This window comes from Vitis riparia, chromosome 11 (assembly GCF_004353265.1).
Source record: "Vitis riparia cultivar Riparia Gloire de Montpellier isolate 1030 chromosome 11, EGFV_Vit.rip_1.0, whole genome shotgun sequence".
NCBI classification, from domain to species: domain Eukaryota; kingdom Viridiplantae; phylum Streptophyta; class Magnoliopsida; order Vitales; family Vitaceae; genus Vitis; species Vitis riparia.
In genome coordinates, this window is record NC_048441.1 from 14,034,652 (window position 1) to 14,106,740 (window position 72,089).

A 72,089-nucleotide genomic window follows, 5' to 3' on the forward strand; every position below is an offset into this window, starting at 1 on the left:
AATTTTTTGGTTCCTTAATTTTTTGAATTTGTTAACACAATCTATTTTAGTGCAATACAGTGATATGAAATTTTGATTGATTTCAAATTTAACTCGAAATTTAAAATTGAAAACAGATAGAATCAAAATTTTATAATAAGTTAAAGTCCTATACAAATATCTTAAATGGAAGTATCTTAGCCACTCAAAATTTCAAACTCGGCAGCTGCAAAATTTCTAACTTTGAATTGACCGTCATCTGCCATGTACTTAAACCCCATCCCTAAGTATGAGAATATATACATTCGACAGTCAATAGCAAACTGGGAGCTGAAAGATGGAAGTCCCTTCCTGTTTGTATCTTGCAGTACTTTATGGGACTTTTTTAAGTTTACTACTTGGTTATGGAAGTTTAGGGTGTTTGGAAGAAGAAAAAGTTGGTCTTTTGCAACTTAAAACTTCCATCAATCACCCAAATGGCACAACCCTTTCTTCTTGGGGAGGGGAGGTTGGTGATTGTTGCAGATGGGAATATGTCACATGTGATAACAAAACAAGCCGAGTTATCCGACTTTCTCTCTTTACAATCAGAGACTTTGAGTTGGGAGAGTGGTCCTGAATGCCTCCCTACTTCTTCCCTTCCAACACCTTCAAAATTTACATCTGTCTTTCAACGAATTGACAGGTTGGTGGCTCTCTCTCATGCCTATGTTTTTTTAATATATTATCATTCCATCTTCCATAAATTAATATGATTGACTTTTGACTACATGGATTGAAAAATCATCATAATTTTTGACAAAATATTTTAGGCTGGTTTAATCTAATGTTGAAGAAAAAAATTATTTATTCGAAAGATGAAAGAAGTTAAAAATAAAAAATAATTTTTTATATATTTAAAATCCCTTTTTGTTTATTCCACTGTACAGTACTACCTCATTTCTATACTCTAAATATATATATTAATGTTATTAATTATTTATAATATTGTATACGAGAGCTAGGGATTAAATCTTTTACTTTAATTCATTAGAAGTAATGAGGAAAATTTTACTTTCTCATCATTATTAATAAAAGAATTAAATAAAATTAATTTTCTACTAAATTAGTTATTTACCTAAGTTGATTAGAGATGTCCCTAGTTAAGCAAGTCCTCCTATCTTATTTGTGTTTGATACCATATGGATAAATAAATAAAAAATTTACATAGGTAGTTGGATAAAATCACAAAATCTAGACTAGATATAGATTGGGCAAGGAGGGAGATGATATATAGCAAAAGCATTCCAATGCCTGTTTCTTTGCTGGCCATTCTTTAGTAGCCTTGCTAATAAGAAAATAGATAAATATATTGCATTTCCTAATTATCTGCAGTTGAAGTTGAGGGTACAACTACCCGTATGAGTTGAATGTTTGCAACACTTCAATGGCTTCTTCCTAAGTACTGTAAGGATGCACTTGTAGTAATTTATAAAAGACTAATGTAGTATTTGTATTTTTACTTAAATCTAAACAAAATTTAATGTAATTTAAGAGTATTAAGTATTAAATTATTTATTTTTATTATTATTTTATTTCTGTTAAGTATTAAATATTAAAAGGATGATAGTTGTATTGAGATTGTGTTTTGATTGTTTCCAAAAGTTATTTTTAGTATTAAGCAAAAAGTAAATTTTGGCTTTTTCTATTTAATAAAAAATAAAATAAAAAATAAGTAATAAGTAAAAAAAGAAAGTTAAGCCAAATTATCTAAAGTTCAAAAGCAAATTGAAAATTGGTTTTTTCTATTCAATTAAAAAGATTTTAAAAAAAGCAATAAGTAAAAAATAAAATTAAACCAAATTGTCTATAGTATGTAAGCAAATGGCATTTAGTATTAAATTAAAAACAAATACCATCTAAGTGTTGTGTCTCCCAGCGAAGAGGAATTTAGAGTGTGACATTGAGACGAGGAAAAGCAAATAAATATATTAAAAATTATGAAATGATAAAAAGAATTTGATTTGGAAGTAAAGGAAAGAGGTGAAATAAAAATTAATGGTTAAAGTAAAAGTATACCTATAAGATTGAATGTTGGGGTCTATCATTCCTTCAATACTTATCCAATGCATCAACTATGTATTGGACTTAGATAAAGTTGAATTTCATAATTAAATGAACTCAACTTGGGGAATATTGTAACAATAGCCCAATCCTCAAATCCTCATAAAATTATTTTCTAAAGCAAGCTTTAATGATTTGATTCCATTAATAAAGTAACTCTCAATATGACCAGTTATCTATACTTGTGTATTATCATACTTTTGAAACTAGCTTGTTACTTATTTGGGTTATAGTAGAATGATGGGCTTCAGCAAGTTGCAATAGTACAAACTTGCATTCCAAATTTTAGGCATTTTAAGTTTTATTGCAATTGATATAAGTAGTTTTTTTCTAATTGAATTGAATAAAACCAATTTATATAGGCTTTTGGTTGAACAACGTAAATCATTATGTAAATTTTGTATTTTTTATTTTTATTTTCTTATTTTCTTCTTCCTGTTATTATCCTTTGTCATGGTTTTTCACAATATATATTATCATTTTTTTTCCTTTTTTTTTCTACATCCTCATACTCTAGTTTTTATTCATTTTAGTTCTTAAACATTCTCAGCTAAAATTTTAAGGTAATCTCAATTACTCTTTGTTTAATTTTGTAGTAACTATTTTGAAATATTTTATTATCTTGGATATTCTCATCAATGTTTCTATTATACCCACTAGCTAAAAATTAGTTGGAACTTTCAAATCCACAAGCAATAAGTATAAATATTATTTATTTATTAATATTGCAGACATTCAAGGCATACTAAGATTGAAAAAATTACGAGTTCTGAATGTTGGAGGGAATCCTTTGACAACAATTCCAAATTTAAGTGCCCTACCTTCACTCAAGGCTCTGGTTCTTTACTTCAATCATATAAATTCTTCCCAATTGCAAGGTGTGTGCATCTTAACTCTAATAAAAGCATGTGGTATATCTTCAGTGCACTCCTAATACTAACCTATGTATCATTGTTTGATAAAACTAAAATATTTGAGCATGTTGGAGGTATTGAATCTAATGTTTAATAGTTTAATGGGTAGTATTCCACTGATTATGTGTGAAAAAGAAATTTCACAGAATAAGAAATGATACACATCTACCATATAAATAGAATGATACACATATGGATTTTAAGGGAACCCAAAGCCCAACCCATTATAAAGAACACAGCTATCTGCAGGGGTAGAGCTCACCAGCTCCTCAAAAGTCTACAAAAAAAAAAAATTCAAAAGAAAGTGATTACCAATTTACCATAAATTATTTGCGTGTGGAATGGAGAAAATAATTTAGATATGTAGAAAGTAAAATTTCAATGAAAATTGTAAAAAATAATTAACAAGATGGGGAAAATGGTAAAGATAAAGAGGAACAAGTTCAATTGGTACTTGTATAATAAATGTAGGTGCAAGTATTTCATGATTGAAATATCCAATCAAAATTTTGATTTAAAAAAAGACTAATATATATATATATATATAATAGTCTCTTTAATTTTTTTTCATAATAAAATGATGATCTACATAATTTCAATTTATTTAAGAATATAAATGAAATAATTATACATGTATGATTTTTTTTAATACGATAGTGTTTAAAAATATTTAAAATTTTATTTAAATATTTGTTTTGTATTTAATTAGTATACAAAGAATTAAAAAAAAATAAAAAATAGATCATTAAAAGATTATCAATATAATTTTTAGGTTTCCAATCAATAGTTTAATAGAATTTGAAAATAAAATAACAAAAAATTGTTTTATTTATTTATGGTATAAAAAGGTTTATTTTTTATATTTGATTTTTTTTTTGTATAAATTTAAAATTAGTATTTTAGGGAAGGTAAACTAAGCTTTAGTATTTTTGTGGCATTAAATAACATCACTTTCCTTATACCTAAGGCACCTTTCTTCTATGTTTTACACTCCATTTACCACCTTTCTAATTTTTTTCCATCTTTCATTAAAATTTCTCTAATTATTAACTTTTTTAAAAAAATGAATATTAAGTTTATTGGGTAGTAGTCCATCTTTTATTGTCTTCTTAATGGGTTCCTTAATTTTTTGAATATGCTATAGCTCAATTCAAGTGAAATCCAAGAATACGAAATTTCAATCGATTTCAATTTTAACTTGGAACAGTAATAATAAGTGGCAATTACAGTATTCTTACAACTATTTGTTATTTCTTCTCTTAGTCCTCTCTCCATCCTTTTTTCATCTCTCTTTAAATGCTTTTAATGCAAGATTAGATTATGTGTTGCCCCAGGAAATTAGTGTATTATTATACTTTTTCAACTAGCTTGTTACTTTTTTGAACAATTGGTAAGCAATTTGAGTAGGAGTTGTTGTAAGAAACAAAAGTGCTTTTATGTGCCTTAGGGGCTTGTTTGTCTGATTTTTAAAAAGTCAAAAAACTCTTTTTCATGCTCAATAAGAGTTTTTATGTCTATTCCATTAATTTTATTTAAAGAATTTATGATTTGAAAAAGGGTTTTGTGCAAGCTAGGAAAATGTAGTTTTTTTGTAGATGTTATATTTTGATTTTTTTTTTCATGTTTAATAAAATTTTTATAATACCAATATTGTTTTCTAAAAATTGTGACGGTTTAAAACAAAAATAAGAAGCCATCGCAAAGACTGTCCGTGCAGTTTCTGTACCCCCACCATGTAGGGGTTTGATACCCTGGCCTCTAGGCTATGTAAATGAATCTTTCATTTATATATAGCCGGCCCAAGAGTTGGCAAAAGGCCCACATGCAATAATAAGGCCTTGGCTCTGATAACTAAGCCTGGGCCTTGGGCCAGGAACAATGGATTTGGACTGGGCGTGGGCTGCATCAAATATTTTTCGCTTGGATAGGAACGCAAGGAACCTAAATTAGAATTTCAAAAATAAATACATAAATAAATAAATTTCAGGACAAGTCTTATTTAATATCACCAGCTCCCAACTATAAAAATCATAAGCAAGATAGGCTGCCCAGGGAAGCAATAACACCAGCTACAACCTGTCTTCTATAAAATTATGATTTTGTGAAGCGACAATAGCTTATAATGCCTTCTAGATTGCATACCAAATTTTAAATATTTTAAGTTTATTGCAATTGACAAAAACTAGTTTGTTTTCTAATTAAATTGAATAGAACCAATTTATATAAGCTTTTGGTTGAAAACGTAAATCGTTATGCAAATTTGATATTTTCTTCTTCCTATTATTATTCTTTATTGTAATTTTTCACAATCAAATTGACATAAATTAGTTTTTTTTTCACAATATATAATTAAGATAATCTTAATTACCCCTTCTTTGATTCTGCAATAACATTTACAAATATTTGCTTCAAATAATTAAGTTATATTTAAAACTATTTTGAAATATTTTATTGTCTTTGATATTCTTGTCCATGTTTCTATATGCCCCTTCTTTGATTCTACAATAACATTTACAAATATTTGCTTCAAATAATTAAGTTATATTTAAAACTATTTTGAAATATTTTATTGTCTTTGATATTCTTGTCCATGTTTCTATATGCCCGATAACCTAAAATTAATTACAAGTATAACTTTCAAATCCATAAGCAAGACATATGAATATTATTTATTTATTAATGTAGGCTTTCAAGGCTTACTAGGATTGAAGAAATTACGAGTTCTAAATGTTCAATGGAATGATTTGAGAACGATACCAATTTTAAGTGCCCTACCATCACTCGAGGTTCTAAATGTTGGGGCCAATAATATAAATTCTTCCCAACTGCAAAGTGTGTGCGTCTTAACTTTAATTAAAACATATGGTATACCTTCGATTCTCCTAATGCTAACCTATTTGTCCATTGTTTGATAGGACTAAAATATTTGAGCAGGCTGGAGGTGTTGAATCTACAAGGGAATAGTTTAATGGGTGATATTCCTTCGATTATTGGCACGTTAAGCTATCTTAAATCCCTATCTCTTGGCTACAATGATTTAAATGGTTCTTTATCCATAGAAGGTAAGTGGCTAGGATTTTGAATTTTATTATGGATTCCAAACATAGATTTGTTAACTAGTTCCCATGTGAGTGCTATTTTAAGTTGCAAATATACTTATTCCAATTTGTAAAACAAGCTTTATTAGAGTTAGAAAATAAAATTGATACAACTGAATTTTCTTTAATTACATTTCACATTGCACTTTTTATGATTTATCATATTTTGATTTAAAATTATAGTTTTAATCATTTAATTTTTACCCTGTACTTCCTTTATGATTCATCAATTTTTTTTTTTTATCTAAATTGAACTTTTATCCACACACATCACATTGAGTAACACCTATATACAAAAGTATGACTTATTCCCAATTCTAAATTTGATTGATAAATTTAAGTTTGATGACGCATGAGTAACACCTATATACAAAAGTATGACTTATTCACAATTCTAAATTTGATTGATAATTTTAAGTTTGATGACGCATGCACATGTATAGACATCATGTTGAATATCACAAATAAGTATGGTTTATGGAAATTCTAAGTTTGATTAATTGACGATTTTGAGTTTGATACAAGGAACTCAAAAACACAAATGTGACTTATTTGCAGTTCTATGTTGAACATTTCAAATCTATTTGGTAGTAATTATTGGAAGTATTTGTAACATTTCTAATACTTATTTTTTTCTTTTTTTCTTTTATCAAAAAAGTTATTTTCAAGTGGCAAAAATGTTTAAAATGTTTTCTAGAATCACTGTAAAACAAGGTTTTAGCTAAATTTGAGTCCCTTGATTGGTTGTAGCTTCTTGATTAGCATGTCAATTTTAACTCTCAAAACTTGTCCCTCCTTACATGAAGTTACATAGAATCAATCAATAAAATCCATTCTATGGTCAATTTAATCATGTTCAAGGTTGTAGTATAGTAAATCTTAGGCTATGTTTGGTTATTGGAAAGTTCTAAAGAAAATAATCTTAAAGAAAATAATTTTGTTTGTTTGATTGTAATGTGAAAAAAATCAAAGAAAATTAATAAAATATAATTAAAATCAGTTAAAATCTTATACATTTTCAAAACTTTAATGTTATAATAAGTGAATTGAGTTTGAAGTATTATATATAAATAATTCATTCACTTTAATGTTATGTTTGGTTGCTAAAAAGTATAAGCAAAATAAAAATAAAATGCCAAGAAAAATGATTTTTTTCATATTTAGTTTTACTATGAAAGAAAATTATATATTTTTTCATTATTTAATTTTTATATATAAGAGTTAAATAAGTGAAAAGAATTTAAAGTTTTATTAACTTTAAAGCTATTTTTTATTTTGCTTCATTTTTTCTTTCCTTTTACCTTTTCTATTTTTTTGTCCTTACATTTTTAATCAAACTTTCTAGCAACCAAACATAGCATAAATCTATTTTTTATTTTTCTATATTTTTTCCTCTCTAGTTTATTTCCTATTGTTTTTTTTTTTTTTTCATATTTTAGTATTCCATTTGCATCCTTTAATTTGCTTTTTACCACTAAAATTTCCCAATTAACTCTATCACACAACTTTAAAAAAATTTAAATAAAATAATAGTGTCAACTAATGGATGTAATTGACAAACATTATTTTAAAATAAATTTTAAGAATTAAAGGAGAAAATAGTATGAGGTATAATATGTATTGAAATTATAAATGTAGATTTGAATGATGAAATTTTCTTTGGCATATATTTTAGATATTAATAGGCAGATGTTTAGCTTCTTAAAAGACTGAGGGGGTAAACATATTTATTATTAATAAAAATAAAAATATTATTAAAAAATATTTAAAGTTATCTACAAGTTACCTTAGGAATTGTGGTGACGTATATTAGCCAAGATAATCCAGAATATAATTTTTCCTTTGTAGTTATTGCCACTACTTTTAATTGTAATTGTAAATTACATGTTTCACTTTTACAGGCCTGTGCAAACTCAACCTTGAAGAGCTGGATCTTAGTTATAATGGATTTGAGGGTAGTCTTCCTGCATGTCTGAACAATTTGACATCCCTACATTTGCTTGACCTATCCGAAAATGATTTCTGTGGAACTGTTCCTTCATCTCTCTTCTCCAATCTGAAGTCACTCAAGTATATTTCTCTTTCTAAAAATCATTTCGAGGGCTCAATCTATTTTGGTTCACTGTTTAACCACTCCAGACTTGAGGTTTTCGACCTTCAAAGAAATAACAAGGATTTGAAGGTTGAGATTGAAAATCCAACACGGTCATTTCCTTTATTTCAATTGAAAATCCTCCGATTATCCAACTGCACCCTCAATTGGCAGGTTGTACCCAACTTTCTTCTGAGTCAATATGATTTGAGAGTGGTCGACCTTAGCTACAACAATATGACAGGAGGTGTCCCGACTTGGTTATTAGACAATAATACCAAACTAGAATACCTAAGCTTTCGATGTAACAGCTTGACGGGTGTTCTTGATTTGCCCTCAAATTCAAAACATTCCCACATGCGTTCACTTGATTTCTCCTCGAATTGCATTCATGGAGAGCTTCCACCTTTCATCAGCTCTATTTTTCCAAGGTTGGAGTCCTTAAACTTGTCTGGAAATGCATTACAAGGTAATATTCCTTCCTTAATGGGTGATATGGAACGGTTGGAATCTTTAGACTTGTCAAATAACCATCTCTCAGGACAACTACCTGAGCACATGATGATGGGTTGCATCTCATTGGTGCTTTTGAAGCTATCCAACAATAGTTTACTTGGCACTCTCCCTACAATATCGAACTTGACACAGTTAAAATATTTGTTTTTGGATAACAATGACTTCTCGGGAAAGATTTCTCATGGATTTTCTAATAGTTCTTCCCTACAAATTTTGGATATCAGCTATAACTCGTTGACGGGTCAAATTCCAGATTGGATTGGAGACTTCTCAGCCTTGAATGCCCTTAACTTGTCTAGCAATTCTTTGGTTGGTGTTGTGCCATCAGGCCTTTGCAAACTCAACGAACTACGCTTTTTAGACCTTTCTCACAACAAAATTGGCCCAACCCTTCCTCCTTGTGCCAATCTAACAAACATGAAGTTTTTACATTTGGAAAGCAATAAACTAACAGGACATATACCCCATGTTCTGTCTAAAGCTACTTCTCTTATGACATTGAATTTGAAGGATAACACCCTATCAGGCCCAATTCCCCTTTGGATTAGTTTACTTTCAACATTGAGGGTTCTTCTCTTGAAAGGAAATCAACTTGAAGACTCAATTCCTCTTCATTTGTGTCAACTCAAATCAATCCGCATACTGGATCTTTCCCATAATCATTTTTCCGGAATAATACCTTTTTGCCTAGATAATATCACATTTGGAAGGGAAGCTTCATTAATAGATGATACATTTAGTACTGATGTCGAATATAGTATTGATGAAGTCTCACTAATGCCTTTTCATGACAGTCAACTTTCTGTGTACACGGCTCTAGGTGTGAATTTTGAGGTATCAGCTGAAAGTGAAAAAATAGAGTTCATAACAAAGAATAGGTCGGAATCTTATATGGGACACATCTTCATGTCTGGATTGGATCTTTCAGGGAACAAATTAACAGGTCCAATTCCTCCAGAAATTGGAAATCTAAGTGGGATTCATACTCTAAACTTATCGTACAACCAGTTGATAGGATCTATTCCAGAGACATTTTCCAACCTAAAGGAAATAGAAAGCTTGGACCTATCCCACAATGGATTGATGGGTCAAATTCCACCACAGATGGTAGAGTTAAACTTCTTGTCAGTCTTCACAGTCGCCCACAACAATTTATCAGGTAAGACTCCAGAGAGGAAGTTTCAATTTGCAACATTTGAACGAAGCAGTTATGAGGGCAACCCTCTTCTATGTGGGCTACCATTAGAGCGCAGTTGCACTCCCATCAGTGCCCCACCAACAGTCAAACCACTAGTTTCAAACAACAGAGAAAATAACTCTTGGGAAGCCATATTCTTATGGAGTTTTGGAGGATCATATGGAGTGGCATTCTTAGGCATCGTTGCTTTCCTCTACTTGAACTCCTCTTACCGAGACCTGCTCTTTTATTTCATTGGAAAACATGTCCCTTTTTTTCGATTATGGGGTTGATAAGCTAGTTCTAGTGTTTAAATAAATGAACTTTTGTATATTTGTATGGACCTGCACTTTTCAGGTGCATTCCTATTTGATGTCTTGATTCGCGCTTTTTTATTAGTGAAAAACTAATTTATGAAATCGAAGTCGACCATTATTTATTTTTATTTCTTTAAGAGAATACAAAATAAGAAATAAAACTCTAAAAAATATGACTCCTTGATTTCAAAGTTTCGCTTTGAAAACGCGAATTTAAGTTTGAAGGTCACATTACCAATCAAGAAGGTACCATAATAGTAGCACCCCTCTATGCCCTAAAATTGGTCTCTACTAAGTAAGTTGGAGTAATTTTGGTAATGAATGGGTAAATAAATGGATACCATGGATCAAAGAATATGTCAAAACATGCACACTCAATGAGCAATAATAAAAAGTAAGCGCTTGGATAAAACAAAAGAATTAGTTCACAGACAATAATGTCATAGCGTATACAATATGCATTCCACCTAATATCAATAAGCAAGGACATATCAACACAAGGATCACACAAAGCAAAATCAATCAATCATAGGAATTAAGCATAAATACGAATATATACAAAAAGTTAAGGCAAAGGAAGGGTACATTGGAAGGATTTTAAAGCACTTTTGTAAAAGTTAAGTAACAAGTAATAAATAACAAATTGCACTATAAGCATTACATACTAATAGCTTTTCATCACATCTAACAAACAATTGCAAACAAAGTTCACCCATAGACCTTATTTTAAAGGTGAGAGGAATGTTAGTGTACCATGCTTAGTAAGGTATAACGATTTTTTCCAAGACAATATTTAATTCATAAAATACAATAACATTGACTCAAGAGGGCAAACTTAAATCTAACTTACTAGATGCGTACTAATAAGAAATTGAATATGATTAAAGAAACACAATTGAATTCAAAACCATACAAAATGGAATTATAATTGAAGGTTACTTTGTTTGATTAACACTATACTATTCCTCGACTAAATAATTCCTAAAATTGTAAAGAATTTAAACATCCACAAAATATTTTAAAATTTAGTTTGAGAACTAATTACTTAAGCAAATGAAAATTCAAATAAGAGATACAAAAGTCATTTTTAAAATTATTTGATTTGTTAGGACTTATCGAGTCGCATTTCAATCTCCACGCGTTTATCCCAAAGTCTGCTTTAATTGTTATCATGAAATTCAATCCATGTATATTCAAAATCGTTTTTAAAACTTTTTTCAAACACACTTGACAATTGAAATCAAGTAGCAGAGAATACAAGTTTAATGGACTAAGGGAACTAAATTATTTAGAATGGAAAACTAAATGATTATAAGGGTTTAAAACTTATTTCAAAACAATATATCATCTAACATGTATAAAGTGCCATTTTGAAGTTCATTGATTTAAGAAAACTAAAATGGGAGACATTTTATGTATCTAAACAAAATGAGAAATCAGGCTTTTAAGAAACAAAGAGTTTCATTCCATAGCCCATTGTCATGCATCCGAGGGCTTTCAAAAATTAGAATTTATATTTTCAAAGTCAGATTTTAAAACCATTAAAATTCAATGACAAGTTTAGATTATTATGATCAAAAGTTATACACTGATATTTTGTTTTTTTTTTTGTCATTGTAAGATGGTGATTTGTTGGTTATCTAGATCAATCACCTTCAATCACTTGCATTTAAATATAGGTTGCCTATATTATTTAATCAATCAATTAAAAATGTTATTGTTATTTCCTTTTTCTTGTTTAAACCATAAAATTTCGAAATCCTAACCTTCCACAACCCTTTCAACATCCATCCTCACTTCCTAGAATTATTGTTCATTCTTTTATTTCTCATCTATTCAACCATTTATGTATTAGTCCAAAAGTCTCTCATTATCACATAAGAACCATAAAACAAATGAAATTCCATCTTTATGGTCATTCCAAGATACAATTAAAAAAATGAAAGACTTACATAATGAAGAAGAATTTCCAATATACGATTTGATCGCTATCAAATTAAAACTCATTATGTTAACTTAAAATCAATGTAAATTAAGAAGAGGTTATTATACGTCTACAATTAAATCCGATTACTAGGTATAAAATTTGATTCCCCCCTATACAAACTCTTAAAATAAGCAAATTCCAACAAAGCAATATATATTAACATTGTCTATTACCTAACACTTAATTAAATTGTCAAAATTTTAAAAAAACTACAAATTAACAAAGCTAAACCAAATTATCAATAGATCCCATCATACTTCTAAATGACATCAAACTATTATAAATTGGTGGAAAACGAAGAATGATTACAAATCCAAGTTTAAAAGTAATTAAAACTAATTTAAAATTACAAAAAATACAACCTGATAAAATTTAGTCAACATGAAATTTCAATTGAGACGCTAATTAACCACATAACAATCAGATTAACATAACACAATAAAACTGAGAAATCCAAATTCTGAATTCTGTACAATATTGTGATCAACCTATAACAAATAAGATTAAAAGATAATTCAAAGTGTTATTTAAACAAAATGACATTATAATTAACAAGGATTTCAGAAAGTTTGTAATATAAGGACTTCCATCAATCTAGTTCATTTTAATTCATAGAGTTAAAAATCTTAGTATATTGAATTAAACTAGATTCATGGAAATTCCAAGTAATCACCAGTCAACCACGCAGAAAGAGAAAAACTAAAATGAACATTTCTTAAATTAAAAGCCTAGATCTAAAAACTATGAAATCAATCACATCAACTCTTAATAATTGATACCTTAAATAATGAATTTGTGATCATGAGATAACATAGTCAGAAATTATTAAATAGAGATCTACAAGAAACATCAATTTATGGTTGCAACAAAACAAACCAAACCAAATACCCACAAAGAAAAAGGGGAAACGTCTAGATCCAAAATTTCAAGTACATCAACTTTTAATAATGTACTTGAATCTCTAATCATGTGATAACCTATTCAGACTTTCCTAAACAAAAATCTACAAAAGAACATTCATTTATGATTACAGCAAACAAACCAAACATCAACAAAGAAAAGCAAGAAGGCAAAAAAAAACAGCTCAATTTTTCAAGACAACTGAATCCATAGGACGAAAAAAAAAAAAAAAAGAACAAACTATTATCAAAAAGCATTTAAACAAATCTGATATAAATCAACAAGGAATTACTAGAGGCCATCTTAGGTTTTTTTAGAAAAAAATCCAAATCTAAGGTAGAAAATGCAGTGACCGTAAAAAATTCATTTCAGAATTTCAAGATAACCAAACACAGATCAACAACAGGAGAACAGAATATAATCATCATATCTAAAATGATTTGATCCAAAGAAAGAAAGGCAAAGCCAGAGGATCATAGGCTTGATTTTCACGAATACACAAAATAATTAGAGAAAATGGAGCCTGAAAGGAAGACGAAGCATATAAAGTTAAACAGTCGGAAACTCTATTACACTCTAACAATCTAGACTCGTACCAAACACTCTTCCAAGAGATCTCTCAACCCTATCCTTTTCTCTGCCCTCTTCTTAGCCGAAAAAAATTACAGTCGAAGAGATCCCTAACAGAGGCGGTTCCCCTGCTTTTATACGACCTCTGGAAACCTCCAAAGAGCTCTGTTTTCACAAGACCACACCCCCTTAACCAGATGCAATCAGCATGACTCTCCCATCGTCCTCCTATATTCTCGGCCAAACAAGCCTTATTAGATGAAACTAACAATCCCGCCCTATTTACAGCCTGAAATTTAAAATACGAGCTCAAAAACACAAAAGAGGATAAAACCTAAATAATAATAATAATAATACAAATAAATAAATAAATAAAATAAGATAAAATAGATACAGTGAACCAAACTTCACCTTTCCAGCTACGTCAACACGTCGGGGAAGAAAACCAGCACCCCAAGTACTTCACCTTTCCAGCTACGCCGAGAATTGCAGGACCAGAAATGGAGCTTTCAAGGCCTGAAATGCAAGTTTTGAACCAAACTTCTCACAAACGCAGCTCAAGCCATTCCGAAGAAAGTTGCTGATCAAGTTGGAGTTCTCATCAATGGCGTCGTCGATCACTTCGAAGAAAGGTCAAAGAGGATGGTGTGCTGGCTGTCGTCAGCAGTGTAGAGAGAAGCGATCGGGATTGAAACAACAGCTTCGAAACCGAAAACAACTCCGGCGAGGTACGTGAGTAAGAGAATGTTGCTCGGCTTAGGCTGCTCTTCTCTTTCTTCTATACTTCGCTTCTGGCACGGCCTAGGCCGTCCAGTAGTTGCAGCTGAATTCTAGAAAATAGTGGATGGAGGTGCAAAGCTCGGGTGAGAGAGTGGCAACGATGGGAAGAGAACTGAGTTGATGGGAATGAGAGCTTTTGTTACTGCCATGTGAAGTTGGGAGAGAGAGTTTGAGAGAGAAAATATAGGAAAATGAAGATGGATAATATGGATTCATATGGTCTGGAAAGAAGAGAAAGAAAGCTAAGGGCAGAAGAAAGGAGGTTGAAGTCTGAGACATGGGTATGAGAAATGAAGAAAGAGTGGACGGCTGATGGGTGGTTGCTTGCAGTCGTGGCAGATTATATGAGAGCTTTTGACAGTGAAATGGCGGCAAGGACAGCTAGTGGGTGGCTCCATGCAGTGTAGCTTGGACGGCCAGGGATGTCGTTTGAGACAACTGTGTTTTCAACCCGTAATAATTAAAATAAGGTATCCAACCACCCATTGATGATAAAGATACGAGACTCATTTTTATTTTTATTTTTATTTTTATTCTCCTACTTGCCACTATTCCCTTTTATTTAACCATTTTTAAATTTTTTATTATTTTTTTAATTTTTTTATAAATAATTAAAAAATTAACATTATTTTTTATTTTTAAATTATAAATAAACAAAAATTATATTAATGATTCAAAACTATTTTAAAAAATGCTTTCTGAAAAAATATTAATTTAAATAAATAAAAATTATTTTTTACATTTAATTTTATCTTTTACATTTTAGAAGTAAATAATTTAATAATTAAAATACCATTTAAAATAAATATATTCACTATTTTAATTTTTTTTATACTAAAATGTACTTTAAAGTTTTTTTTACTATTATAAAATATATTTTTTTTTAATCTTCTTCCTTCCTTATTTTAGTAACTTTTGAAAATGACTTTTAGTAATAAGTTATATAAAATGTTACAAATTTATTTATTAAGGATTTTTTTAATGATTTTAATTAATTGAAAATTTATTAAAATAAGAAAAAGAAAAGGAAATAAAGAGGATGTATGGAGAGTTTTTATTTTAAATACTCAATTAAAATGTTTTTATATGACCTAATTTTAGAAGTGGATTATATCAATACATAGTAGAGATTAAATTTTTCTTATATAAAAGGGTTGAAAGGTATATTTACTTATTTTAGATGAAAACAAGTAACGAAAAATTATATAGATTATATTTGAGTTTGGTTTTAAAATATTTTTCTAGCTTTTATTTTTTATTTATTTTTTTAAATAATTTTTATTTTCTATATTGTCTCTTTTTGAAAATACGTTTAATTAAAAAATGAAAACTATTTTTAAAAATGAAAATTGAAAACCTTGTTTAGTACTAATTTTTTTCAAATGAAAAAAATTATTTATTCATTTATTGCGGCACTATACAGTTGTATTACACAAACTGTACAAGAAAAATATACTAAGTGTACAAAGGCATACAAGGCTACCATTTGTGAAATATTATAATAGATTATGAGTTATTCCTTTATTTTTCTTATCACTCCATAATCAAATTATTAATAATTTAGAAACCTTTAAGACTAGGAATTACTATCCTAGACCTACATTTCCTGACATGCAGTTTGAGGAAAGAAATCAGTATACTCAAGCCTCATACACCAGTGGTACTATCTATGAATGGAACATAGACGGTATGACTGAGTATAACATACTCACTAAGCTTCAAGAAATGACCATGGTAAGTACAGCCTATAAATTAAACAATAGACTGCCAGATCATGCTGTAGCTCAGACCATTGTTGCTGGGTTTACAGGTCAGCTTAAGGGTTGGTGGGATAATTATCTCACTTTCGATGATAGAAATAGTATCCTTAAAGCCTATAGGATTAATGAGAATAGTGAAGTTGTTAAGGACGAAGATGGCCAAGATATAGAGGATGCAGTGGCTACTCTAATCTACTCAATATCCAAGCACTTCATTGGAGATCCTGCAAAAATTAAGGATAAAACTGCAGATCTCTTGACCAACCTTAAGTGTCCTAAGCTTCATGATTTTAGGTGGTATAAGGAAGTCTTCCTAACCAAAGTCATGCTAAGGTCAGATTGTAACCAATCTTTTTGGAAAGAAAAATTCGTCTCAGGATTACCCAAGCTTTTCTCTGAGAGAATTAGGATCAAGATAAGGGAACAGTATAATGGTCAAATCCCTTATGATAAGCTAACCTATGGTGAGATTATAAGCATTGTCACAGCCGAAGGGATTAAGTTGTGCAATGACTTCAAGCTTAAGCAACAAATGAAGAATGAACAAAAAATCTACAAGAATGAATTTGGATCATTCTGTAGCCAGTTTGGTTTCAGCCAAAAGGAAACTATGCCTCCCTCTAAGCAAAAACCAAGCAGGAAGCCTAGCAAAGATAAGTTTTACCACAGTAAGAGAGGTACCTATGACAACTATAGGATGAATGATACTAAGCAGTCAAGACACGTCCAAAGAAGGGTCAACAAGGATACCCAGAAAAAGCTAGAAACTCCTTTAGATGTCAAGCCAATTATCTGTTTTAAATGTGGCAAAGTTGGCCATTATAAAAAAAATTGTAGAGTTAAGCAAAAGATTAATAACTTAAGTGTCTCAGATGACCTAAAAAATATGCTTTGTAAGGTAATGTTAAACTCCACAGATTCTGAATCAAGGACTGATTCAAATAATGAGGATGACATTAATCAACTAGACAGTAGTGGTGAAATTTCTAGCCAATCTTCTAGTGACCAAGCCGAATGTATTAAAGGTAATTGTAATTGTCGTCCTAAATCTATAAATGTCATAAGCCAAGATCAGGAATTCATCCTAGGTACTTTAAGAAAGGTTGAAGATGAAAAGACTAAGCAAAATCTCTATGAAGTTTTTAAGAAATCTGTTGTTAAGGTAGAAGCCAAGAAGACTGTTAATCCTTATAACCTTAATGATATCTTAAACAGGTTTGACCAGCAGTCTCCCAAGGAAGTCAGCATTAAGGAACTTCATGAAGAAGTTAAGCAGTATAAAAAAGAGATTAAGGAATTAAGACAATTCATAAGTTTAGGTCTCTCTGATCTCCAAGATCAAATCAATAGAATTGTCAACCAAGGAAACCTCATGGATATTCCAGAATCTTCTCATGTTAATAATAATGAGACAGATGCTTTTTTGAATACTGTGAATAGGGTTATCTTCCAAAGGTGGGAAATTTCCCTTACTATAGTAGTCAAAGATAAATTTGTCCTTGATATTATTGCTTTGATTGATTCAGGAGCAGCTGAAAATTGCCTTCAAGAAGGTCTTGTACCTATTCCTTTATGCGAAGAGACTAGTCAGTCTCTATTTGGAGCCAATGGCAAAAGACTTGCCATTAAGTATAAATTAACAGATGTTCATATCCGTAATCATGACATCTGTATTAAGCAAACATTTGTCCTTGTTAAGGATCTTAAGGAAAAAACCCTCCTAGGAATACCATTCTTAAGCTCTATTCATCCCTTGTGGGTAGATAACCAAGGTATAAGAACAAAGCTTTTTGATAAGGAAATTCTTTTTGAATTTGCTAATCCTGTCACTCTTTGTGATCAAGATATTAATCTGGTTAGAATTGAAGATCCGCCTAAGATTTTAGGTACCCAATTCATTCATAATCTCATTATAAATAATATTTTAAGCATTCCTTTATGCATTTCAAAATTTCAAACTGATATTTTGAATCAAGGAATTTTAAAAGTTGTTTTCACATCTGAGAAAACAATTAAGTATATAACTTTTAAGTATAGTTTAACTGATTGGATTATTTTAAACCCTAATTTTCAAAATAAGTTTATTAAAGGAGAAAGTTCCATTCCTAATCACTCAACTCGTGGAATTTGCAGGGTTCATGAGACCATGGCCCCTAAAAAGAATACCCAAGCTCCTAACCAGAAAACCCAATCCAGTCAAGCTCCTTCTCCCCATAAAATGCTATGGAGCCAACAAGTTGAAGAAGAAGAAGCAAGGCTTCATTCTTCTAACCCTGTGCCTAACAAGATGATGACCTTGTACTATGATCATTCTGATCCAGCTAATCCAGTCAAGGCCACCCAGTACCCAGCCATTTCAGGGTCTCAAACCTTCAAGCAAGTCACTAAGGCTAATCCCTCTCAAAAGGAATTAGCATCAAGCTCCTCTTTTTCAAACAAGCAAATTGTGGTGGCTGCCAACCCCACACCTCTTTCAACAAAATCAAGATATTGACAAAATGATTTAAATCAAGCTCTTTTGGTTATAAAAAGAGAATTTTTCTCTGAAAACCCCAGAGAGATTGCTGCAAAAGCTTTTCAAGAGAATTTTCATTATCCCTCTGGTGATATTTTAAAAACAAGAGAGTTTTATGAAGCAGTCCTTACAGAAACTGGTTCTGTTAAGATTAAGCATTATGCTGATAAATTCAGCAATATAGGTTTGGCATTTTCCACCTGCCATATCTATAAAATTCTTACTGTTAAGCAATGGGGTGGAAATCCTAATCTTTCAAGGGAATTTTCTGAACCATCAAAACCAAGGTTTTTTAATTATTGGGATTATCAAAGAGCATGGTTTAATGCTTTTCTGATCCAAAATAGGGACTTCCATCATTCATGGATGTTCTATTTTCCATCTAAGAATCAGCTTTCCTCTTTCCCATTTTGGTTCTACAGTTGGTGGACTTATTATGGTCCGACTATTAAGATTCTTCTTAAGCCCATCCTGGATGGCTTTGAGCTATTCAGAAGTTCTTTTAATATCCCTAGAGAACTTTCAGCTTTTCCCCCTTTACTATTCTTTTTTAGCAATTTTGGCCTTGCTTGGATAGTCCAGTGGGACTATATTATCATTACGAACGAATCAGCAGCCTTTCCATCTCTGGGAAGGACTTTTAAAACTAAATGGTGGGATGCCTTGAAAAATGATGCATCTATTGATACAGTCAAACAGTATTTCCTCAAAAATCCCACACAAGTCTCAACCAATGATGATATGTCTCAATTTCTCCTCAAAAAGCAACAACTACAAGCCATGCTCGCAGCAGCTAAGACCCCTCAAGATTTCCAGAAAATCCTTGAAGAAGGAAGCTCAAGCTTTTCCCAAGAAAATTCTTATACAGAGTCTGATGATTCAACAAGCTACCTTCCAGACAACGGTGATGACTGTGAAGGAATCCTTCCTCCAATAAGAAGATCTAAGTAATCATCAGCCAAACATTATAATTTCAAACAGTTAACATGCAAATTAAATTTAGTCCATGAAAGCTACCAAGGAAATGTTTAAGTTTAGTTTTGAGCAAGGGAAGTGTAATAACAAGTTATTAAGTTAATATTCTATACAAATTTTAACATAGTCTTTCCTATAACAAGTTATTATTTACATAGTATTAATCTTAAAGTCACACGAGCCCATGACGCATGACATTACAAAATCAAACTCCACGTGGGCCCATAATGCATGGTATTAAAAAGTCAAAATTCAAATGAAGTTAACTAATGAATCTGTGATGCATGGTATTATAATATAAAATTGCCACATGCTCCAATTTCATCATTCCATTTCCGTTTAGCACATCAAAAGGACCATGCAACTATTCAACACATTAAATGCACCTCAAATTTTCTTTTGCCATTTCATTATTTGCTAAAAAATGAAGGTAAGATTAAAAATTATGATTAAATTAAAATAAAAACTAAAATTACAATTAATAATTAATAATTAAAATAAGAACCAAAATGAACTGGTCATGGAAATTAAAATTAGCAGGTGATTCGAATTTTAAAAAAAAAACTTAAAGTCAAAAACCAAAACTATAACTAAAATTAAAATTGAAGTTGAAATTAAGATTAACATTAAAATTAAAATCACAACCAAAATTAAAGTTAAGATTAAGATTGAAGTTAAAACTGAAATTAAATTCAAAATTAAGGGTAAAACTAAAATTGAATTTAAATTTGAAGTCAAAATTATCAAAGACTATACATATATACTTTTAAGTTTATTGACATCACTTTTATTCCATTATAGCATAATGAAAATAAAAAAAATGAAACATTGTGAAATATCAAAATAGAAGAGTAAAGTAGTGCCAAAATAGGCATTAAGTATTATAAGGAAAGCGAACCTATATAATACTAGCTAGAAATGAAATTAGAGGTTTACAACAAGCAACTTTGACAAATGATAGTGTAGACCCTCGTTTTGGTCTATAAGTCTTTAGGATATTTTGAGGGCTGATTTTCACCACCACTTTGAGGAGCTTTTGGCAGCTGGTACGAGAGGGTGGCATGAGAGGAGTGATCTTAGAGGTAAGAAATCAGGGATTGACACGTTGCATGGGGATATTCTGGCAGTAGTGAGGCGCGTATTTTTTCTGTTAGAGGAGGTAGGTGCTGATTGGTGCAGGGGAACCTTTGGCAGGAGGTGGTGCTTTTTGGAAGGCTTCCTGGAGATATTGTTGGTGATCTTTTGCTTGGGCAGGGGGGCAGGCTGGTTACAGAGAAAAAAGGGAAGAGAATAGCTTGAAAGGGAGGATATTCTGAAAAGAGAAGTTTCGTGAGCGAGGGGATACAGGAGAGCTTTTCATGAGAGCTCAGGGGGGTGACTTGAGTGAGGGAGAGAGATCTACAGAGAAGAAAGAAGAGAGTTTTAGCTGAGGAGCAAGGGGCAGGAGGCTACTTTTGGCTGTTGGAGGAGGATATTTTTGAGGGGGTATTCTTTCTGGGAAGAGGAAGACGGCAGAGCACAGAGGAAAACCAGAGAGAAGTTAAAAGAAAACAGAGGGAAGAAAGGGAGCACCCTCAGGTACCTTTGCTAGACCACATTTTAATTGCCATTGATATCATTTGTTTTGCTGTGACTATGTGATGAAGTATCCATACTTTGTTCTTCAGTGGAAATTTGTTTTAAAGTAATCTGTTTCCTTCATATCTCTCATTTGGATATTTGAGTCATATCTTTGAGATCTTAGTTCCTTTTGGTTTTTCCCATCCATGCATAAACCCCTTAACTCCAATATGAAATGGAGCTCGGGTCGGTGTTTTCTTTGGTTCAGTTGCTACTTTGTTTCTGTGCTTGCTCCTTTGCTGTTTTCCCCTGTTCTTGGTGCTCTGCCATGGTGAGTATCAGATTTCGCATCTTTACCTAAAAGAGTAAAGCATTGCCGGAGGAAATCCGGTTTGGGGTGCTTCTGAAGGAGCTCAGCATCAGAGTCTCTGGTAGATATCTGGACAACGAAAACAGATGGGATTGCTCAGACCGTTTAAGTTGATGAATTTGTTGAAGTTGCAGATTCTGCCTTGTGTGGATCAGTAGCAGTATTTGGGTGTCCCTGATGCAATCTGTTCACTAGCTGCTAGTTGACTTGCCTCTGGTCCATTGTCCATCCTTTGGATAACTGATTGAGGAGTTTGTGATCCATGACCAGAATGCTCCTGGAGAAAATGAATTCCATGAGATTAGCAGCCCTAGGTGTGTATCAGAAACTTCCAGGTTAATGATGGCTGCAGACTTGTTCATGCAAAATCATGTGTATATATTGATCCTTATGGCTCCCGATATGTCAAATATATCGACCTTTCCAGGCTAAGATTTGTTCACCCAAATCTTTCAGAGAGAATTTGCACAGAACAAAGCAAGCAAAGCTGTCCTCAAACAAGCCGCCGCCGGCGAAACGCCTCCGCCATCATCGAAGCGCCAGTCCAACCATACTCATCAAGATCTTTTGATATGGCACACTACTCCAAATGTCTTGTATCATGGACTGCTTATGATGGAGTATAACTGATGGAAATTGACCGAGTTTTGCGTCCTGGTGGCTACTGGGTACTGTCTGGGCCATCAATAAGTTGGAAATTCAGACCTCTTTTCTAGCTCTGGAAACGGTGTGGGAGAATCTGGGTCCGGGCTGTTGGTTTTTACTCTGGAAATGAGGGCTTCTTTGTTACAGTTACAAGCATTTCGTTGGGATAGTTGGAGCTGCGTCAACTGCAATGACTGCCCTCCAGGGGACTGCATGATTCAGATTGACCAGAAGAATGAGGCCATCCTCTTGCCTATCTATGGGTAACACAGACGCTCCTCAATCATAAGGTTGCTGTAAGACGAAGATCACAGCATCGGACTCACAACGTCCACTCCCTTTCCTTGCGGCTGAGACGCTACCTTTGTAATAATGGGTAGTAGCAAAATAATAATGTAGAGGTTGAGAAGTTGGGCGAGACGTCCTCACAGTAAACTTTCGGAGGTCACATTCACAGGCTTGATCATCTTCCATAGACAGCAAGCAGCATGACAGTCGTTTATCTATCCTTGAGTACATGAAGCACCATTGTTTCTCCAACATCAAGCCCATGAATGCCATCCAAAACCTTCATGCCTCCTAAGCTCACCATTTCATTCTTCATAGTCTTCTACACCTATCACCATTTCTTTAATATCCTTTGACCCACTTCATCTTTCATCCTTCCACCTTTCATGCCAACCATACTCATTTCTTACTCGTGCTCACAGGAATCATGCACCTCTCTCTCATATCTTTCCTACTCACTCACTCTATCTTTCATCCATACACCCTCAACAACGCACTCTCATACCTGTCTCCGCTTCAAAACTTAATCGACACCTCAACTGCGATGAACACTAATTCGGACGATCACCCTCGTGGAGTATCCCGTTAGTTGCTACCGGTGTGTCAAAGCAGCTGCGTGTAACCTTGGCTTGGTACTGATGTGCAGCGTGACAGCACATGGATATATAATAAGATTCACCATGAGATCAGTCCGCTTTTGCAAAGCTCATTCCCCGTCTGATCATGGTGACAATAGAGGAAATAAGGAGAGGAATTCTGGTGGTAATAGGGACCATTTACCATTTGAAACTGAATATTGGCATTTTTACCCGAGAATAAAAAATGGAAGTATTAATTGAGACGGGTTCAAAGTGGACTTGAATGGAAACAACAGATTCAAAAGCAATTCATTATTGCTTTCAATCGTTCAAGTTGGCATTCTTGGATAATAAATCTGTCTATTGGTTAGAAAACAGATGAAGACATATGTTGAAGTGTTTGATCAGGCCCCTATCAAGTTGACTTTAAGTTTTTCTAAGCTCTTTATGGATGCTATCCAGCAACTTGTCTTCCCCTGTACGTGTTCCTGATCACTCTATTGAGGGTCTCGTATCCTGTGAACCATTATTTTCTAGGTGCAAGTGAGCATAACAGCAATGGGAGATAGTGGCTCAAGAAGATTCAACCCAATTTTGAGTATTCTTCAAGTCCTAAGTCCATTCCAGAGATCAGTGCACGTTATTTTGGTGGTTTCAGAGTTTCTTCCAGGATGAACCCTAGCCAATTTAATGGTGCAACCTGAATGCAGTTTGACTCAAGGAGCCAAGAGAATCCAAGACATAAGTTCAAGGTGTCTCATCATAATGCACCAAAAATGAGTCTTCACCAGCATAATGGGATTGGTCTGTCAGAGACTCTTCTTATTAATACAGCCCAACACTGTTGCAACTTCTAGGGCAGACACATGTATGATCCCATTTCTTTGCATGGCCACCATTGGCATGCAAATCTTGGTGGCCACGTGTCACCTCCTTTTATTCCTCTCATTTCACCATCCTTAGTTTTTGAAAATAATCTTCCTAAATCCTATTTTGTAAATAATTCCTCCAATTCAGTTTTTTTAAATGATCTCAACTTCAAAATTTTCATCCTTAGAGTTTTAGGTACCAAAATCCCATTTTCAATAAAATTTGACCGCCATTTTCTTTCCGGTAAGCCACTTTCAAATTTTCTTTGATTTTTAAAATGTTTTAAAATAAGTAAGAATTAAATCCCGTAATTCTAAATAATGGAATTTATGGAATTAATTCATGCAAAAATAAACGGGCTTTGGTGGGGGCCCCATATATGTGATTTATGATTGATTGATTGATTGATTGATTGATTGATCCGATTATCATGCATGATTGATTTGTTCTGTTTTGCGATACGCATATATTTATCCTATATTGGTTCACTAACCTTTATTTCCCTTGAAGTAAACTGGCTTGTCGCCCAGGTACGCCCCGCTCTCACTTTGGTTATTCTTCATTAAGTGTTCTGATTCTCATACGTGCATAATCATTTTAGGTATTCATTGATTTACACATCAATTGCCACATCAGCTTCATTTTATTAGTAGAGACCCAACTTTAGGGACTTAGAGGGGTACTACGGTCTTTACTGTACCTTCCCGATAAGTAACCTAACCCCCGAGCCCGATCCGGTTTTTCGTAGATCACATTTTCTAAAATAAGGAGTCATATTTAGAGTTTTCTTTCTTATTTTGTTTACCTTTTAAAAAATAAAACAAAATAAGTGGCGACTCCAAGTCATTTTCTTACAATAAATAAAATCGATTTTCAAATAAAAATCGAGCTCGCCATCAAGTGGAAAACGCATGAGCCGAAAAGCGAAGTCCACAGATAGGTAAATACAAGCCAATGAAATATAAGAAAAATTAATATTCTCTATTTATGGCATTTGACATAATAATAAAATAAATAAGAGTAAACATGATAATGAACAAACAGTTGTACGGATATCTAGATTCAAAAGGCAATGACAATCTCCAATATTTTCATAATCAAATCTATCGGTTTAGATCCATGTTTCAAACATGCATGATCAAATCAGTGGTTCAAACATGGTTGGACCTATGGTTCAATCATGATCAAACCATGATGTAAACATAACTTCATAAATATATAATTTATATATTATTAAAATATATAAATAGTTATAAAAAATAATAATATAATAAATGATTAAATTTTGTAATAATATTTAAATTTTTTATCTTAGATATTATCAAATTAAATCATGATAAGAATACGTATAAATGTAAAAATATATTTAATTTATTAAATAAACATGGATAATATTTAAATGTGAAAATATTTTCTAGATGGAAAGAAAAATTATATTATTGAATTTTATCCTATTAATGTATCATTTTAAAAATTATTAAATTATTAATCTATATCACTTTCATATTTATTATTATACAAATAATATTTATAGTTATTTAAAGGTTTTAAATAATGGAAAAAATGTCTATATTAGTTAACACATTAATTTGTAACACGACTTTATAACAAAACTAGTAGCCCAATGGTCATCGGTTCCAATATTTTCCTCTAATCCAAACTTCCTTGCAACATCTTTTTTTCCATCCTCTTTTCTAGACATCCCATATAAGAAAGAGAATAAACTAACAAGGCCTTTGGAATTCCTTGCAGCACCTCAAATTATCTAAATCTTGTTTATCATTCGATTCTCCAATTTGCATGTTTAATCATACAAATGAATTTCTCTACTCATCTCTAAGATTAAAATTCAAATCAAATTCAAGACCAATACCATAAGATTAAATTTAGAATTAAAATCTAAACAAAAGTCAAAACTAAGATTAATCTCAAAATTTTCCTAGGTTTGTTTGAGTGTGTTTAGGTTATAGGTGTTTGCTAAGAAAGATTCACAAAAATGGAGTAATTTTTTGTTTTTATGAAAAAGAGAGAGGGAGAACATATTATGGTTAAGATTCTATTCCATGAGGCCTTAGTTAACATTATTTTAAGAGTTTGAGAGGGTTTATTTTAATCTTTATTCTATTATAAAATTATCAAATAGATGAACTATTAGTGCTTCAAACTAGGTTGACAATTTTATTATATTTAAGCATTGATTCTAGCGCCAATCACTTTCTTGGATCTTTATGATCATGATCAAGTTGTTCAAACATTGATTTCAATTGGGGTAAGCACATGTTTGGAGTATTATTACATTGCAAGGGCTATTAAAATTAGAAAGTTAAACAAGAACACTGCAGATGGGGTTCCCTCAACTTCCACTGATGGAGCCAGAGCAACTAACGAGATTAGGAAGCGTTTCAGAGTGCGTGATAATCTACCACTTCAACATTGATTTCTGTTTGATTTGAAGCTTAACTGGTAATTTCGTTCATTAACCGTTTGTTTTTTCTTCTCTTCTTTTCTTTTTGGGTGCAATTTTATAGGAGAAAATGAGTCATGTGGAGAGGATTGAAGGTCTGGCAAGAGCTCGACAGCAATTCGCAGGGCAATTCGGACGAGGAATTATACTTCAGAAAAGGATGAAGCCTTCATCCCAAGAGGAGACATCTACAAAAATCCATACGCATTTCATCAGTTAAGCTCAAAGTTAATCAATTCTATTGAGGAAGAATAATTTAATTTCTAAACTAGAGACATGCATCATCTTTATTTAGTTATTAATCTCTTTGGTGGCTTCATTATGCAAGAAAATTTGATTAAATAGGAACCTTACATCTTGAAAGATTTTTGTAAGTAGAATATGATGTTGAAAAACCATGATTTTGTAGACAAAGCAATGTAGCATTTTGTAATGCATGTTTGAACAAGAAACTATCCCTAACTTATATTTTTAGATTCGACACATAATTCAAAAATTATTAAGAAATAATTAAATAAATAAAAATACTTCTAATATATGATTTAGAAACTTATCTTAGTTTGATGGTAGTTTCATATGATATTATGATTTTAAAACTAAACATAACAATAAAAAGGACAATTGAAGTAAAAAGTATATTTTAGGAGCTTGAAGATTTGGAAATCTTAGCTACCAGTGACCAAGTCAGCAAATGACTTAAGAGCAGGCAACATCTAACTCTTGACTTCAGCTAGGTAAAAACTGAACAAAAAGCATTTATAATCTAATGATAATTTTTTTTTAAAGTTCAAGGGGCATATGCTCCTTTTGGGCATGCATTAGATATGCCCCTGTTAGCTAATATTTAAATATATTTTCTTAATAAAAATTGGGTGTTCGACAAAATTTTAAAATATAAATAAATCTTTTGATTTTTTTTTTTTTATTGGTATTCATTAAATGTTTCTTCCATTTTTTTTCTTTTTACCAAAAAAAAGTAGAATTTATATTTAAAAACTCATTAATTGTCCATGAAAACATTTCTGATAGCACTTTTACAATAATCAATTTGGAATGCCTTTCATTTTCTTCTATCAAATAAGAAAAAAAAAATGATGATAAAATATTAACCTTCACTTTATTTATTTAAAATTTTGAAACATTATTTTGACAAAAGGAGACATCTAGAAAGTCTTAAATTAATGATCCTACCTATCTAGTCTAAGAACAGTTCAGTCTTTGTTTCATTAACCCATAAAAGGGTGTTTCCTTCTAATGGCTTGTAATTTAATTTTTTTTTATCAAAATTTAAATTATTTATTTACCAAATTTAATTAAAAAAACCAATAAAAATATTTAAACTAAAAAGTCTTGTATAATTTGTAGAGGATATATACAGCTATTACTTATATATGTTGAGTCAATAGTGTGCATGCAAATTTAGAAAAACCAAAACCTTGGCAACATTGGAAAAAATCTTAAAATAATTTATGAATATTCTTAATAATTGTGACACAAAATATCATGACCTAGATGCATATCATTTATATCAGTAACATTAACAAGGATCCTCTTCATTTTCATTTTTTTTCCACACGCCTCATTGATGGTGCTATGATAAATTGGTAAGACTACAATTCCATGTCTTTTCTATATATGATTTCTAGGACACACTTTCATGTATTGAATTTATAGTAAGTTTAATTTTGGATTTGGATTAAATTGGTCCCTTGAATATGATTGAAAATAATTAGGAACAAATTCATATCGTTTTCAATCTTAGGTTGTGTTTGTTTTTTGGTTGAATAGAAAAAGTTAAAATATTTTCTTTTTTCTATTCAGTTAAAAGTGATCTGTTGACATTATCCAATATAACTAAATTGAATCTATTGATAATAAGTTCACTTAGTTATGTTGGATGATGTCAACAGGTTACTTTTAGCTAAATAGAAAAAGCAAAATATTTTAGCTTTTTTTATTCAACCAAAAAACAAACACCACCTTAATCTAATTATGAAGAATTAAATTTTGCTATTAGTTGCAATCCATTCCAACAACTAGATTAGTTTTAGTGACTTTTTTTTTTTTTTTTTGCATATTTGGTATTTATTGTAGGTTATCATATTATTATTATTATTATTATTAAGAAGTCACATATCACCTTTGTTTTGTCAAAATAATTTAGGTTAATTAACAACCAAAACTAGTTTTTGTTTATAAAAAACAGTAAAACTCTTATACAAAATACTAGGGATTTACTTTAAAAAATAATAATTTTTAGAACAGTTTAAAAAATATAAGTACTATTTTTTTTTTATTATCTCAAATTTTACAAATTTTAGAATAGAAAGTAAATTCTATTTTTCTATAAGATTTTTACATTTTAATAATAGCTATTACTAGTTTTGTTTTTAAAAAATAAAAATAAATAAAACGATATGACAAAATAATAAGGGAGAATTGTGTTTTGGGCCCAGCTGGGCCCAAAAATTAACAAATGGTCCATATATGTTACAGAATTAAGCCCAACACCCAGACAAAGTCTGAAAATTGATAAGAAGGCTATACAATTTATAATATGCCGAAAATGCCCTTTGCTGGCTAATGTAAAAAAAAAACAAAATCCATGTTGGATTTGCAATTCGTTTTCCCCAAAATTGAGAGGCGTTTTCACATTCCTGAGTGTTTCCCTCGTTTCCGCCCAAAGAATGCCCTAATCCTCTCTTCATCTGGAGTTTGCCGACCATCCGATTAAAAACAAAATCGATGTTGGATTTCCATTTCGTTTTCCCCAAAATTGAGAGGCGTTTTCACATTCTTGAGTGTTCCCTCGTTTCCGCCCAAAGAATGCCCTAATCCTATCTTCATCTGGAGTTTCCCGGCCATCCGATTTTAGGTGTAAACGGTGGAGTTTTTCATCTCTATCAATCCATTGGTGTCGACGATCACCACCGGATTTGGGTTCTACACAGGATGAAGCCAAGGCACCACAACCAGAGAGTGTGTTGAACATCAGATATGGAATTGCTGGTAATAGAACAATCAGAGCTCATACGCCTGTCACTGTGGAACCTGCTGGATCTGAGGGTTCTACACAAGATTTAATCTTCAGGAGTGCTCTTGTTTTACAGAGACCTGTGATGGATCCGTGCCTTGCAGTTGGTTTTCTTCCTCTTTCTTCAGGAGGCCTTAGAGTTGGGTAGCTAGTAACCATGAAATGGAGAGTTGAAAGGTTGAAGGATTTTGATGAGAATGCAGTTTCTCAAAACAATGTAAGTGAGAGAACTTTTCATTCTAGATTACTGCTCAAAATGATTGATTAATTTAGGACACTAGGTGTTCCTTTGGTACTTAGGGTTTAACTTTGAGAGCATGATCACTCTCAAGCTAAGTCTGTGCCATGCTGTGGTAAATCATTGCCTTAGTCATTTCATTTGTGAAAAAAAGGGCTTATCTATTAATCTCCTCCTATTCTCTTTTCAAGTAAAGTATCCTTAAATACCCTGATGTTTCACATTTTTTCCGACTTTGCTAAAGTAAACTAAGTTGTCTGTGGCATCCTAATTTAATTTTTTTCATCAAGATAATTATATTTTTAGTTAAAAACTAGCTCTAACACTATTTTTCAATTGGTTAACACTAGCTCCAGCACTCGATCCATGAAAGTCTTAATGCTCTATTCACAATATGAAATTCTTTTCCCAGGGTAACACTAGCTCCAGCACTTGATCTATGAAAGTCATAATGCTCCGATCACAATATCCGAAGTTCTTTTACCTGGGTTCAATGTTAAGAAAAATTAGATAGTAACTCAAGTTGGGGTATTTTGTGTTTGCTGTTAAAATCTAAAACTGTCTTTGGGTATTATCCTATTACTTACTGTAAGGGATATGTGACTTTAAGAGGAACTCTTGTGCACATTTTTCGGACGGATGACATAACCCTTTCCTTGTGCAACAGGATGAGGTATTATACGAAGTCAATGCAAATTCTGAGAATTGGATGATTGTCGGGAGGAAGAGAGGCCATGTATCACTCTCAACAAAGCAAGGTTATTGAATTACTTTTTATTGACTTGTGGGTTTTTGTTAAAGGAAATCATCATAGGATCTTATTTGTACTTAGCATTTTTTATGACATGTTAAATATATCTTTTACTGTTACAGGTTCGAGGATAGTTATTTCTATTTTGTGCATGCCACTGATGGCCGGATACGTACATCCCCCAAAGCTTGGGCTTCCAAACGTTGATGAGGCAAATATAAGTTGTAACCCTGTTGGCCCCCACCTGGTCTGTGTTTTGCCTCCTGTTTTCAGCTCTTCTTTCTGTATTCCAGCATGATTACTCAAGTTCATCATCCATTTCCATTATGGTTGGATCGGGGTTTTCCTTTTCTTTTCATTTCATTTCATTTCATTTCATAAAAAATTATAATGATAGATATAGATATTAGATATCCGATTTTTGTTTAACGTTGAGATTTGTAAATCTGTAATTTTACCCCCAACAGCCCACCAAGATCCACACCTCCCAACTGCTTGGTGGTTGATTGTATTTTTTTTTATTTTTCAATTTTAAGAAAATCAAGAGAACTCTCATTTGAATTGAATTTGGGTTGGGTAACTATCTGGGTGTTTGAAACATCTGTGAGTGGTGTAATTTCCTAGCTCATGTACAGTGGAACTTTGGACTGTTACAATGTTGTAAACAGGAACAATTTTCTTCTTAGTTGATTTTTTTGTTGTTATTCTTCTCTGTTTTCATTTTCTTTTCCAGTGAGGATTGATGATTGACTCTTTGGGTTAAAGAAGTAAGCTAGTTGATGGCTCATTTCCTTGTTTATGGTGTTATATGCATAAACACATATATTCTACCTAAGCATGCTGTGCACATACATATATGGAAAGAGCTCATGTTTCTGCAAACTTTTAACAACTAAAATGAACATATGGTTTGTGGTTTTAGAAATTCTGTTTTGAACCTTCTTTTCGGAAAAAGACATGTGTGAGACATGAGCACAAGAAAGTGTTTTAATACTCGTTTTGAATATATGCATAAATATATGTACTTGCATGCTTACTACATATATAGAAAGGAATCTTGTTTCATCAGAACTTTTGATGGCTAAATGAATTTATGTGTTGTGGGTTTTAAATTTTGTTTGAGGGGCAAGACATCACCTCAAGAAGCATAATAATACCCCTTTTTGAATAATACCACAATTAATGAGTAAAATGCATTTTAATTGACATCCTAACTAGAAGGTTGGTCGAGTCTTGGGGCTCCAGATGAGGCACAATCACTTTGATCTGCTGAACTTACAAGATATTTGCCTTTGCCTTGACATTGGATGTGATAATGCTGCAAAATTATTCCTCCCTCATGATCTTAAGTGTTTGGAAGTAAAACTATGAAAGAGGTTGGGTTTTCCCAAACTTAAAATTTTAGTGCTGAATATCAGGACTCAATTTCAGTGTTTTTCGGTGGATACTCCTCATAGCAAGAGGACCTCTATGCTTGGTTTTGTTAGAAATATTGTATATGCATCAAGTACTACAATATACTAAAATCTTCCTTCAAATTTTTATGTATTGTTGTATGGTATATGGTATGGGGTTGTTGATTCTCGTTTTTATGTATTGCCCTATTTATAGGCACGATGCACTATTTTGGAATTTTTCTTATTTAGAGTTGCTTTTAGTAACCAACTTAATTGAAAGTGCACTTTGAATGTGGTTTCTTTTTAGTTGTTATTTAATTCCATCTCTGTGTCTACATTATCGAGCATTTCTTATTTGGAGCCTTATTAAGGATGACAATTTCTGTTACATTATTTTACGTATTGGGGTGACAAATTTTTTTTTTCAATAAAGCGAGACTTCCCCTATATTTATTTCCAAGTTGTGAATTAGTCCTGTTATCGCATTATCTTCTGGTTGCACCTATTTCAATGTGCCATCAATTTCTAAGATGTCATAAAAATTGTCTTTCAATTTGTCCTCAATTAGATATACTTGTTACACACGTTGTCCATATGGTTATTATCTAGTAATTTATCTAGTTGCCGGTTGGATAATCGATCATACACGTGTTTGCTTCCAAACTGTAAGCGTTTTCCTAAAATGCCATATTGTTATGTATTTCATTTATTTTGCAAGACACTTTGACTACATTTGGCTGACATGATAGGATAATATATACATATCCTAAAAATCATTGTCAATGTAGAATATGATGTTCTTGGATATTATATCGGATAGAAACGATATTCTAGTTCATTATATCCAATCAGAGATGTTATAATATGCTCATGTTTGATTTGTAGAATAAATGAAAAATAAAAAGGAAAATATATTGCATATCCGTATTTGATATTTTTTAAAATAAAAAATATACCAAGTGCCATTAAAAAAATGAAGAAAATGGATGAGAGGAACGAATTTAGGATCCATGGGATGTATATATATATATATATTTTTGATAGGCAGATCCATGGGATGTATATATCTCATGAGATTTAAAAAAAAAGTTGGATAAATTATCTCATCACTTATCATATCCTATTAGTTGAACATAAGATATGAGAAATGACGAGATCTTTGATTATTATAAGGAATAATCGAGAGGTTTACTTATCTTATCTTATCTTATTTCTTATCACCAATGAGAGTTTCTCTAAACCATTTTATCAGCCACCTTCATAAATATTTCTTTATGACCAATCTCCCAAGCATGAAGCTAATCTTGTTTTGTAAATTCTTGTCTAATATCTTAACCTCAACTCAAATAGTAATTAAATCTTGCCATTAATGAAGCCTTAATAAATAAACTATTTTATCGGTCACCTTCATAAATTTTCTTTATGGCCAATCTCCCCAAGCATGAATCTTATCTGGTTTTGTAAATTCTTGACCCATATCTTAACCTACGGAGCTTTAACAAATCCATGGCATCTAATAACAATTTTACGTGAAAATTAAAATGGAAAAATCCATGCAAATGTCTTAGGTACCAAGTTCATTTTCATTCTCCACTAATCAAGCATATCATATTCAAATTTTGTGTATGCAGTTTCCCAGGAAAAAAAAGTTCAATGATAATTTGTTTTCCAGAAGGAACAACCTTAATTTTCTGGAAATGGGGGTAAGTGAAAGAGATTTCTGACGTTCCATTTTTAGAAATAGACAAAAATCAACATTAATACTAAAACATTTCTTGAAAAACAATAAAAACAACACTGCGAATATAAGCGGAAGAAAAGAATCCTAACCGCTGAAACAACTTCTCGGCGGCCTCGGTCTCTCTGGCTTGATACAGTGCCTTCAACACTAAATTAAACGACGCTGTATTAGGAATGATGGCGTAGTCCTCCATCTGCGCCACCAGATCCAGCAGCTCCCCAACCGAGGCGTCGATCATTAACTTCGCCCTCAAGTAATGGTTATACAAGTTCACATCCGGCTTATCCGGCTTCCCATTCTTATCAAGCGACCTAATCCAAAACTCGAATAACTGATTCATATCCGCCCACTGCTGCGACGTCATCCAGTCGGCGAACACGTTTATCAGGCACGGCACATCCAGCGTCTGCGACAGCGCCTGCAGCCGCGACGAAGAGGACTGGTGCAGAAATCCTAGAGGAATGATGGACTGAGCCTGGGGGATGGGGCTCCGCCAGTTCTCGTTGTAAAGCGGGCTCCCTGAGGCGGGGTTGGGAGGAAGTGGAGTGGGAGATGGCGGGGAAAGACTGGGCTCGGCGAGTTGGGGTTCCTGGGAAAGGAATGTGAAGGTGGAAATGGAAGCTTTAAAGGGATTGTTGTGGTGGTTTAGGGTTTTGAGGAGGGTTTTACGGGCTCTGGAGAGGATCGCCATTTGGGACGCCATTGATAAGCTCCGCTCAGTTCAGAGGTTTCATCGAGAGTACTAACAGAAGCGAAGGTGACGTGGCATTTCACATTTAACACAATTGTCCCTTTTAATTTACAGCAATCTGAGTTGGAAATTTGAAGGGTATATAGGTCACTCAATATCTCATAGCCTTTCTATTAATTCTGTAACATATATGGACCATTTGTTAATTTTTGGGCCCAGCTGGGCCCAAAACACAATTCTCCCAAATAATAATTGCATTCTATCAGTTAATTAAATATTATATTTTCTTTCTCAATTTCTACCATTATGAAATTATATATTTTTCTTATTCTCATAATACACCTACATTACATGTATGTGCTTTTTATTAAATAAAAATTACAATTACTAAAATCCATCTTTTTATTTTTCTCTTAATCTCCTTCTTCTATTTTTTTCTTTTTTTAAAAAAAAAAAAATCTCATTTATCGATTACTTAAATAACTCTTTTATAGGCTAAAATGATTAGTGAAGGGTTATAAGCACTTCCTACTTATTGAAGCTCTTTTTCAACAATAAATAAATAAATGATTTTATGTGTGGAGTTCTTATTAATTGCATCTTTATCATAAACACTTTTAAGTATAAACTAAAAAAAACAAATACTTTCATAGTGTTTTTTGTAATAACAAAAACAAATGAATTTTGAAATAATCACATACCATTAATTGTTAAGGAATCACTTCAAGTGATTCTTTAAATTTTTTGTGTTCAAAAATTTATTAAGCATCTAATTTTTTTGTAAGAAAACGCATTTTAGTATTAGAAAATATTTTAAATCTTTTTTAAAATCACTCTCAAAAGGATTCTTAGTGAAGGTTTTTTTTTTTTTTTTTTCCAAAAATGATACATTTTTAGTTTATATCCAAATACAAATAGGTTTTACATAAAAAAATAAAATAAAAATAAAAAATAAAAAATGTGTGTATCTTATTAAGTTTTTTTTTCTTTCTAAAATTTATAATTTTATTATGTAAAGGTAAGACTAAAAAGCACTTTTTTTATTATTATTATATCTAAAGACCAACATGTTCTCTTTATTAACAATAACACAACAAATTAAAAATGTTTTTACGATAATTATTTTCAAATATTATTATTATTATTATTATTGTTCAACTGAATCGATTTTGACACAATTAATTTTTTTCAATTATATAATAGGAGTCATATAGAGATGGAGAAAAGATTCAAGATATGGGCATACAGAGAAGGAGATCAACCCCTAATGCATGATGGACCATCCAATGACATCTAGGCGATGGAAGGGAAATTCATGGATGAGATAGAAAGTGGAACGAGTCATTTTTTGGCTCCTCATCCTAACGAGGCGGATGCATTCTACATCCCCATGAGTTTAGCTAAAATCGTTCATTTTATCTACGAGCCTCCAGAATACTATGGTAATTGGATTCCACGATTGGTCACTTTGTAGCGATTAAATATCCATATTGGAATATAAGCAAGGGGGGTGACCATTTCTTGGTTCCTTGTCATGATTGGGTATATAAATTTTCCCCACTACTTATGATATCCACATTAGAATCTATTTTTGGAAAACAATAATCTCTCAGGAGAGATCTCGGAGGGAGTACTTTTGGAAAGTTCCTCCCTAGAATTATTGGACATCAGCAACAACCCCTTTTCTAGTGTAGTTGCTGATTGGATTGGCAACTTCTCAATGTTAACTTCACTCATCTTGTCCAGAAATTCTTTTGAAGGTGAATTCCGAACAGGCTTTTGCAAACTCAATAAGCTCCTCTTTTTAGACCTCTTAGAGAACAAAAATAGTCCAGCGTCCATACCTGATACCTCCTTGTGCCAATTTTCCAACCATGAAGTACTTACAATTGTAGAGCAATGAATTAACAGGATTGATACCATCTGTTCTTTCAGAAGATCGCTCCCTCATAACACTGGACTTGAGGGACCAAACTATCAACCACAATCCCTCCTTGGATTAGTTTACTTTCAAATGTGAGGGTTCTTCTCTTTGAAAGGAAATCGAATTCAAGATTTAATTCCTGCTCATCTGTGCCAACTTGAAAAAATCAGGATAATGGATCTTTCTCACAATAATATCTCTAGATCAATTCCTTCTTGCTTCAATCAGATCCTCACATTTGGGAGGAAAGGAGCACAGGAGGACAAATTTAGAAACGTTGATTATGTGTGGGCGGCAAATCTTTCCTTACCAACGTATATGGTGAGCGTGATGTGGTGGAATTCATATTAAAAAGTAGGTCTGAGTCTTATGTTGGAAGCATTCTGCACTTCATGTCTGGAATGGATCTTTGAGGTAACAAATTGACGGGTTCTATTCCCCCTTAAATGGGATATACACAATAAATTTGTCGCACAATCATTTTAGTGGATACATCCCAGAAACATTCTCCAACCTGAAGGAAGTAGAAAACTTGGACATATCCTACAATGAGTTGACAGGTCAAAATCCTCCACAATTGATAGAGCTCAAAAACTTGGCAATCTTCTCTGTTGCTCACAACAATTTATCAGGGAAGACTCGAAAGAGGAAGCTTCAGTTTACGGCATTTGACCAAAGTAGTTATGAGGAAACCCTCTTCTCTATGGACTACTATTAGAGCAAAGTTGTACTCCAACTGGGCCCCACCAACAACACCGCCAACTTTAGAGAATGAAGAAATTGGCTGATGGAAAGCCATATTTTGGTGGAGTTTTGTAGGTTCATATGGAGTGTCATTCTTAGGCATAACAGTGTTGCTTTACTTGAGCAACGCTGACATAAATTAATGTCCCAAAGAAATGGACATTGGCTTTTATTTATGGTAAATAATTTCTATGAAATCTTGTCATAAATTTTTATTTATGCCAAATAATTTTTACTAGATAAGGATTCAACATATATATTTTTTAATGAATTTATATTTCATAATTTTAAATTCAATATGGTAAAAAATGAATAATTTTTATTTTTATAAATCTAAATTCAACATGGTAAAAAATAAACATATTGGTATTTTAAGAATTTATATGAACATATTATGTATAAACAAGCACCGTGACTCAGAATGAAAATACAAAAGAAAAATAAAGGAAAAGTTAATTTTATTTTTATAATATAAATATAATATTTTCAAAATGAGAGAAATATGATTAAATATATTTAATTTTAAAAAGAAAATATTAAATATAAATAAAATGACTTAAAATACAGTATGTATAAATTAATTTAACATTCATTTCTCCATTTTTCTGTGATTGGATCTCATTTGCTTGTTCTCAATTCTATTCTACTATCAGTATTTTCAAAGTGTTCACTCCTTGTACCTTGCTTGATTTAGATGTCATTTTCTAACTTCAATTAAAGTAATGAATCACTTGTGCCAATTCCAAGACTTGTATTTGCTTTCCAAATGCTATTTTTAAAATTTTAAATGGAAGTAACTATGTGTGATTAGAACCTCTTATCTTATTAGGCTCAGATCAGCTGCAAATGCAAAACAGAGCCCAAGCTTGTCTTGAGACTGTTCCCAGCCCTTAAGCTCCAGCCATATGGTCCTGTGATGTATAATTAGAACTTCAGTTGGATTTTGGTTTGACTTGAATTAACAGCTCACCGAAATAGTGAAATATATTGTTTAACTTACAATCTCTTTTTGGTATTAATTTCTCTGATACACTAACTCATGCATGTGCTGAGATGTTTATTGATCTTTTTTACTATTAATTTCAATTTTAAGTGGACTGCTCAAGGGTTCCTGGCCTTGATTCCTCACATAAATGAAGATGATGCTGCACCAAGGCTTGATGTAGAAGTTCTTAAATAACATTGAACTCTCTTCCTTGGATGAACGGAAACAATACATTTGAAAAATGAAAAAGAAAAATGATACATTCTTATATTTGTACTCGACCTGGATCTAGATAACATGATATCTTCTTGTTTATCGGTTTTATGACTGAATTTTTACTTGGTGCTGATTCTCTGACAGGGAGCCATTGATCTTCTTATGACAGTCTACAAAAAGGAATCCATTTCAGTTGGTAAGTTACTTCATTAACTTAAGACAATGATGCACTGATGTTATCTTGCATTTCTAAGCTTAATTTGCTACATAACAAGGCCTAACCGCAACTTAGGGTAAAGTAACGAATTCTATTCTGTATTCCACTTTGTTGGGTTATAGTTTTCTGATGAAAAAAAGCTTCATTGCATTTTGTCACTAACTTAACCCACCTATATTGTTGGTCTCCGCTTTGTGTCTGTTGCACCTCGTAGCAAGGGAAAAGAAAATGAAAGTAAAGGAAAATCTATCTGTTTCTTTTCATGATTTTACTCTATGTTGCACATTAAAGTTGTCTTGTCCTTTTGTCCCCACATGGTTGCTATATTTTCCAATAAAGCATTCATTTTCTGTTAAATCTTTGCTTCTCACCCATTTAAGATTCTTAATTTCTTATATAATCATTCTATACATATGTTTTGGAGCCAATGAACGGTTTGTACCATGAAGCTGTTCAGCTTAGTAGGTACAAAGTAATGTCCTCTTAGTGGAAACTGGAATAGAGATACATTTGTATTTATTGGTTTATTTATTTATTTTTGCGTGAGATTGTAGGGAGGAACGGCATATCTTTATGCATGTAAAACCACTGTTCTTTTTATTGGCTATATTGTTTTCTTCCCTTTTATATCTTTCAAAATCAAACAATGCATTTCATTGAATTACACAAGGATATGTGGAAGGATGAGTTATCCTTGCAAACATGTGTGTCATGAATAATGTGTGGAAAAAAATTCAATAATAAGAGAATGAATAATGTGTCATGAACGACATAAAGATGATAAACAACACAACTATCTATGGTGGAAAAGAAATATAAAAGCATAAATTAAAAGAAGGAAAATGACAAAGGATTGAAGGAGTCATAATTCATTGTTACTCTATCTGGTACCCTATTGATGATGGAGAGAGAAGACTAGTGTGTGGAATTGGGTAAACCGTGAAATGGACATAAAGGTTTGTGGAAATTTTTAAAAGGATGAAATTTGTGTAACCATTAATGCTGGAGATGGAACTTAACATCAATTTGACTAGGTCAAAGGTGTGGAAAAAAATTCAATAATAAAAGACTGAGCCACATAAAGATGATAAACAATACAACTATCAATGGTGGAAAAGAAATATAAAAGCATAAATTAAAAGGAGGAAAATGACAAAAGATTGAAGGAGTCATAATTCATTGTCACTCTATCTGGTACCCTATTGATGATGGAGAAAGAAGACTAGCGTGTGGAATTGGGAAAACCGTGAAATGGACATAAAGGTTCGTGGAAATTTTTAAAAGGATGGAATTTGTGTTGAAGACAGATTGAAGACATGGAATTTGTGTAACCATTAATGATGGAGATGAAACTTAACATCAATTTGACTAGGTCAAAGGTGTGGAAAAAAATTCAATAATAAAAGACTGAGCCACATAAAGATGATAAACAACACAACTATCAATGGTGGAAAAGAAATATAAAAGCATAAATTAAAAGAAGGAAAATGACAAAAGATTGAAGGAGTCATAATTCATTATCACTCTATCTGGTACCCTATTGATGATGGAGAGAGAAGACTAGCGTGTGGAATTGGGTAAACCGTGAAATGGACATAAAGGTTTGTGGAAATTTTTAAAAGGATGGAATTTGTGTAGAAGATAGATTGAAGACATGGAATTTGTGTAACCATTAATGCTGGATATGGAACTTAACATCAATTTGACTAGGTCAAAGGTGTGGAAAAAAATTCAATAATAAAATACTGAGCCACATAAAGATGATAAACAACACAACTATCAATGGTGGAAAAGAAATATAAAAGCATAAATTAAAATGAAGAAAATGACAAAGGATTGAAGGAGTCATAATTCATTGTCACTCTATCTGGTACCCTATTGATGATGGAAAAAGAAGACTAGAGTGTGGAATTGGGTAAACCGTGAAATGGACATAAAGGTTTGTGGAAATTTTTAAAATGATGGAATTTGTGTAGAAGACAGATTGAAGACATGGAATTTGTGTAACCATTAATGCTGGAAATGGAATTTAACATCAATTTGATTAGGTCAAAGGTGTGGGAAAAAAATTCAATAATAAGAGAATGAATAATGCGTGCCATGAGTGATATAAAGATGATAAACTACACAACTATTTATGATGGAAAAGAAATATAAAAGCATAAATTAAAATGAGGAAAATGACAAAGGATTGAAGGAGTCATAATTCATTGTCACTCTATTCGGTACCCTACTGATGATGGAGAGAGAAGACTGGTACCCTATTGATGATGGAGAAAGAAGACTAGCTTGTGGAATTGGGTAAACCATTAAATGGACATAAAGGTTTGTGAAAAATTTTCAGATGATGAAATTTGTGTAGAAGACAAATAGAAGACATGGAATTTGTGTAACCATTGCTGGAGATGGGACTTAACATCAATTTGATTAGGTCAAAGGTGTGGAAAAAATTGAATAATAAGAGAATGAATAATGTGTGCCATGAACGACATAAAAATGATAAACAACATAGCAATCTATGGTGGAAAAGAAATATAAAAGCATAAATTAAAAGGAGGAAAATGGTAAAAGGTTGAAGGAGTCATAATTCATTGTCACTCTATCCGGTACCTTATTAATGATGGAGAGAGAAGACTAGTTGTGGAATTGGGTAAACCATGAAATAGACAAAAAGGTTTGTGAAAATTTTTAAGGGGATGGAATTTGTGTAACCATTGCTAGAGATGGAACTTAACATCAATTTGATTAAGTCAAAGGTGTGGAAAAAAATTCAATAATAAGAGAATGAATAATGTGTGCCATGAGCGACATAAAGATGATAAACAACACAACTATCTATGGTCGAAAAGAAATATAAAAGCATAAAATAAAAAAAGGAAAATGGCAAAGGATTGAAGGATTCATAATTCATTGTCACTCTATTTGGTACCCTATTGATGATGGAGAGATAAGACTAGCGTGTGGAATTGGGTAAACCGTGAAATGGACATTAATGATGGAGATGAAACTTAACATCAATTTGACTAGGTCAAAGGTGTGGAAAAAAATTCAATAATAAAAGACTGAGCCACATAGAGATGATAAACAACACAACTATCAATGGTGGAAAAGAAATATAAAAGCATAAATTAAAAGCAGGAAAATGACAAAATATTGAAGGAGTCATAATTCATTATCACTCTATCTGGTACCCTATTGATGATGGAGAGAGAAGACTAGCGTGTGGAGTTGGGTAAACCATGAAATGGATATAAAGGTTTGTGGAAATTTTTAAGATGAAGAAATTTGTGTAGAAGACGGATATAAGACATGGAATTTGTGTAACCATTGCTGAAAATGGAACTTAACATCAATTTGATTAGGTCAAAGGTGTGGAAAAAAATTCAATAATAAGAGAATGAAAAATGCGTGCCATGAGTGACATAAAGATGATAAACAACACAACTATTTATGGTGGAAAAGAAATATAAAAACATAAATTAAAAGGAGAAAAATGACAAAGGATTGAAGGAGTCATAATTCATTTTCATTCTATCCGATACCCTATTGATGATGGAGAGAGAAGATTAGCGTGTGGAATTGGGTAAACAATAAAATGGACATAAAGGTTTGTGGAAATTTTTAAGATGATGGAATTTGTGTACAAAACCGATAGAAGACATAGAATTTGTATAACCATTGTTGGAGTCTTAGAGATGGAACTTAACATCAATTTGATTAGGTCAAAGGTGTGGAAAAAAAATTCGATAATAAGAAATTGAATAATGTGTGCCATGAGCGACATAAAGATGATAAACAACACAATTATCTGTGGTGGAAAAGAAATACAAAAGAAAATGATTACCAATTTAGCATGGATTATTTACATGTGGAATGTACCGATTAATTTAGACATGTAGAAAGTAGAACCTAAATGATAAGATGAGGAAAATGGTAAAAAGGAGAAACACGTTCACTTGTATAAAAGTAGGTAAAAGGATTTCATGATTGAATTTTATTGAAATACTAAATCTAAATTTTGAAATAAAAATTAAAGCTCACAAAAACATCAAAAAGGTTAAAAATTATAAACCGTTTATAATACGATAGCATTTAAAAATATTTATAATCTTATTTATATGTTTGTTTTGTATTTAATCACTATAAGAAGAAAAAAAAAATCCAATTGAATAAAAGATTATCAGAATGATTTTCAGATTTCCAATCAATAGTTTAATAGAATTACCCTATAAAATAGCAAAAATTTGTTTTTATTTATTTATTTATAGTATAAAAAGTTTTATTTTAATATTTGATATTTTTGTATAAATATAAAATTAGTATTTTTAGGGAAGCTAAACTAACCTGATGTATTTTTGTTGCACTTAAATAACATGATTTCCCTTATTTCTAAAGCACTATTTTTTTTTTTCTTTATTTTACACTTCCATTTACCAACTTTCTAATTTTTTTTCATCTTTCACTAAGATTTCTCAAACTCTTAACTTTTTTAAATGAATATTACTCTAATCTAAACCGAATAGTCTTTGTTTAACTTTTGTTTCTTCTCTGTGTATATATTGTAAAAATTCAATGGTACAGAATTGAAGTTTTCTGCCTATTCCATTAACCTTTTCTTTTTAGAGTTATCATTCACTATGGGTAGCCTATTAATGATGAAGATGAAGTGCACTGGAGCCAAAGAGAACGTACATATGGTATTTATATCTAATAAAGGTAAGAGGTAGAAATTGGCATAAACCTAGAGAATTGTACTGTTGCTAAATTAAAACTTTTAAAACTCATGTTAAAAATTATTTTATAAAATAAAAATCTGTTGAGAACTTCTTTTTTATATTTTTAAATAATTTTTATCTATAGTGCTTCATTTTTATCATTTTCTATATTTGTATAATTATCTTTTAGAATAATCATTAGAAAGTAGCCAAAAACAACTAAAATGATTAAGGAGGTGTTTTTGAAAGTAGTTCTGAAAAATAACTTTTAAGAATGGTTTTTTAATGTTTTAATTAAGAACAAATTTGTATTTAAAAACTAAATTATGAAAAATAGTTTTTTATTCCTAAAAACAAAAAATTATATTTGATTGCGTTAATTGATTTTAAAACTTTCCCCTACTTTAATACTAATTGAAGGTTTATGATTTAGTTTTATGAAATTACTTGATCGGGTGTGAAAGGATAGATAGTCTTTTATTCAATTAGCCTAAAGTTTACCAATTTTCATTTTTTATGATGAATTATTTAATTAGATTGAAAATTAATAATCAATACAAGAATTTCAATCACATACAATGACATAGGATATAGCCATATAGGTGAAAAACTATCCATAAAGCCTTCTAGAAACTTTGTGGATATAAAACCATGTTGTCAAAGAGTATTACTTCATGAGGCTTACATCCCAAAACTTATACTTAATCCCACTTTCATGAGGCAATACACTGCTCTTTAATAAACTCATCAACACCTTGAGGGAATATGAATCTATTTCATGAACCCAAAGATGAAAATGAACACCTTTTTAAGAATTTCAAATCTTGCAAAGAATAATTACTTAAAAGTTAAAACATGCTAGGACTCTTCCACGGGGCATATTTATATTAAATAAATCTTAGTGGATTTAGACTTGACTTAGTAAATATATTTTATTAAGAAAATAATTTAGGGAACTTAGCAAATTTTGGAAATATTTGAAAAGATGTTTTTTAAAATTCAAAGAGTTTTTTTTAAAAAAATTCCTTTTTAAATTCTCAATTTAAACTTCTTTTTCAAATTAATTTTTTTCTCAAATTTTCATGTAAGTTTATTTTATACCTTCTACATCATTATTCCCAATTATCTCAACCTTATTTACCTATGTAATTTCAAGTTAATTTTGTAGTCACTTTGAATCTTCAAAGAGAGTCTAAATCAAAGGAAAGTAATCACAATGAATAAAACAAAATTAATAATATTTCTTTTTAAGAACCATAGTAATAATAGTATTATATAGTTTTTTAAAATAATACTAAGTAGTAGCATTAATAATGATAAGCATTAAAAGAAAAGAATAAATTGAAATAATAATAAAACTAATAGCAATTTTAAGAATAATAATACTAATAATAATAAAATTAAAAATAATAATATTATAAAATGTTATTATTATTGTTAATTGTCAACTATAATAATAACAAAATTATAATATTTATAGAAATAATATTATAAATTAAAACACAAATTAAAAGGAGGAAAATGACAAAAGATTGAAGGAGTCATAAATTCATTGTCACTCTAAATTCTCTCAACGAATTTCCATACCCTACTGATGATGGAAAGAGAAGACTACCGTGTGGAATTGGATAAACTATGAAATGGACATAAAAGTTTGTGGAAATATTTAAGAGGGTGGAATTGGATATAAAGGTTTGTGGAAATTTTTAAGCGGATAAAATTTGTGTGGAAGACAGATCACAAGATGTGGAATTGGTGTAACCATTGCTAGAGATAGAACTAAACATCAATTTGATTAAGTCAAAGATGTGGAAAAAAAATTCAATAATAGAAGAATGAATAATATGGGTCATGAGTGACATAAAGATGATAACTATGCCTGGGAACAGAGTTTGCCAACTGCCCAAAAGTCTAGAAAAGAAATGCAAAAGAAAGTGATTGCCAATTTACCATGGATTATTTACGTGTGGAATGGACCTAGTAATTTAGACGTGTAGAAAGTAGAACTTCAATGATAAGATAGGGAAAATAGTAAAGAGGAGAAACATGTTCACTCCTATGAAGGTTGGTGCAAGGATTTCATGATTGAATTTTATTAAAATATAGAATCTATATTTTGTAATAAAAATTAAAGCTCACAAAAACATTAAAAAGAATTATAAAACAAATAATAAAAATTATAAACCAGTTGAATAATAGATAATCAGAATGATTTTTAGATTTCCAATCAATAGTTTAATAGAATTTGACTATAAAATAGCAATAATTTGTTTTATTTATTTCTTTATAGTATAAAGAGTTCTTTTTTTAACTTTGATAATTTTTGTATAAATATAAAATTAGTATTTTAGGAAAGGTAAACTAACCTTATGTATTTTTTTGCACTTAAATAACATGATTTCCCTTATTTCTATTACTTTTTTTTTTTTTGTTTTGTTTATTTTACACTTCCATTTACCAATTCATATTTCATTAAAATTTATCTACGTCTTAATTTTTTTTTTTTAATAAATATTACTCTTAATCTAAAATAAGTTGATTGGGTAGTCCAACTTTTATCATCCAAATCCAATTTCTTGGTTCCTTAAATTTTTTTAATTTGTTAACTCGCTCAATTTATGTGCAATCTAGAAATATGAAATTTTGATTGATCTCAATTTAACTTTAAATTTAAAATTGAAAAGAGATAGAATCCAAATTTTATAATAAGTTAAAGTCCTATACAAATATCTTAAATGGAAGTATCTTAGCCACTCAAAATTTCAAACTCGGCAGCTGCAAAATTTCTAACTTTGAATTGACCGTCATCTGCCGTGTACTTAAACCCCATCCCTAAGTATGAGAACATATACATTCGACAGTCAATAGCAAACTGGGAGTTGAAAGATGGAAGTCTCTTCCAGTTTGTATCTTGCAGTACTTTATGGGACTTTTTTAAGTCTACTACTTGGTTATGGAAGTTTAGGGTGCTTGGAAGAAGAAAAAGTTGGTCTTTTGCAACTTAAAGCTTCCATCAATCACCCAAATGGCACAGCCCTTTCTTCTTGGGGAGGGGAGGTTGGTGATTGCTGCAGATGGGAGAATGTCACATGTGATAACAAAACAAACCGAGTCAACCAACTTTCTCTTAGTTATATCAGACTTGACGGAGGGTTGGGAAACTGGTCCTTGAATGCCTCCCTACTTCTTCCCTTCCAGCAACTTCAAATATTAGATCTGAGTGACAACCATTTGACAGGTTGGTGGCTCTCTCATCCTCAAACTCTAGTTTTTATTCATTTTAGTTCTTAAATATTCTCAGCTAAAATTTTAAGGTAATCTCAATTACTCTTTGTTTAATTTTGTAGTAACTATTTTGAAATATTTTATTGTCTTGGATATTCCCATCAATGTTTCTATTATACCCACTAACTAAAAATTAGTTGGAACTTTCAAATCCACAAGCAATAAGTATAAATATTATTTATTTATTAATATTGCAGGCATTCAAGGCATACTAAGATTGAAAAAATTACGAGTTCTGAATCTTGATTTGAATTGGTTGACAACAATTCCAATTTTAAGTGCCCTACCTTCACTCAAGGTTCTGGATCTTAGCTACAATCTTATAAATTCTTCCCAATTGCAAGGTGTGTGCCTCTTAACTCTGATAAAAGCATGTGGTATATCTTCAATTCACTCCCAATACTAACCTATATATCATTGTTTGATAAAACTAAAATATTTGTGCAGGTTGGAGGTTTTGAATCTAATGTTTAATAGTTTAATGAGTAGTATTCCACTGATTATGTGTGGAAAAGAAATTTCATGGAATAAGAAATGATACACATCTAGCTTATAAATAGAATGATTCACATATGGAATTTGGGGAACCTAAAGCCCAACCCATGATAAAGAACACAACTATCTGTAGGGACGGAGCTTACCAACTCCTCAAAAGTCTAGAAAAAATTGTAGAAGTAGTTTAGATGTGTAGAAAGTAGAATTTCAATGACAATTGTAGAAGAGAATTAATAAGTTGAGGAAAATGGTAAAGATGAGGAGGAACAAGTTCATCTAATGTTTGTATAATAAAGGTAGGTGCAAGTATTTCATGATTGAATTTTATTGAAATGTTGAATTAAAATTTTGATTTTAAAAAACTAATATATAATAATAATAATAAAATATAAGATGTTGAAAAATAATATATAATTCTAGAAAATATAATTAATATTGAAATAATAATCTCAATAATTTTTTTCATAATAAAATAGTATTCTGTATAATTTGAATTTATTTAAGAATATAAAAAATAATTATATATGTATGATAACTTTTTTTTTTTTAATATGGCAGTGCTTAAAAACATTTATAATTTTATTTAAATATTTATTACGTATTTAATTAGTTTACAAAGAATTAAAAAAATAAAAACAAATCATTAAAAGATTATCATGGTGATTTTAGGTTTCCAATCAATAGTTTAATAGAATTTGAAAACAAAATAACAAAAACTTAGTATTTTTGTATAAATATAAAATTAGTATTTTAGGGAAGGTAAACTAAGCTTTTATATTTTTGACACATTAAATAACATCACTTCCCTTATTCTTAACGTACCTTTCTTCTCTATTTTACACTCCATTTACCAACTTTCTATTCTTTTTTATATTTCATTAAAATTTCTCTTATTCTTAATTTTTTTTGAAATGAATATTATTCTCAATCTAAAATAAGTTTATTGAGTGGTCCAACTTTTATTGTCTTCTTAATTGGTTCCTTAATTTTTTGAATTTCTTAGCTCAATTTAAGTGAAATCCAAGAATACGAAATTTCGACTAATTTCAGTTTTAATTCAGAACAGTAATAATAATGTGCAATTACATTATTCTTGCAACTATTTATTTTTTCTTCTCTTGGTCCTCTCTCCCTCCCTCTTTTTTTTTTTTTCACCTCTCTATATATACTTTTAATTTCTAAGTTTAGATTGTGTGTTGCCCTCGTAAGTATGATTTACAATAAAACTACTTAAAGGAATTTATTTATCTGTAATTGTGTATTATTATAACTTTTTTGGGTCATAGTAGAATGATGGGCTTAAGCAAGATGCACTATATGATGCTTTCTAGTCTGCATACCAAATTTTAGGCATTTTAACTTTATTTGCAATTGACATAAACTGGTTCGGTTTCTAATCAAATTGAATAGAACCAATTTATATAGGCTTTTGGTTGAAATCATAAATCGTAAATTCTACATTTTTTGTTTTTGTTATCTTATTTTCTTCTTCCTATTATTATTCTTTATAATAATTTTTCACAATATATATCATCACTTTTTTCTCTCTTTTTTTATTGCTTCCTCATACTCTAGTTTTTATTCATTTTTAAGGTAATCTTAATTACCCTTTCTTTGATTCTGTAGTAACTTTTACAAATATTAGCTTCAAATAATTAAGTTATATTTAAAACTATTTTGAAATATTTTATTGTTTTGGATATTGTTGTCCATGTTTTTATTATGGCCACTAACTAAAAACTAATTAGAGTATAACTTTCAAATCCATAAGCAATACATATGAATATTATTTATTGATTATAACAGGCTTTCAAGGCTTACTAAGATTGAAAAAATTACGAGTTCTGAATATTGGACGGAATTATTTAACAACAATTCCAATTTTAAGTGTTCTACCTTCACTCAAGGTTCTAAATTTTGAGTTAAATAATATAAATTCTTTTCAATTGCAAAGTGTGTGCATCTAAACTTTAATAAAGGCATGTGGTATATCTTTAAATTGCTCCTAATGACAACCTATTTGTCCATTGTTTTATAGGACTAAAATATTTGAGCAGGCTGGAGGTGTTGAATCTAAAGTCGAATAGTTTAATGGGTGGTATTCCAACAATTATTGGCACTTTGAGATATCTTAAATCCTTATCTCTTGGCTTCAATCATTTAAATGGTTCTTTATCCATGGAAGGTGAGTGGCTAGGATTTTGAATTTTTTATGGATTCCACACATAGATTTGTTAACTAGTTCCCATGTGAGTGTTATTCTAAGTTGCAAATATATTTATTCCAATTGCAAAACAAGCTTTATTAGAGTTAGCAAATAAAAATGAAACAACTTAATTTTCTTCACTTACATTTGACATTGCACTTTTTATGATTCATATTATTTTGATTTAAAATTATAATTTTAAGCATTTAATTTTTACCTTGTACTTCCTTTATGATTCATCAACTTTTGATCTAAATTGAACTTTTAACCACACACATCAAGTAACACCTATATACAAAAATAGGACTTATTCATAATTCTAAATTTGACTGATAATTTTAATTTTGATGACACATGCACATGTACCAACATCATGTTGAGTATCACAAACAACTATGGTTTATGGAAATTCTAAGTTTGATTGATTGGCGATTTTGAGTTTGATACAAAGAACTCAAGAACACAAATACGACCTATTAGTAGTTTTACGCTGAATATTTAGAATCTATTTAGTAGTAATTCTAGGAAGCATTTCTAACTTTTTTAACACTTTAAATTTTTCATCAAAAAAATTATTTTCAAATAGTAAAAAAGTTAGAAATGTTTTCTAAAATCATTGTCCAACATGTTTTTAATACTCTAAGTTTGATCAATAGTATACATATACAAATAATATGGAGTTTAGCTAAATTCGAGTCCCTTGATTGGTTTTAACTACTTGATTTGCATGTCAATTTTAAATCTCAAAACTTGTCCCTCCTCAAATGAAGTTACACATAATCTATAAAGTCCATTTTGTGGTCAATTTAATCATGTTCAAGGTCGTAGTATAATAAATCTTAGGCTATGTTTGGTTCTTAGAAAGTTCTTAACAAAATGTTAAGAATAATAATTTTCTCATATTTGATTCTAATGTGAAAAAAAAATAATAAAATATAATTAAAATTAGTAAAAAGCTTATACATTTTCAAAATATTTAATCTTTATATATATAAAAAATTATGATAAGTGAATTGAGTTTGAAGTATTATATAAAAATAATTTAATAACTTTAATATTATGTTTGGTTACAAAAAAGTAGGAAAAGAAAAATAAAATACTAAGGAAAAGACTTTCATGTTTGGTTTTATTGTGAAAGGAAATTATATATTTTTTAATTATTTAATTTTTATATATAAGAGTTAAGTGGAAAAGTTTGAAGTTTTATTGAATTTAAAATTATTTTATATTTTGCTCCATTTTTAATCAAACTTTCTACATAGCATAAATCCATTTTTTATTTTTCTATACTTTTTTCCCTCCTATTTTTCCTCTCATTCTTCTTCTCGAGTGTTTTTTTAACGTTTTAGTCTTCCATTTGCATCTCCTTAATTTTCTTTTTACAACTAAAATTTCCTAGTTAACTCCGTCACACAACTTTAAAATTTTTTTTTTAAAAAAATAGTAGTGTCAACTAATGGATGTAATTGACAAACATTATTTTAAAATAAATTTTAAGAATTAAAGGAGAAAATAGTTTGAGGAATAATATGTATAGCAATTATAAATGTAGATTTGAATGATGAAATTTTCTTTGGCATATATTTTAGATATTAATAGGCACATGTTTAGCTTCTTAAAAGATTGAGGGGGTAAACATATTTATTATTAATAAAAATAAAAATATTATTAAAAAATATTTAAAATTATCCACGAGTTACCTTAGGAATTGTGGTGACATATATCAACCAAGATAATCCAGAATATAATTTTTCCTTTGTAGTTATTGCCACTACTTTTAATTGTAATTATAATTTACATATTTCACTTTTACAGGCTTGTGCAAACTCAACCTTGAAGAGCTAGATCTCATAGGTAATAGATTTGAGGGTAGTCTTCCTGCGTGTCTCAACAATTTGACATCCCTACGTTTGCTTGACCTATCCAGAAATGATTTTCGTGGAACTATTCCTTCATCTCTCTTCTCCAATCTGAAGTCGCTCGAGTATATTTCTCTTTCTCATAATCATTTCGAGGGTTCAATCTATTTTGGTTCACTATTTAATGACTCAAGACTCAAGGTTTTCGACCTTAAGAGCAATAACAAGGATTTGAGGGTTGAGACTGAAAATCCAACACAGTCATTTCCTTTATTTCAATTGAAAATCCTCCAGTTATCCAACTGCACCCTCAATTGGCGGGTTGTACCCAACTTTCTTCTGAGTCAATATGATTTGAGAGTGGTTGACCTTAGCTACAACAATATGACAGGAGGTGTCCCGACCTGGTTATTAGACAATAATGCGAATCTAGAACATCTAAGCTTTCGAGGTAACAACTTGACGGGTGTTCTTGATTTGCCCTCAAATTCAAAACATTCCCACATGTTTTCACTTGATTTCTCCTTGAATTGCATTCATGGAGAGCTTCCACCTTTCATCGGCTCTATTTTTCCAAGGTTGGAGTTCTTAAACTTGTCTGGAAATGCATTACAAGGTAATATTCCTTCCTCAATGGGTGATATGGAATGGTTGGAATCTTTAGACTTGTCGAATAACCATCTCTCGGGACAACTACCTGAGCACATGATGATGGGTTGCATCTCATTGGTGTTTTTGAAGCTATCCAACAATAGTTTACTTGGCACTCTCCCTACAATATCGAACTTGACACAGTTGAAATATTTGTTTTTGGATAACAATGATTTCTCGGGAAAGATTTCTCATGGATTTTCTAATAGCTCTTCCCTACAAATTTTGGATATCAGCTATAACTTGTTGACGGGTCAAATTCCAGATTGGATTGGAGACTTCTCAACCTTGAGCGCACTTAGTTTGTCTAGAAATCATTTCGATGGTGCTGTGCCAACAGGCTTTTGCAAACTCAACAAACTACGCTTTTTAGACCTTTCTCACAACAAAATTGGCCCGACCCTTCCTCCTTGTGCCAATCTAACAAACATGAAGTTTTTACATTTGGAAAGCAATAAACTAACAGGACATATACCCCATGTTCTGTCTGAAGCTACTTCTCTTGTGACATTGGATTTGAGGGATAACACACTATCAGGCCCAATTCCCCTTTGGATTAGTTTACTTTCAACATTGAGGGTTCTTCTCTTGAATGGAAATCAACTTGAAGACTCAATTCCTCTTCATTTGTGTCAACTCAAGTCAATCAGCATACTGGATCTTTCCCATAATCATTTTTCCGGAACAATACCTTTTTGCCTAGATAATATCACATTTGGAAGGGAATCTCCATTAATAGATGATACATTTATTACCGAATCTCGTTTGTATGAATTCTTAATAATAGGTTTTGATGACAGTCAACTTTCTGTGTACACGGCTCTAAGTGTGAATTTTGAGCTATCGGCTGAAAGTGAAGAAATAGAGTTCATAACAAAGCGTAGGTCGGAATCTTATATGGGAAACATCTTGTACTTCATGTCTGGATTGGATCTTTCAGGGAATAAATTAACAGGTCCAATTCCTCCAGAAATTGGAAATCTAAGTGGGATTCATACTCTAAACTTATCGTACAACCAGTTGATAGGATCTATTCCAGAGACATTTTCCAACCTAAAGGAAATAGAAAGCTTGGACCTATCCCACAATGGATTGATGGGTCAAATTCCACCACAGATGGTAGAGTTAAACTTCTTGTCGGTCTTCACTGTCGCTCACAACAATTTATCAGGTAAGATTCCAGAGTGGAAGTTTCAATTTGCAACATTTCAACAAAGCAGTTATGAGGGCAACCCTCTTCTATGTGGGCTGCCATTAGAGCGCAGTTGCACTCCCATCAATGCCCCACCTGCAGTCAAACCACCGGTTTCAAACAACACAGAAAATATCTCTTGGGAAGCCATATTCTTATGGAGTTTTGGAGGATCATATGGAGTGGCATTCTTAGGCATCATTGCTTTCCTCTACTTGAACTCCTCTTACCGAGAGTTGCTCTTTTATTTCATTGGAAAGCATGTCCCTTTTCTTCGGTTATGGGGTTGATAAGCTAGTTCTAGTGTTTAAATAAATGAACTTTTGTATATTTGTATGGACCTGCACTTTTCAGGTGCATTCCTATTTGATGTCTTGATTCACGCTTTTTTATTAGTGAAAAACTAAATTATGAAATCGGAGTCGACCATTATTTATTTTTATTTCTTTAAGAGAATACAAAATAAGAAATGAAACTCTAAAAAATATGACTCCTTGATTTCAAAGCTTCTCTTTGAAAACCCGAATTTAAGTTTGAAGGTCACGTTACCAATCAAGAAGGTACCATAATAGTAGCACCCCTCTAAGCGCTAAAATTGGTCTCTACTAAGTAAGTTGGAGTAATTTTGATAATGAATGGGTAAATAAATGGATACCATGGATCAAAGAATATGTCAAAACATGCACACTCAATGAGCAATAATAAAAAGTAAGCACTTGGATAAAACAAAAGAATTAGTTCACAGACAAAATGTCATAGCGTATACGATATGCATTCCACCTAATATCAATAAGCAAGGACATATCAACACAAGGATCACACAACAAAATCAATCAATCATAGGAATTAAGCATAAATACGAATATATACAAAATGTTAAGGCAAAGGAAGGGTACATTGCTACAATTTTAAAGCGCTTTTGTAAAAGTTAAGTAGCAAGTAATAAATAACAAATTGCACTATAAGCATTACATGCTAATAGCTTTTCATCACATCTAACAAACAATTGCAAACAAAGTTCACCCATAGACCTTATTTTAAAGGTGAGGGGAATGTTAACGTACCATGCTTAGCAAGGTATAGCGATTTTTTCCAAGACAATATTTAATTCATAAAATACAATAACATTGACTCAAGAGGGCAAACTTAAATCTAACTTATTAGATGCATACTAATAAGAAATTGAATATGATTAAAGAAACACAACTGAATTCAAAACCATACAAAATGGAATTATAATTGAAGGTTACTCTGTTTAATTAACATTATACTATTCCTCGACTCAATAATTCCTAAAATTGTAAAGAATTTAAACATCCACAAAATATTTTAAAATTTAGTTTGAGAACTAATTATTTAAGCAAATGAAAATTCAAATAAGAGATACAAAATTCATTTTTAAAATTATTTGATTTGTTAGGACTTGTTGAGTCGCATTTCAATCTCCACACATTTATCCCAAAGTCTGCTTTAATTGTTATCATTAAATTCAATCCATGTATATTCAAAATCGTTTTTAAAACTTTTTTCAAACATACTAACAATTGAAATCAAGTAGCAGAGAATACAAGTTTAATGGACTAAGGGAACTAAATTATTTAGAATGGAAAACTAAATGATTTTATAAGGGTTTAAAACTTATTTCAGAACAATATATTACCTAACATGTATAAAGTGCCATTTTGAAGTTCATTGATTTAAGAAAACTAGAATGGGAGAGACATTTTATGTACCTAAACAAAATGAGAAATCAAGCTTTTAAGAAACAAAGAGTTTCATTCCATAGCCCATTGTCATGCAATTTATCCAAGGGCTTTCAAAAATTAGAATTTATATTTTCAAAATCAGATTTTAAAACCATTAAAATTCAATGACAAGTTTAGATTATTATGATCAAAAGTTATGCACTGATATTTTGTTTTTTTTGTCATTGTAAGATGGTGATTTGTTGGTTATCTAGATCAATCACTTGCAATTAATATAGGTTGCCTATATTATTTAATCAATTAATTAAAAATGTTATTGTTTTTCCGTTTTTTTGTTTAAATCATAAAATATCGATATCCTAACCTTCCACAACCCTTTCAACATCCGTCCTCACTTCCTAGGATTATTGTTCATTCTTTTATTTCTCATCTATTCAACCATTTATGTATTAGTCCAAAAGTCTCTCATTATCACATAAGAACCATAGAAACTTTTAAAACAAATGAAATTCCATCTTTATGGTCATCCCAAGATACAATTAAAAAATGAAAGACTTAGGAGGCGTTTGTTTTTTTTTACTTAATTTTAAATAGAAATTTTATTTAACTTAATGCTAAATAATGCTTAATAGTATTAAGAATTAAATTGTTTGTTTTTTAATATTTGATTTCTATTAACTTAATACTAAAAAACATTGAGATTGTTTTTTTTCAAACAAGAGCCCCATTCCGGTGCTCCTGTGCCTATCAACAAGCCCACCTACATAAACCCCTCTACCCCCCTCCATTACTTGGCCATCACTCTCCTTTGTATCATTCTCTCTTTCAAGCATTTTCACAAACACTTCCCAAAACGTTTTCTTCCGGTTTTTTAATAACTCACATGGCTAGACCTCAACAGCGATATCGAGGCGTCCGACAGAGGCATTGGGGTAGTTGGGTCTCTGAAATTCGCCACCCACTTCTATAAGTTCACACACATGAACATGCACATGTTTCGGTTTCGGTGTTCACTTCCAAGTTGCTAATTGAAATCCGATTTGTGCAGGAAGACTGGAATTTGGCTGGGCACATTCGAAATGGCGGAGGACACTGCTCGGGCCTATGACGAGGCGACGAGGCTCATGTATAGTCCAAGGACGAGAACTAACTTCCCTTACAATCCGAACGCCTCCTAGTTATCGTCTTCCAAGCTTCTTTCAACTTCTTTAATTGCCTTTTTTATTTAGAAAAAGCCAAATGCTTTAGCTTTTTTTACTTAGCCAAATTTTTTTAAAATTCAATAACAAGTCATCAAAAATTAGAAAAACAAACAATTTAAATTCTAAAAGTAAATTATTTTAAACAAAAAGCCAAAAAAACAAACACCACTTTACATAATGAAAAAGAATTGCCAATATAAGATTTGATCGCTATCAAATTAAAACTCATTATGTTAACTTAAAATCAATGTAAATTAAGAAGAGGTTATGTAGACCCCATTTGGGAGATCTTAGTTTTTTAATATAACATTAGAGGAGCCGGGCAGCACCAGAGATAAAGTGGGGGGGGGGGGGGGGGGGGGGGTCCCTCTTTTCTCCACACCCGGAAAATCAGCTGCGGAGACAGGGGCGACCATGCTCATGGTCAAGGACGCCATCCTTGCTGACGAGGGGAGCAGGAGGAGGCAGGTAGTGGCTTGCTGTGGAAGATGGAAACAGGAAGAGATAAAAATGAGGTTTTTGGCTTCAAGCTGAGGGGGGATCGAGGAGCAGAGGAGGGGGAGTAAGCTGGAAAAGATCTGAAGATCCATTCAGCCGGAGGCTCTTGGTTCAGGTATGTTTTTTTATATTTATTTTTAGTTTGTCTTACTTCCCCTGTTTTGAACTGCCCCCCTGTTTCTGATCACTTGTGGATACCTTTGGCATTTGATGACAGCTTGTGCACTCTGTTTTTCTGTTTTGGGATGCCTGAGTTGGGATTCATCCTTGCATCTGTTTTTATTTTTAGATATCATGCCCGTGTTTCCTTTTGGTTCCACCCAACCCCCCCCCCCCCCCCCCCCCCCCCCCCCCCCCCCCCCCCCTCACATTGACATCTGTAGAATGGGGTGAGACTTGGCAGTTTTTCTTTACATATATGTACCTGCTCTGTTTTTTTTCTTGCTCATATTTTTCTGCCAAGACTCTTCTTTTTTTTGAAACGTGGAATGCCGCACCTCATACTGGTCATCTGGGTTGAGGTGCTTATGGGAAAACTCAGATCCCTTCCATAGATACAGGTTGTTTCGCTTCCCCATTTTGGCTGTGTTGGAGAGAAGCACGGGAGTAGCAGGAGTGCCATGTTGAAAGTTGCTTATAACAGGGATGTGTTTCAAGCTTTGATCAATGAAGTTGTATCCATTTTCTCTGAGAAAGGTCCCAATGAGGTCTCGAAATTCTTTGATTCTTTACAGCCTTTGATGATGGAAAATTTATTCTCAGAGGGTGTTAATGCCAGCTTGGGGGATTCTCCTTCCATTTCTAGGGAGGTCACACAAAATATCCAGAAAAGTGTTGTTGGACGTATTCATCTAAGCAAGCCGCTGTTGCAAGATTTGAAAATTAAGCATGCAAGGAGCTCTCTGAAAGTGTGAAGAGTTCACTAATTCATCCCGGAAGAAGAAGAACGTTGATCTTTTCTTTAAGAAGATGATTCTACCTCTCAGAGAGTATTGCTCTCACTGGTATTCCTATCAAAGCAAAAGGGTCAGGCATGTCATGCTTGCTTTTCTCTTGGCAAAGGCAACTGTGATGGTAATTTAGAGCAAGTTTTACGTATACCCGCTCACATTATTTGCCCAGTTCTGCTGTAGACTATCATCAGAGGTGGCTCCTGCGCTTGCATGGAGGGTGTAATCTGGATCAGTCCAGATACCACAACTTGGATAAGAAAATTCTTGCAAAAGTCGGCATGGGGAGCTAGCCTTGGGCATGGGTTCTTGAAAAAGTGGCTGTTGGACGAGAAAGGGGATGCATGGAAGATCGTCCATGGTGCTTTTCTTCCTATGTACTCACTACATCCCCTTGGCTGCCACTCACCATCTTTGCTCCCTCTTACCCATCCCAAACACCATGCTCCATGAACCCGCCACCACCTTTTTTTTTTTATCCCTTGTGCGCGTGAAACCCACTGCCCGTTTTCCCATTGCCATCCACCATGCCCATCAACCTATCTCTCATGCATTTCCATTGTTCTCATACCCATCCATTGCTCTCATGCACACCTCCATTTCTTCTTGAACGACACCAAACCCATTCCCTCTCACTATTCGGTACATATTCTCCCCTATGGACGTCGCCACCTTTCTCTCTCTACACCACTCAACACATCCACTCTCTTTCAAGTGCCCCTCAAGTCCATTATCCTCATCTATGCATGGCCATGCGTGGCCGCATTATATTCTTCATGCCATGCATGAAACCTTGTGTACCCGGCCACCCCAATCACCCATCATTGGACCCGTTTCCTCTACCCTTGCGTGGCCACCCTCTCACGCACATGTAACTCATGCACACAGCTCCTTTATCACCCTCCTCAAATCTTCTCATAAATTCCATATCATCATGCATAGAAGTGGTCAGCCCAATCGTACCCATATGCTACTCCTCATTCTCTCAAACCTTCACTTGCATCATGCCTACGCCACAGGCACTTCCTTCCAACCCATCCTCCACCTCACTCACCAACTCGTCTTCATCATTTCCGTGTGCATGAATTCCTAAACCCTTCCACCTTGCCTGTGCATGCGGTCTTCATGCAAGTGTATCACCCATCCAGAGACACCATGCCTGTCGCCATACCCGTACCTAAGCTCACCACCTACTTTCATGCCCACTACCCATGTCCATATCCATATTCTATAACCTCTCATGCGCACAATGGCCTTCAGTGGCCCCTACGTTACACTGTTGTCCTGGTTTTGCATGGCCCGGAATATGGTGGCCAATGGCTTGGTCAATGCCATGGGGGCATCGGTGGGTACAGGAGCATCGACGCTCCAACAAGGTCCCGCGGTATAGGCGCCGATACTATGGGACTTCTTGTCCGTAGGCCTAACTGCGTGCAAGACCTGAGCTTTCAATGATGGCCAGTGGAGAGCTTTCCGAAAGTCTTCCTCTGTGCATGAGGGAGAGGTGTTCAAGACCCGGAACTGTCTATATGACATGTTTCTTGTGGTTGGATGGAATCGGCATGTGGAGACTATCTTCACATCGTTTTTCCGGTCGGTTCCTGACGTCAGATTGCGGTAGGAGCGTCTGAGGGCGGAGGACGCCAGCGCTGTCGCTCTCGTTTGGGTTTCCGGTGACGACAGTCTTCTTGGATCTGACTCCCCGTTTCTCATTAATGGCGTCCCCACTTGCCATACCCAATGTCCTATAGAGGCACATAGTGTCTTCTAGCGTACATGCTATGCCGCATCATGCTCTTGTGCAAAATGCACCCGTGTCAGATCAATCTTCCACCTAGCTGCCGCCTCAAGCCATGGAACTTTGACTCATCCAGCATAACTGCCGCGTGTTCCTTTTTCATCATGATGACCCCTCCAGGTGGCGTCTTAAGTCCAGGTTCCGCAATATCCTTTGAGTCCTTAAGAAGCCCTTAAAGTAAACTCATTGGGAAGTTTCCACTAGGCCCATTGCCTGCTGGCTCATCCGATTCATGTGGTGGAATGATGATAAGGTCACCTCCTTATGGTCGTGTAGATCCGCAACGGTTTATTAATCAAATGAAACTCAGAATATTTTCAAATCCGAGGTCCGACCACTTTGAATGCAACATCAGCTTTGGCGGAATCAAACATGAGAACTTATGATGGAATACGTGTTGAGATTGCAGATGATTGGTTTTTTTTACCAGCACAATCAAAGAGGTTAAAATCGACTGCAGGGAGGAATTTGGGTAACATGAGTCAACATTTGATTTTGATAATTGTGCTACGTATGATGAAGAAGACATAATTTAACCGTGGGCCCCATCCTCTTTCTCTCACGAGATGCATGGCCACCTTTTGATGGCCAACTTAGGGCCACGTGTCACCTTCCCGGACTCCTTCCCCTTTTTAAATTCCTAAACCCCATTTTGTAAAATGATTTCTTCAATTCTGTCTTTTTTTAATTAGTTTCAAATCGTCAAATTTTCCCATCCTTAGCATTTTTCCTAAGTTTCGAAAACCCGCTTTTTAATAAAAATAGATTGCCATTTTCTCTTCGGCAAGACCTTGTCACATTTTCCTCGTTTCTTTAAATGTTTTAAAATAAGCATGATTTAATTTTGGGAATTCCGAATAATGGAAATTACAGAATTAATCCATGCAAAATAAACGGGCCTGGGTGGGGGCCCCACATATGTGACTGGTTGATTGATTGACTGAGTGATTGACTTGATTATCATACATGATTAACTTATCCTGCTCTCTGGCATGCATGTTATTTTTCCTTAATTGTGCACTAACCCTCTCTCTTGATAGTGCATGGTGGCTCGTCACCCAGGTACGTAATCATCCTCATTCCAGTCTTTCTATATGCTTGCTTTGGTTCTCATATGTGCATTAGTTCCGGGTATTCATTGTTTTCCTCATCAATTGCCATATTAGCTTCATTTTATTAATAGAGACCCGACTTTAGGGACTTAAAGGGGTGCTATGGTCTTTTACCGTATCTTCCCGATAAGTAACCTGACTCTCGAACCCGATCCGGTTTTTCACAAACCACCTTTTCCAAAACAAGGAGTCACACTTAGGGTTTTCTTTCTTATTTTGTTTACCCTTTTAAAATAAAACAAAAATAAGTGGCGACTCCAAGTCATTTTCAAATAATCAATAAAAATAATTTTTTCAAATAAAAAAAAATCGAGCTCGCCATCGGGTGGGAAACGCATTGAGCCGAAATGCGGGGTCCACAAGTTATTATACGTCTTCAATTAAATCCGATTACTAGGTGTAAATTTGATTCCCCCTTTTACAAACTCTTAAAATAAGCAAATTCCAACAAAGCAATATATATTAACATTGTCTATTACCTGACACTTAATTAAATTGTCAAAATTTTAAAAAAACTACAAATTAACAAAACTAAACCAAATTATCAATAGATCCCATCATACTCCTAAATGACATCAAACTATTACAAATTGGTGGAATCCGAAGAATGATTACAAATCCAAGTTTAAAAGTAATTAAAACTAATTTAAAATTACAAAAAATACAACCTGATAAAATTTAGTTAACATGAAATTTCAAGTGAGACACTAATTAACCACATAACAATCAGATTAACATAACACAATAAAACTGAGAAATTCAAATTCTGAATTCTGTACAATATTGTGATCAACCTATAACAATTAAGATTAAAAGATAATTCTGTACAAATTGGTGGGTGGTTGCTTGCAGTCGTGGCAGATTATATGAGAGCTTTTGACAGTGAAATGGCGGCAAGGACAGCTAGTGGGTGGCTCCGTGCAGTGTAGCTTGGACTGCTAGGGTTATGGTTTGTATGAGGGGTTGCTAGGGACGGGCGAGACATGCTGAATTATTGTAGGGTTGGGTAGCTGATGGGGGCTGCATTGATGTGGTCTTAGACCGCTAAAGCTGGATTGTGGCAGAGAGATGGACGGTTGATGAGACTCTATGCAGTGTGTGTTAATATATAAATTTATATAATTTATTAGTGAGAGAATTGTGTTTTGGATCTTGACCAAAAATTAAATTTTGTTCCATTTCATTATTTAAGTAACACCTAGAGAAAATGTGGAAATGGATTAAAAAAATAGAAATTTTTTATTTTTTCAAAAATGATTTTTATGAACTATAAAAGAAATTAAAAAAATATTAATTTAAATTTTATTCATTTTATAAACCTTAATAAATTTTAATTTAATTTAATGATTTAAAAAAAATACATCATTTTTCAAAAAAATAAAAATAAATTATTATTATTATTATTATTATTATTATTTAAAAATCAAATGTCTTGTAAAATATATATTTTTAAAATTAAGTAGGTAAAAAGTAATTAAAAATATATTAAAATTATTTTTTTAAATGATATATTTTTAGAATATATTTTTAAAAAAATTAGTTTTCTAAAAATAATAATTTTTAGAATCATTATTAAAAAAAATATTATGGTAGAAAATATTTAAAATAGTTTTGAAATGTATATTAGTCTCTTTACATTTTATATTCTTCCTATATAACTTTCATGGGCTATATGTTAATTTTTGAATCCAATTGAATCCAAAATACAATTGTCTTATTATTAATTTATGTATTTAATCTGTTGTTTTTTTTTATACATAAATTTATTTACATTCTGTTAAATTTATCCGTAGATTTGAATGTATATCATATTATATATGCCTTTTTTTTTTGTGATTTTGACGAAACTATTAAAAATTATATTTTATAGTAAATTTTTTTAATTAATTTTATTAACAAAAATCTATTTGTGGAAAATTAAAAGTATATTATTATTTCGATAAAGATAGATTTTTCATAATACAAATAAATTAATATCTTAAAAAATAACAAATTAAATATCTTAAATTAATAAATTATAAAATTTTATATTTTATTTATATGTTATATAATTTTATTATTTTAAAATTATTAATTTATTGATAAATAAAATATTTATTTATAATATCTTTTATTTATCAATTTATTTTTGTTGAAATAATATTAGATTTTAAGCTTAAATATAAATAATTTATTATTAAAGTATATATTTTTAATTTTAATAATAAATTATAAATTAATAATTTTTAATTAAATTTTAAAATAAAGAAAAATTAATTAAAATCTAATTAAGGTTTCAATTTAAAAATAAAATCTCTGTCAATTAAAGTTTTCAATTAAAAAATAAGTCTTAATTGATAATTATAATTTTAATTCAAAAATTGAAATCTCAATTAATAAATAGATTTAAGTTTAAACATAAAACTTTAATTATCAATTAAATTTTAAAATATATATATATTTATATGACACGCGTCCCATGTGATAGTAAAGCGACTGATTTGAATATAAGTTTGATAAATCGGTTAGTCCGTTTTGACCCAAAACTATTTAACAGCTACAAAAGTGGTAAGATGGTGTAGGTGCCTTGCAGCTGCAGCTATGAAAGGCTAATGGGTTAGGATTATGGGTGACGGGATTGGTGTAAGCTAGTATGGTCTAGGTACACCAACTATGAACTGTTAGGGAATGTTTTTGTCTATTTAAAATTAATGGACTAATGGGCAAGCTCATGCACCATGGGGTCATGGTTGAAGGAGCGCTTATTATTTTTTATTATTATTTTTTAAGATTATGAGAATGATAAAGAAGATAGAAATTTAAGATGTTCTGAAAATGGGTATTTAGTTCAATGTTATTAGATAAAAAATAACTCATCTTATTATTTTTTATTTTTAAAAATTTAAAATAGATATTTTAATTAATATATATATATATATATATTCATAATGTTCATAAAATACTGAAATAAATATTGTTCTAAGCATGATTTAAAATTTTAAAACATATATTTAATGATCATAATATATTAATTCTAAATTTATCTAATTAATAAACATAGTTAATATATCAAATTCTATAATTTATAAAATGATTTTAACCAAATAATTGAATCATATTAACCCATAATTATAGAAGATTTTGTCTTAATTCATTATCAAACCCTTATTATACTTTATTTCTTAAAATAAATGGAACTAATTATTAATTAGGTTTTAAAATTCTAAACAAACGCAAATATACTATAAATCAATCCAAAATAGAGAGAGAGACCGAAATAGATAGAGGGGTTTTTTTGGGGAAATCTGGAGAAGAGCATTATTTTTCTTCTGGATGTCTGGAGAAAAATAAGAGAGAGAGAGAGAGTTGCAGGAGGAGAGAGCTGGGTTTAGAGAGGGGATAGGACAGAGAAAGCAGATTTTTGGGAAGCTACAGAGGAGGTTTTGAAGAAGAAAAGGGGGAGTTTTTGAGATTCGGAGCAGGCTATAAAAGGCAAGGGAAGAGAGAAGATAACAGAGGAGAGGAGGAAGATTTCAGCTGGTCCTTTGGCTTTAGAGAAAGAGAACTTACCGGTCTTTGGAGAAGAATAGAGGTGTTCTCAGCTATGATTACTGTAACTCCTATGTTCATTTCCATTTGTGAGTTCTATTGATTGTGGACTGATGTTGAATTTGGAATCGTTTTCTTTTATATCATGCTCTTGGGATTTCCTTTGGGAATTGATTTGAACATGGTCCACTTTTATATTCAGAGTTCTTTGATGATTTTATCTTAGCATTTGCTTTGAATCTTTCAGCTGTACCACTGATCTTTGAACCCATTGAATTCAGCATGAAGTGGGTTTCTGTTTAATGGTTCGTTTATTTGTTCTTTTGGTCATGCTCTGTTCTGGGATATTTTTCTTTTTGTTTCTGCTGTGTATACGATCCTTTTGTGGTTTTGCTGGGAGCCTTCATTTCTAGAGCCTGGTAAACCGTTGCATTCCCGTGTGATTAGAGATCTGCAGGTTACCATTATGACTCAGATTGTGAGGTCAGCAAAACATTGCTCCAGACTGAGTTTTAAGCCACAACTAAGCTGAAAAAAATCAGTTGGCTCACTAGGGTATCGTTCAACATTATTATCAAGTCTGTATTCATGCCTGATTCAGCAAGATTTTCGGCCATATGGGACACCTGACCATCATATTGCATCAGAATCTTTCTCTTTCTAATCTGTTTGAAGCTGCTGATGAATTGGAAATACCTCAATGGAGTGTATGAGAAAGAAAGAATTGTTGTTGACAAGGAGTCCAAATATTGGAACATCTGTAAATAGTAAAGGTTCCCAGAGGAGCTTTGGTTTTGGTAAGAGTTCCAATGTATCTGATGATTACTTGAATCTTCAAAAGCAAGGCAGCTTAAGGGGAAAGAAGAGCAATAAATGTGTAAATGGAGTTGAAACTGAGTTCGATAATAACAGGTAGTATATGACTGGTGACTCTTTCAGAATTGAGAAGCATTATCGTTTAAGTTCGGATAAGAAATTATTATATTTCAAGACACTACATCAGAACATGAAGGCCATGAAGCTTGGGTGTGCAGTTGTAGTTTATATGGCTTTTTGACTATTGAAAATGTGGGATTTAGGCAATGACAGTTGAAGGAGTAACACTGGGTGATAGGATGGAAATCGCTCTGTTATATGATCTTCGGATTTATGGAGAAGATGCGGTATTGGGCATACCAAAAACATGACTTGCTATCCTAGAGCTGATAGAATCCAAAGACTTCCAAGATTGGTTGGAAAGTCAGTTGCAATAGAATTCATATTACTAAGTCAAAAAGTTAGTGGCAGGGATGTGTGTCAATAGTCAACTACTGTGTTCCTGCTAGTGAAGCTCATTTGAAACTGCTCAGCATAAAAATCAGAAGCTACTAATCAAAGAAACAACGGTAGTCAAGAATGAGCACAACTTATCAACAAATAAAATCACATGGACATTGAGGTGGTCATGTTTTTTCATTATTCACCTGTTATCATGGTGATCCAGATGATCATCAATTGCATCATTTGGGTTCTTCTGTTTCTACTGGAGTCATTAGTAAAAAGGAAGATAAAAAGTAGAGATCCTATTATTTTTCATGCTGTGATATGGTCAGATTGCTCTCTTTTCGCATTGCCCATTTGTTTTGAGAGTCAGGAATGGCCATGCTGCTCCCTCAACAATGTGATGATACTCTGAATGTGTCACCTTCTTCAAAATCTGAGGTCTCCATTTTTGCTCCGGACCACATAAATTTTGGGGGTTCTGCAAATCCATCTGTATCCATGTCGACAGAATGTCTTTCCTTTGGCAAAGTTATTGATTTCATTGATGGCATTCTACTGGACAGGCCAGACCCCTATAATCGAGTTTTGGTGAATTGCTTGTATGGACATGGGATGGTTCAGTTAGTTTTGACTACACTTGTAGCTGCCAGTCAACTGGTTTTACAGTTAACAAAGCTCCTGCTTCACCTATGGAGACTAATGATGGGAATTCAAAGCAGGATGGAAAGGATGAAACTGATCATTCATAGGTTTACAGTCCCTTACCTAGCTATGGAAAACTAATAGGCCATATGGGGACATCATCCTCTATTTTATCTCCTTTTACAAACCACCTGCCTGCCCAACCCCTGATCATTGGTGATATTCCTTTTTCTCGGGATGCTGGGACATTTGTAAAGGCCCTACAGTCCATGGTGCTGAAGGTGTGTTTCCAGTTTGGACGAATCCACAATTTGCTGATTATAGTTATGATCTCGTTACAAAAATCATTTCTGTTATTTGGGTCATCTACTCTGGAGTCGAAGTGAAAAATGACAAATGCAAGGCAGGCGCTTGATTAACTAGTCCTCCCTCCAAATGAGACAGCTATTTCAATAATTGTAGAGATGGGTTTTCCAAAATTTAGAATAGAAGAGGCTCCGAAGTAAGTTGGAGTAAACAGCATGGAGTTGGGAATGGAGTGATTGTTTTCCCACCCAGAGAAAACTCACCGAGATGATGAACTTGCTCATGCACTTACCCTGCCACTTAGGAACTTTGAATTCGGTACAAAAGGGAATTTGAGGTTAATGAAACTTATAGTTTTGATCAAGATGATCTGTTGGCTGAGGGTTTCTCGACACTTGATACACGTGCTGAAATTTTTGTTGAGGTTAGTCAGACTGTAGATCCCAAATAAGAGCAGAATGCTTTTGAAATCAATCAGAGGTACATTGAAATCGCTGCACTACAGGAGGACTACATTGTCGTGAATCCAGCTAAGCATTTGACCTTTGTTTCCCATATAGCTGGAAGGTACTCTGCCAAGCAGTTCTGGAACGCTCAAATATTTTATTTGGATGAATTCTAATGCTTCAATAGCACTCATCCTATGATGAAAACTCAATTTCTGATGAAAGAATGGAGTTTCTGGCATCCACCTATACACCGAACGCAGAAAAAATAATTGCTCCTATCATAGAAACAAACGGTTTTTGCTGCAAACCAAGTGATCAAGATGATGCAGGCTGTAAGAATTGTCCGGAGGCATTGCAAATGGCCAAGCCAGCTGACGAAGCTCTTATCCAAAAGCTGAGGCAAATGCTATCGGAAATGGGAAAATTCGAAACAAAAGTTAAAATGCTCTCCTTCTTATCTCATGTTCAAAATTAAAAAGGATTACGGTAGGCGATAGAACGAAACTCATTTGATAGAAAGGATTTTATTTGAATCAGAATGTATACTGAGTAGTTCGACAATGACTGGTTCTAGTAATTCTGCACTAAAGCTGGATCAAAGACTTGCATCTCATGGTGAATCTGTTTCACTTCTTAAAGTAAAAACCGTGATTCGAAGACTGTGCAGTCTGATTAGATATTAGCTCTCTTCGGAGCCAACTTGTCATCCTAATCGTAAAGGTTAAGAAATTCCAGTTATTTGAGGTGAAGTTAAGAGGCAGTAGTCTTGTCCATCTTCCAGCAGAGACATAGCTCAGAATAATTCTTCAGGTGCTTTGATCCTAGAATTTGAGGAGGCAGATCATGATGAAAGATAAAGCGAAACATTCAATGATGATTTTTCCTGTGTGAAGATGATATAATGGCCTTAATCTAAAATAACGGAAACCACAGAAGAGTCCAAACCATAGATGAAGGAAGAATAAATCAGTGAAGATATTAAGAGATTGGAATAAAAGCATCTCTTACGGGCTTTCCAAGAAGAAGCAGATGGGCAGAATACTGAAGATATTATGCAGAAATTTAAGGCCATTTGGGCTTGGTGGTGAAATAGGGCTGGACAGAACTACAAATGTAATGTTAAACCAGTTGCTTCTATTTCGGAGAGCTTCTCTGTTAGGAAATGTTGCATTGACTTCCAAAGAAGAAATGTCGCAAAGTTTATGTAGTACTCTTTCAGTTGATCAATTGAGCACTACATGCCCTCAAGATGAAATGAGCAGTTCCTTCTCTGCACTGTTAGCCCAGCTTGACTAATGGAAATAATTTGTTTACAGATTCAGTCCCATTATGGATTAAAAGTAAAAATGAGAAGTCTGCTTAGTGATGGCAATGGCAAGGATACATATTCTTGTTGAGCCATTGAGTCAAACCTTGGTGGTGAGAAATTAACACAGAATGCAGGGAATCTGTCAGTGCAGAAAATTGGGGATTTTGAACCTTTTGTTTAGTGTTTGACCACCGTCAGGGAGAATCCAATTGAACTTATAAATTGAAGCAAATTTGATAGCTCAACACTTTTGCAGTGAATTGGGTTCTTCTATCCAGAATTTCCAGGCTCCATTCCAGTATGGTTACCTTGATGCGCATCATCATCCTCCTAATGCTTTTCGTTTCCTTGTGATATTACACTTTTTAAATTTGGATTTCAAAATCTTTTTCATTAAATAACTCCAATTTTTCTTTAAAATTCCATCCTTAGGAGTTTCCAAGTATCAAAATCCTGATTTTTAATAAACACTTGCAGTCATTCTCCTTCTGGCCTGCATCTTCCTAATTTTCTTTTTTTTTTTTCAATAATTTTCTTGATTTTCTCGATTTCAATAAACATGAATAAACTTCATGATTCCAAATAATGAAATTCATAGAATTAATTCATGCAAAATTAAATTAGGCCTTGGTGGAGGGGCCAACATCCATAATATTTTTTTTTTTGAAAATAATCAAGTGAAGTGCATAATTGATATTACTTGATTTTGGCCAATTTTGTGTGGGATATTTTGCTCTTATCATTGTGCATTAACCTTGTCTATCATGATAGCATTCAATTTGCATCTAAGGTACACCTCAAATCTATCTCACTTACTCCTTTATTATTATTATTATTATTATTATTATTATTATTAAGATTCTCATTCCTCGGTATCCATAGATTAACCAATTAATTGTCATAGATATCTTAACTTACTTAGTAGAGACCTAGCTTTTAGGGCTTAAAGGGATGCTACAATTTTTCATTGTACCTTCCCAATAAGTAACCTAATTCCTGAACTTAGACTCGGGTTTTCAAAGATAGGCATTTCTAAAGAAAGATGAGTCCTTTTGTGGGGTTTTTCTTTCTTATTTTGTTTGTCTTTTAAAAAAAATAAAACAAAAATAAGTGGCGATTTCGTTATTTATAAAATTGATTTTTCACAAACAAAAAGCAAGTCTCGCTATTGAATGAGAACGCATGTGAAAATGCGGGATCACACTCTGCTTATGCAACCTTTCTTATAGCCAGTCTCCAAACATCACATTTTATATCCTTTTACCCCTTTTGGATGCCCTATAAAAATACACCTGAGTGCTCTAGGTTCCAATTTATCCTGCATATGCCAAACACCTTTAGGCCAATATAATCTGCAGGCTTACCTGGCCACTTTCCCATAGGTGTTTTCATGTTAATGGCTGTTGAAGGACATCTATTAATCAGAAAACATACTGTAGAAACAGCTTCTCCCAGAATGTTTTTGGTAGTCCACCATTCAACAACATACATCTGACTCTTTCTAGAAGGGTTCAATTCAATCCATTCAGCTGTGGGGTATTTCTTACTGTTTTGTGCCTTGCAATACCATTTTGTGGGCTCATCTTGTTAAACTCTTCAGAAAAATACTCTAGCCCATTGTCTGTTCTGAGCCTCTTTATCCTTTTTCCAGTTTGATTCTCCACCAAGGTCTTCCATTCGTTAAAATTTAAGAAGGCTTCATCCTTACTCTTCAGTATGTAAACCCACACTCTTCGTGAGAAATCATCAATAATCGATATAAAATATCTGCCATTTGCATGAGTAGGGGTTTTAGACAGCCCCCATAAATCTGAATGGATATATTCCAGAATTTCCTTTCTTTAGTGTGTTTCGGTGCCAAATTTAACTCTCTTGGCCTTTCCCAACACGCATTGCTCACAGAATCCTAGTGAATCAATCTTATCTCCACCTAGTAAATTCTGTTTTCCCAATTCTTGTAAACCCTTCTCACTGACATGGCCTAATCTCATGTGCCATAATCTAGTCTTATCAACTGTCTGATTTTCAGCATATGCAACTTCACCAATGACTGTTTTTCCAATGAGAACATATATGCTGCTTCTTCTTACCCCTTTCATAATAACCATAGATCCCTTTGAAACTTTCAAGCAACCATTTTCAGCTTTAAATGAGCAACCAATCTGATCTAACATACCCAATGAAATGAGGTTCCTTTTGAGTTCAGGCACATACCTCACTTACCATCATGCATCTTAATTCTGATTGACCCTATACCAGCAACCCTGGATGCCTTGTTATTACAATATTACCCAACAAAACCATGCCTTCATCACTATCTTTATATACTTCAAGCCAGGACTTATTTGGACACATGTGGAAGGAACATCCTGAGTCCAAGATCCTTTCTTTATTGGATTCTTTTTCAGTCACGGTGAGCACCTCTGCTGATTCATAGCCATCTGTAGCAACTACTGCATCCCCGTGTTCTTTTGATTTGTCTGTTTGCTTTCATTTTCTTTCAGGGCAATCTCTTCTTAAATCTTTCGAGTTTAGTGCCGCCTGAACCTCCTCCAATGTCAGAGATTGTTCTCTCCCATACAACATTGCATCAACAAAATGTTCTTATGACTTTGGTAGAGCACTCAGAAGTATTATTGCCTGATCTTTGTCTTTCATCTTGACATCTACATTTTCAAGATCATTAATAATCTTGTTAAGCTCATCCATTTGGTCTTCAATGGATTTTCCCTCTGCCATCTTAAAAGAATAAAGTCATTGTTTCAAATAGAGTCTATTAGCCAGTGACTTTGTCATGTACAACTTATGTTTCTCTTGACACTTCTTTTAAGGGCCTTATCTCCAAGACTCAGGATAATGGCACTTTGTGCCTTTTCAAGAACGTCATTCTTCTCCTTTTCTGATAAGGTTTTTGGTAGATTTTTTCACCTTTCAAAGCATCTTGAAGACGTTGTTGAACCAGGGCTTTCATCTTGACTCTCCAGAGACCGAACCAGAGAACTTTTCAATATTGAACTTCGCGGATCCCATTTCTTGAACGTTCTGATACCACTTGTTGCAATTTCTGGTCTTCCAGATCAGTTTTTCTTTTGATCTTGTTCAAGAAAGCTTCTCTTTATCAAGCCTAAAAATTTATTGCATTTCGCTCTGTATTTTCAATCTGATTTTCCCGCCACTTTCTCTATTTACACAAAAATGAAAAAATGCTGTCTCAGGATTACACACAAGAAATGCACTCTCTGAAAAATAAAAAGCTCTCTCTGCTCTGCTCTCTCTCTTACCCTATATATGGTTCAAGTTACAAGAGAAAATAATAGAAAAAGAAACTAACCAAGTGGCAAAAATTTATGAGTCACACTTATAACATATCCCATTTTAAATATGAGAATTTATGACAATATGAATACTTGGATTCAGGGAAACATAGGGAAATATTGGAAACAAGGGACACAAATTCAAATATAAAAAATATCCGTAAACGAAATCAATCAAACTCAGAAATGTTAGAACTTACAGAAAATGATAAAACAACTACTAATGCACATATTGAAGCAATCTTATTGAAGAAAATAATGTGTATTAATGGATAAAATGTGACATTTGATAATAATTTATAGAATTTGAAAACACATTTGATTCTTAGTTTGGATATGTTTAAGAATATAAAGAAAATGACAATGAGAATATGTATAATTATTTTTTTAAATATTTATAATTTTACTTTATAAGTATATTTCTTTTGTATTTAATTACTATACAAAATATATAAAGTAAGATTTATTAAAATTGGGGCTTGAGGTGTCCTCTATTTCAAAATCAAGCCCCTTAGTGCACTTCTCGGTTTTTTTTTCTTTTTCTTTTTCTGGGGAGTACAAATTTGAGGCTTGAGAAAGAAGGGCAACAACCACAAATAACTATGGAATCCACAAGTCTACCAGAAGTCATGCAAATTTAAGATCCTTCATGAGAGCTATTGAGATTAAAATTATGAAGCAACTCACCTAAATAAAGAAAAAGAAATCAAGAAAAAAAAGAAAAGAGATAACACCAAAGAAGTGAACGCACCCACTCCGTGAAAGCTCTAACTATGTACAAAAGGAAGAAAAGCACATTTGGGCTAGTGAGCAACATTAATTTGAAGCGGGATTTGATCCCCAACTTCATTGATTCCCTTCACATATGGCTTAACTCTCTTAGTATTAATCTTAAAGACTTTACCAATCTTAGGATCTAGCAAATCCACAGCCCCATGAGGGAAATGCCAAAAAAAAAAAAACAAGAAATAAAAAAATATTAAAACATAATAATTTAGTAAACTAAAATTTCTATCAAATTTTTAGCTTGATCTCCCATATTTCATAGACATTTTTCAAACCATCACATGATCAATTTGTCCTTAAAATTTCAAATAGTTAACAACCAAATCAAATTTTAGGGCAAGAAAACTTCTAAGTGTCTAAGTTTATCATACTAAATAATATTAAATTTCAAACAAAATATAATATTTACATGCTAATATTGTAACAT

The 72,089-nt window shown here is 32.3% G+C and overlaps 4 protein-coding genes across 4 annotated transcripts; all 4 read left to right on the forward strand.

Moving 5' to 3' along the window:
- The first annotated feature begins 8,624 nt into the window (after nt 1-8,624).
- On the forward strand, nt 8,625-10,298 carry LOC117925303 (receptor-like protein 1). The gene is made up of 2 exons (XM_034844290.1): nt 8,625-8,655; nt 8,927-10,298. The coding sequence occupies exon 2, from the start codon at nt 9,120-9,122 to the stop codon at nt 10,170-10,172; it is 1,053 nt and encodes a 350-aa protein (XP_034700181.1). The 5' UTR covers nt 8,625-8,655; nt 8,927-9,119; the 3' UTR covers nt 10,173-10,298.
- Nucleotides 10,299-29,516: 19,218 nt separating this feature from the next.
- LOC117925304 (trafficking protein particle complex II-specific subunit 130 homolog) lies at nt 29,517-30,990 on the forward strand. Its single transcript, XM_034844292.1, has 3 exons — nt 29,517-29,709; nt 30,398-30,488; nt 30,604-30,990. The coding sequence occupies exons 1-3, from the start codon at nt 29,650-29,652 to the stop codon at nt 30,777-30,779; spliced, it is 327 nt and encodes a 108-aa protein (XP_034700183.1). The 5' UTR covers nt 29,517-29,649; the 3' UTR covers nt 30,780-30,990.
- Nucleotides 30,991-45,958: 14,968 nt separating this feature from the next.
- Nucleotides 45,959-49,636, forward strand: LOC117924692 (leucine-rich repeat receptor-like protein kinase PXC2). Its single transcript, XM_034843395.1, has 3 exons — nt 45,959-46,349; nt 46,594-46,740; nt 48,930-49,636. Exons 1-3 carry the CDS (start codon nt 45,998-46,000, stop codon nt 49,094-49,096), a joined length of 666 nt encoding a protein of 221 aa, XP_034699286.1. The 5' UTR covers nt 45,959-45,997; the 3' UTR covers nt 49,097-49,636.
- A 1,260-nt stretch (nt 49,637-50,896) lies between these two features.
- Nucleotides 50,897-53,215, forward strand: LOC117924691 (receptor-like protein 1). Its single transcript, XM_034843394.1, has one exon. The coding sequence runs from the start codon at nt 51,341-51,343 to the stop codon at nt 53,087-53,089; it is 1,749 nt and encodes a 582-aa protein (XP_034699285.1). The 5' UTR covers nt 50,897-51,340; the 3' UTR covers nt 53,090-53,215.
- Nucleotides 53,216-72,089: the final 18,874 nt, after the last annotated feature.

Excerpts from the sequence above, each read along its gene's own strand:
- LOC117925304 (XM_034844292.1), top strand. The coding sequence starts at position 29,650 with ATGAAATGGAGAGTTGAAAGGTTGAAGGATTTTGATGAGAATGCAGTT. Across the intron at positions 29,710-30,397 it reads ATGCAGTTTCTCAAAACAAT|GATGAGGTATTATACGAAGT; the intron begins GTAAGTGAGAGA and ends CTTGTGCAACAG. Across the intron at positions 30,489-30,603 it reads ATCACTCTCAACAAAGCAAG|GTTCGAGGATAGTTATTTCT; the intron begins GTTATTGAATTA and ends TTACTGTTACAG.
- LOC117925303 (XM_034844290.1), top strand. The coding sequence starts at position 9,120 with ATGAAGTTTTTACATTTGGAAAGCAATAAACTAACAGGACATATACCC.
- LOC117924692 (XM_034843395.1), top strand. The coding sequence starts at position 45,998 with ATGGAAGTCTCTTCCAGTTTGTATCTTGCAGTACTTTATGGGACTTTT. Across the intron at positions 46,350-46,593 it reads GAGTGACAACCATTTGACAG|GCATTCAAGGCATACTAAGA; the intron begins GTTGGTGGCTCT and ends TTAATATTGCAG. Across the intron at positions 46,741-48,929 it reads AAATTCTTCCCAATTGCAAG|GACTAAAATATTTGAGCAGG; the intron begins GTGTGTGCCTCT and ends ATTGTTTTATAG.
- LOC117924691 (XM_034843394.1), top strand. The coding sequence starts at position 51,341 with ATGACAGGAGGTGTCCCGACCTGGTTATTAGACAATAATGCGAATCTA.